The sequence below is a fragment of the Coregonus lavaretus genome, assembly GCF_964263955.1.
Source record: "Coregonus lavaretus genome assembly, chromosome: 14".
Classification (NCBI taxonomy): domain Eukaryota; kingdom Metazoa; phylum Chordata; class Actinopteri; order Salmoniformes; family Salmonidae; genus Coregonus; species Coregonus lavaretus.
In genome coordinates this window covers 45,519,436-45,587,073 of record NC_140001.1, presented here as the reverse complement: position 1 = coordinate 45,587,073, position 67,638 = coordinate 45,519,436, and the positions used below count along the sequence as shown (strand labels likewise).

Genomic DNA, 67,638 nt, shown 5'->3' with positions numbered 1-67,638 from the left:
AGTGGAGGCTTCTCAGAGGAGGAAGGGGAGGACCATCCTCCTCAGTGAATTTCATAAAATCTTGTTTTATTGTTTAACCCTCCCGTTGTCCTAGGGTCAAAATGACCCGCCACTGTGTTGAACCAACTTTATTAAATTTTTATATTTTGGGGATCATTTGTGAGAAGGAGGCAGTGAGACTTTAAAGAAAGTATCACTGTCTCCTTCTCACAAATGATCCAAAAAATATAAAAATTAAATAAAGTTGGTTCAACACAGTGGCGGGTCATTTTGACCCTAGGACAACGGGAGGGTTAAATGTAATTGTTTTAAATGGAAAGAGAAGAGTAATCATGTGGTTCTATCTCAAAAGTGCAGTGATGTTTTCTATTATTTGAGCATTATTATGTTTTGAAATCCTTGTCTACCTGTAAAGTAAAACATAATTTTAGATAAAACTATACTAAATATAATCACGTCACCAAATAACTGACTATAACACACTATTTTGCAAAGAAGGTCTACAGTAGCCTCAACAGCACTCTGTAGGGTAGCACCATGGTGTAGACGGAGGACAGCTAGCTTCCGTCCTCCTCTGTGTACATTGAGTTCAATACAAAACCTAGGAGGCTCATGGTTCTCACCCCCTTCCATATAACTTACACAGTAATTATGACAACTTCCGGAGGACGTCCTCCAGCCTATCAGAGCTATTGCAGCATGTACTGACATGTTGTCCACCCAATCAAAGGATCAGATAATTAATCTAGTAATGAAAGCATAAGCTACAGCTAGCTAGCACTGCAGTGTATAACATGTGGTGAGTAGTTGACTCAAAGAGAGAGAAAGACAATAGTTGAACACTTTTGAACAAATTAATTTCTTCCAAAATGAAGGAGAAGCAAGAGAGAAATAGAGAGAGAGATTGTCATTTTTTTTCCAGTTTCACTTACTTAGCTAGCAAATGCAGCTAGCTAGTTTAACCTACTGAAACACTCAGCTCAAACAGAGGGATGCTATGTTGGCTAGCTGGCTATGACTTTCCAACACAACACTGGAACTCTTCCAAGTCAAGGTAAGCTTTTGGTATTACTAATTTATTGCCACCGGGGCCCGCCGGTTTAACTGCTTACAGTGACTGTACACTTGTTGTTGTACACAATGTTACTGCATGATTGTAGCGGGTTGACTAACGCCTAAGTTCTATTAGCTTTGCTGACTATGGCGTTACTTTAGCTAATATGGTGACGACGATGTAGGCTGTGTGCAGCGGTTTGGCTTGATTTCGCCTGGTCACAGGCAAGACTGTGCAAGGCTATATTGAATGTCACTGTCTGTCCATGTCTGTCGCCTCAAATCTTTCTCTCGACCTGTGTGCACCTACGTTGTAAACTTACATTCATAGACTAGGTTGGAGCAACCTCATGATGGGTATAGGGAAAATTTGAGTATCATGTAGTAGCCTAAACCTATCGCTGTTACATTGAACTGGGTGAATGGAATATGAATGAGAGTCATCCAATATGCTGTAAAAGAAATAAGGCCATGCTCATGAAAAAAAAAAAAATTGTCCTCATCTTAAATGGCACTGACCGCCACTGATGCGCATATATTACGTATGCCGACCATGGCTAAGGGAAACGATGGCATCCTAAATACTTTTAGTTCATTTTAAAAAATGTATTTAATTTATTCTCCCCTGGAAATACTAGGCTACAGCGGTGCCTACATTTTATCATCAGGTCAATATATTATCACCACTGGACAAGTAGTCTACAGATGCCTGCCTCATCGCCAAGCGAGGAAGACATTTCAGAATCAAATGCGGTGAGTATTATGGCTTAGATAGGTTTTAGCCTGGTCGAGGCGGAGGAGAATGAGAACAGGGTGGTGGATCAAGTCATGTAAGCAACAAAGTGAGGTAGTTCATGCGGATGATCAGATTGAATGGGGTGTGCGTGTAATCAGCTATATTGTATGCAGAGACCACGGCATGAGTGAAGCGAGGTTGTAGATATAATGGGTTATCGTAAACTATGGACCTAGACAAGATTATCTAGGTTTATGCTTTGGCGTCATCTATGGGCTGAATGTTACGTGAGTGGACCAGTTATCGATCTCCTTCCAAAACATGGTAACATTTTGTCACGGACGTTGAAGGACGGGTCAGACCAAGGCGCAGCGTGAAATGCATACATGTTTATTTTAGAAAATAAACACACGAACAAAAACAACAAGACAACGTAACGTGATGTCCTCAGGCTAAACACCATACAAGCCTATACACAGAACAAGATCCCACAACTAATGAGTGCCAACAGGCTACTTAAGTATGATCACCAATCAGAGACAACAAGCGACAGCTGCCTCTGATTGGGAATCACACCCGGCCAAACATAGACACACAACACCTAGAATGTAAACATAGAAATAATAACATAGATCTCCACACCCTGACTCAACATACAAGAGTTCCATAAGTCAGGGCGTGACACATTTGTATAAACTTCAAGTATTACTGAGTACAACACCCCCTCCCCCCTAAAATGGCTTCACCCAAATCTGGCAACCCTGTTTAGCTTTCGCACTACGGCTAGGCTAGGCAGTAGGCTTGTATTTGAGGTGATAATCTGTGAGGTGATAACATTTTACTTGCTTTGTGATTTGTCAAAAACTGTAAATGACTTGTCAAGTCATGCGCTCCGGTTCTTGTATACACTGTAACAAGCACATCGAAGATTTGTAATGTGCTGAAAAGTGGCCAAACTAAGTTGATATTTTTCGGGCAATGGGCGCAGCCATCTTTGACTTTAACTTTGTTTATTTGTGTTTTATAGTGAATGGCATTCTGGGATTAGGCAGTTTCGCTTGTCAAACATAAACAAACATGGCTGCCATCACAAAGAATTTAGCCGCTGTTAGCTTAGCTGACACGTATTTATTTTCTAAACATTATTACATTTCTCCCTTGTGCTCACCAGAGATGTGGTACATTGTAAAGAAGTCTAGCTGTTTTGTTGCTAACTTATGTTTTGTGTTTTGTCAGCGCAACCTGTTATTTAGACTGGTTTATGGAATGAGTTTGGCTCTGGATGTGTTCTCTGTGATGCTTGGATGATGAAGTTTGCGTTTCTCTTTTTAAATAAAAGGTGAAATTCCGGAATACAGTTTTGAAGTCCTTTATTTCCCATCAGTACAAAACATTGTTTAGATGATTTTCAAACAACAATGCTGTTTAGACACGTTTGTTGCATTATACATTCTGTTGCTACTGTTCCAATCACATATTTGCGATGGTACGCTGAGGGGACCTTGTAGTTACATGTAACAAGGTCATATTTTGGCTGCCTATGTCAATCTACTATCCCACATTAGGCCTACTCATCTTGGTGGCTGATGAAAAGTAAATGTGCACAGTTCTTCCAATATCTTCAATGTGCGCCTCAGAATTGGATATGGACGCGGTGCAGTTGCGTCCCCAACGTGTCTGTCTTCACTTGCAGCCTGTGAGAAAGATCTGATCACATGACGGGCATTGGCTAATAGGAACTGAGCTATCTGTGAGAGGTGCTTCAGAGCACACAGCCGGGAGAAGGGAATTATAATTCTTTTATTCAGCCCAAGGGCACAAAGGCCACTGGCCGCAAAAGGTATTTAATTTTTTAGGGGGCATTACGGCCACACAAAGGGGATGCCGCCGGGAAATTCGAGGCATTATCAAGTACTTGTCAAAGTGTGAATGAGAGAATGATGAAATGTGTGCAGCCTGCGCAAATAACAAAGCAGAGCTCATGCCTTTCATGCAACTTTTTTTGAATCATCATTAGTCGCATCATGCAGCCTTAGAATGTGTTAAAAATCAAAACATATAGCCCAACGTTTGTATCACAACTAAAGTTGCATAAATATCTCTAAATTAAGCATATAGCCAGATCAGTGCCTAACATAAGGCCAACTCAGAGTATGCTATTCTGTTCTTCTGAAATAGACTACATTTTCTTCATGTCATGTTTCTTTAGACCTGTCTAAAATAAATAACGGATTTATTGTGATGGTGGTGTAGGCTATATTACAAGGATTTATTAGACTTTTTTAAATGTAGATGTTCCAAAGGTCTGCATCAGTGGCTTGTAGGCTATGTGTGGAAGCCAGGAGACGCTAAATGTGTTTATGTTCATTAATGGTCAATGACCGTGAGACCGGCAGTTATTTGCTTGACAATCACTGGCTGACAAAATTTAATGACCAACACTAGGTACACCATTCCATTCCTCTGCACCAGTGTTAAGGAAATAGCCTTTTCCAGCCATGCTCCTATAGCCAGCGGTCTGATATTGGCAACACTGGCTCTGGTGTGATGGCTATGAGAGTCTCTAATGAAATTAAAATAACCAGACAGGTATCTGGGGGCAAGGTCACGTATAACTTTAAAAACCATCAACAGTTTGATCTGCACTACCCGTGATCAACTGGAAGCCAGTTCAGTTCCCTCAAATGATTTGGACAAATGTGCGTCCTAGGGCTGAGCTTGAGTATAATTCTCATTAGTTTGTTTTGGGCCGTTTGAAGTTTGTACTTCAGATTTTTGGTTTTACCACTGAACCATGGGATACAAGCGTAGTCATAGCGGCACTGCATCAGAGATGTTGCCAGGGTCCTCATAGTCTCTGTATGCAGGAACTTGGCTACCCTTGCCAGGAACTTTGTCCTGGAGTGAACCTTCTCAATGACCTTCAGAGCCATGAGTTCAGCTGTCATGTGTTGGTCCAGTTTACATCCCATGTATGTAACAGAGTGGTTTTCCTTCACTGCTACACCATTACACTTGACTAAGAAGTTGGAAGAGTTTCTCACTTTGCGTTTGGAACCGAACAGGATAGATTCTGACTTGCCTAAATGCAGAGACAGTTTGTTGTCAGATAACTACTTACTGACTTTAGTCAGTTCACTGCTTAGGGTCTTTACAATGGTCTCCTTATTCTTATATGATACCAAGAGGGCAGAATCATCCTCATATTGGAACAAAGGGCATGAACAGGCAGAATCCATGTAATTTATGTAGAGCAAAAAAAGCAAAGGTACCAAAATGGTTCCCTGGGGGACACCACAGTTTATCTCCTTAGCATCAGACAGTTTCCACCCACATACACCCTTTGGACCCTATCAGTTAGGTATGACGTCACCCATAATAAGGAGTTGGTGCAAAAACCAATTGCTTTCAGTTGGTACAACAAAATATCCATGGTTCACAGTATCAAATGCTTTTTGTAGGTCAAGCATGACCATACCACAGAAGTTGCCCTTGTCAATTTCTTGCTTGATAAATCTGTCAAGTACAGTAAACAAGTGTCGGTAGAACAGGATTGTCTAAAACCAGACTGAAGGTCATATAAAATGTAATGGTCATCAATGTACTTTATGATCATGATTTATGATAATATCAATTATATATATAAAGAGATTTTTTTAAATAAAACAAATGACATCATCAAGAGATTTATTTGCACATATTTAGACCCATTTACAAGCCAGTCTATTTAAATCCTTTCAGGCTACCCCAGCCAAAACCTAGGCAGCACAGAGGGCAACTAACAAAACAGAAAAAGTAGAATTGGTGCTGGATGCAACAGTGTAATTTGTGTAACTATATGGATTATAATTTCAGTTTGTTACACCTGAATGCCGCTTACAGATTGAATATGGTCCTTTTCCTTTTGTTCAAAGAGAAGTTTGCCATAACAACCACTTGTTTACATAGATTATACTATTTAAATGCATGCAATTGGCACTGATAATCGTAAATAAACTCAAACTAAAAGAAAACTATCTAGAAGAGGATAATGGAACTTCAAAACTGTACTTCCGGTACTCCGGAGGAAGATGATAAAGTCTAAATGGAATCCTTGGGACGTCCCAAGCATTCTATGTTAGCACAAACGGGAGGAAAATAGCTGGCTACGATTCGTCAACTCCCCATGTCAGAAGAAGCCTTTGTGCTTTGCAAACCAGTCTAGATTAGCGTTAAAGCAGCAGCATTAACATCCCGGCAGCAACATTAAGACTTCCGGTTTTCCGATTTCACCTTCAAAATAATAGTCTGCGGTAAAACGCTATGTGTATGATACGAAATCAATTATTTTTGCAGCTTTGCATTGTGCATAATGTAAAAATGGTGTCACGAAATTATAACTACATCGGGGGGAAATCTAAACTAAAGAGAATTACTACTTTATATAAGATAAATAATATTTTAGGTGGAGCATATTGAGAAATGGTTGGAGCTTAAGTAAATGAATGTAAAGAGCATAATATTCTACAGACCCTACTGATCTAGCACTAGAGTCTATATATGGTGCTATTTCACAGGGGACTTCAGGTCTAAATACCCAGCAACACTTTCTACTCCACCCATTCCATTGGTCCCAATACAACACTGTAGGCCTATAAACTACATATTGGCTTATAGAGAGAACTATTCTATGTGCCAATGTAAAAGTGGGTTGGGAATACTCAGTAGTGTCTGTAGAAGCTATATATGGTGTCATTTCATGGAAGACTGAGGTCTAAATACACAGCAACACATTCTACTCCACCCATTCCATTCACTGCAATGCAATACACGATAGGCCTGTAAATTACATATTGGCTTTTAGAAAAACAAAATATTCTAGGTGCCGAAGTAAAAGTGGGGTTAGAATTACTCAGTAGGATCTGTAGAGGTAAGTGGTAAGTAAGCCTGGTTTAGTGGTAAGCCTGAACCCTCCAATATTTGCCTCATCTGACAAAACACACTTCAGTGTATCCTCACTTATTTTGATGTCAAGCTCTCCAGTCACATGCTGCTCATCTGATTCAGTTTTCATCTGATAAACCTCTACCACCACCTTCTGTCTCTAAGTGGTTGTAGGGTCATTCCACGAAATTAGTGCCTTTGATATTTTAAGTAGAAATTGTGCACCAATATTGAAATTTAAAAGCCTGTTATATTAGATGAAGTGCCATTTAATATAGTCCAGATGGAGAATTAAATAAATCTGATTTTGAATACGAAAAAAGTACTGCTAAAGTGCCAATATTCAGCATTTTTACATGTCCCTCCGCCAACCCTGTGTCACTTCTAAGAAGATTTTAACCCACTTAATCCCCAAAAATGTCTTTAAGTTTCACCATCATTGTAAAGCCCAAGTTATTTTGTTGCTTTGACAAAGTCATTTCTGAAGATTATTATTCATTTCATATGATTAATGATTAATTTACGTCTAACCCTCATTTTAAGGTGAACCCTTTTACATGAACTGAACTCTCGTTTTAAAATTGTGAAATTATTCCTTTTAAAATATTTATTTCAAAACAAACATTGAACATCTAATAGTCAAATCATAGGTGATCTGGTTCTACTCTTTTTGGCCATTTTCTGGTGTTTTGTGGTGGAAAACTGAGCGGGTCGGGCATAACATGTTAACCCTGTTACCCATAGATAGACAGGGTAGTCATTTTTCAACAATAAAAATGTTTTAGTGAAGTTTGCTTTCAATTGCCACTTCCTGTTGCACACAGCAAGCTTCCATTCCCCCTGTCTCAAGAGGATTTATGGCTGATTTAAGAACAAATCGTCAACCCTGTTACTATATTTGGCACTTGGAACAAATTCTTATTTACAATGACGACCTGTCCAACACTGTTTTTCTGCAAAGGGACCAGGACGACTGATCCGTGTAAAGGAAAGAATGAATGGGGCCATATATCGTGAGATTTTGAGTGAAAACCTCCTTCCATTAGCAAGGGCATTGAAGACGAAACGTGGCTGGGTCTTTCAGCATGACAATGATCCCAAACACACCGCCCGGGCAACAAAGGAGTGGCTTCGTAAGAAGCATTTCAAGGTCCTGGAGTGGACTAGCCAGTCTCCAGATCTCAACCCCATAGAAAATCTTTGGAGGGAGTTGGAAGTCTGTGTTGCCCAGCGACAGCTCCAAAACATCACTGCTCTAGAGGAGATCTGCATGGAGGAATGGGCCAAAATACCAGCAACAGTGTGTGAAAACCTTGTGAAGACTTACAGAAAACGTTTGACCTGTGTCATTGCCAACAAAGGGTATATAACAAAGTATTGAGAAACTTTTGTTATTGACCAAATACTTATTTTCCACCATAATTTGCAAATAAATTCATAAAAAATCCTACAATGTGATTTTCTGGAAAATTTTTTCTTCATTTTGTCTGTCATAGTTGACGTGTACCTATGATGAAAATTACAGGCCTCTCTCATCTTTTTAAGTGGGAGAACTTGCACAAATGGTGGCTGACTAAATACTTTTTTTCCCCACTGTACACGTGTGAACAACAGGCCATAGAGATAGATAGAGGACTCATCTTTGTATCTGTGCCATTATAGCGACTGTGAAAGCACGGGCAGCGCCGTTGAGGCTCTCCATTTTAAAGTAGCCCATTTTCTTCTTCATTGGCTGATTGCTCCCAACTCATAGGAATCCCCACCCAGTTGACTACTTTTAAATGGTGGAAGGCCTCAATGGCCATGTCCATGCTAAAATTGGTTATACCATGGTGAGTCATCTATCTCTATGACAACTGGCACAACTACGATATAAGTGTTTTTTTTTTTCAAAGTTGCCAAAATGCCACGTGAGTCCACTTATATCAGTGCATTCGTAACCACCTAAGATTACGAAACGTCTATTCGATCAAATAAGCCTCACGTAGCTAATAGCTATTCAATGTTTTGTTGACCAAATTCGACACTCTCGTTGACCTCCATACAAAAATCCTTACTTCGCGTGCTTATTTTCGTGGACAGATTTTAGGCAGAGTAAAACCTTTCGCTTTGCCTCTTCCTCTCTGCTGAAACTCCTATGCTAATATTGGTTGTATTCCCAATGTGCTTTCCCCTTCTCAGACGTTGTATGCGTCAACCAATGGTTGCGTGCCACGTCATTGACTGTGTCATCGACTGACAGATTGCTAAAGCATAATAATAATAATAATAATAATAATAATAATAATAATAATAATAATAATAATAATAATATATTTGATTTGTAACGCACTTTTCAAAACCCCAAAGTGCCACAAAAAATAAATACAAATAAACATCAAATCAATACAAAACACATAACACAGCACATAAAGACACAAAAGGCCTAGAATGGCTAGAGAGAAGTCAGCTAAGACATATGCAACATTAGGCCTACACTTTAAAAGCCTCTTGAAATAGGTGGGTCTTATAGTCCTACTCCAGTCTCCTTTTCATCTCATTTAACACCTGATTTACTTGACAAAAGGCACATCTCAATAGGTGGTCCACGTCCGACATGACATGGCACACGTGGAGGGGGTGGTCCTTTCCTCTTTTGTTCTCTATTGCTCCTCTATTGTTCCTCAAGCAAGGGGGTAGGCCGATGACATCACAAAAACCCTATTTTGCTCAAAACATGTTTTACCCTTTAGTGTGTGTACTTTACTCTATTTATACTTGGGATATCGTTTTTCAACAGGAAAAGTTCAATAATCACTGGAGGACGTCTTTAAGCCTGGTTTTAAAACCAGCTATCAGCAGCTCTGACATGAGATGGCAGGACATTCCAAAGGCGTGGGACAGTAGAGGCAAAGGTTCTGTCGCCCATGGTGCGAAGCCTGGTCTTTGGGACCATCAGGAGGCCCGAGTCGAAGGAATGTAGGGAGCGACCTGGGCAGCGGGGCTGGAGGAGCTGTGAGAGGTAGGAGGGGGCAGAGTCATGTAGGGCCTTGAACGTGAGGAGTAGCACTTTGAGGTCTATCCTCTCCTTCATGGGGAGCCAATGCAGGTCCTGGAGGATGGGTGTGATGTGGTGAAGGGAGGGGGTGGATGTGAGGAGGTGGGCAGCTGAGTATTGGACATGTTGGAGTCTGTTAACTAGGTGGGAGGGGAGACCATACAGGAGGATATTGCAATAAGACAAACGACAGGATATGAAAGCATGGATAAGTCTTTCAGCATCTGTGAAGGAGAGGAACGGGCGGATCCTGGCAATGTTTTTTTAGATGGAAGAAGGAGAGCCATCTGGTGTTATTAATGTGGGATTCAAACTACCCAGTCCATGTAGCCTAACTCTCACACTCACACATGCACATATACACATAATCAAACATGACTTTTCTTGTATACTGAGTGTATCATGTACATTTATAATTAGTATGCTCTGTTTAACTGATTGAACAAACTTTTTTTGTATTGGTTTTTGTGGTGTGGTTTTCATATAAGCCCTTTTGGCTTTCCAACCTCATCTGCACAACTTTTTTATCTGTACTGTTTTGTCTTTCACTTGTTTTCTTTGGTGCGAATAAATAAAACCTTAAAAAATGATAGTGAGGAGTCCATGACAACGCCTAGGTTTTTAACATTGGGGGAGGCATTGACTGTGGCCTCCTCAATGGTCAAACATAATTGACATTTGACATTTTAGTCATTTAGCAGATGCTCTTATCCAGAGCGACTTACAGTTAGTGCATTCATCTTAAGATAGCTAGGTGGGACAACCACATATCACAGGCATAGAAAGTACATTTTCCCTCAATAAAGTAGTTATCAGTAGAGTCAGAGCTAGAAGGGGGTGGGGGGTCGAGGAGGATTATTTAATATACATAGACATGGAATCACTGGCAACTTTAATAATGGAATACTAGTCACTTTAAAAATGTTTACATACTGGTTTACTCATCTCATATGTGTATACTGTATTCTATCCTACTGTATTATTTAGTCAATGCCACTCCAACATTGCTCGTCCTAATATTTATATATTTCTTAATTCCATTACTTTACTTTTAGATTTGTGTTGTTGTGAATTGTTAGATACTACCGCACTGTTGGAGCTAGGAACACAAGCATTTCGCTATACCCTTAATAACATCTGCTAAATATGTGTATGTGACCAATACATTTTATATTATTTTATTTTGATTTAAGTGGAGTGTGCGGAGGAGCGGGGTGACATGAGAGAACTTGGGAAGGTTGAAAACCAGGCGGGCTGCAGCATTCTGGATAAGTTGCAGGGGTTTGATGGCACAAGCGGGGAGCCCAGCCAACAGCGAGTTGCAGTAGTCCAGACGGGAGACAAGTGCCTGGATTAGAACCTGCGCCGCTTCCTGTAAGAGAAGAAGGTGTCAGAGCACCTTACCGATCACTGCACCTGTACACAGCCCATCTGAAATTAGCCCACCCAACTTCCTCATCCCTATATTGTTATTTATTTTGCTCTTTTGCACCCCAGTATCTCTATTTTCACATAATCTCTTGCACATCTAGCATTCCAGTGTTAATACTAATTGTAATTATTTTGCACTATAGCCTATTTATTGCCTTACCTCCATAACTTGCTACATTTGCACACACTGTATATATATTTTCTGTTGTATTTTTTGACTTTATGTTTTTTTACCCCATATGTAACTCTGTGTTGTTGTTTTTATCGCACTGCTTTGCTTTATCTTGGCCAGGTTGCAGTTGTAAATGAGAACTTGTTCTCAACTGGCTTACCTGGTTAAATAAAGGTGAAATAAAATAAAATAAAATAAAAAATGAGGTAGGGTTGTACTCTACGGATGTTGTAGAGCATGAACCTGCAGGAACGAGTCACTGCTTTGATGATTGCAGAGAACGACAGGGTGTTGACCAGAATCAAGCCAAGGTTCTTTGCACTCTGGGAGGGCATATGTTTAAGCATATGTTGCAGAACAGTGATTAAAATACAGTATATCTTAAGGGCGGCTAGCCATAAGTGACAAGTGAGTTGACAAGCCACTGACAGAGTTGACAACAGATACTCAAAACAGACATACTTTTGCCTCTAAAAATACAAGTACAATACAAATTCATTTGAAAATCCCCAATAAAAACATAACCATTCTATTAGAACTTTCAGCACTTTGATGGAGTTGACGTTAGACAAAAATGTACAGAGTTGCCAAAATATATATTTGTAGCATTTATTTTTCTCCCTCAGTTGCTTTATACCTCTAAAACCTAATTAAATGTAACATATTTTAACCAAAATTCATATTCTACCAGGCAGATGGAGTTGACAGTTTATGGTTGTGACCGTGGTGATTCCAATATTGTTTGTTTAAATCGATCAAAAGTAGAGAACTTTACTGGCCATGAGTGGTCTTGTTGCACTATATCAGAGAGAACGAGGTGAAGCGAGAGGATTTACTCCGCCCAAAATCTGTCAATGTGAGATAAGCAGACCAAGTGGGGATTTTTTCTATGTAGGTCTTTGAGAGAGTGTCACATTATGTGAGGCTTTTTGATTGAATACACGTTTCATAATGTTAAGGCTGTTACAAATGTACTGATATGCAGGTAAGTGGATGCACATGGCATTCCGGCAACTGAGAAAAATAACTTAGTTGTGCCTCTTGTTCACATCTTGCCCTCTCATTGGCTAGAATGGTCCCAACTGATCTCGCCTCCTCCTGCCTGCCTGCCATCTTTGAGGACATGTATTTCCATTGTTAGAGCAGTCACTCGACTATCTTGTCAATATAATATATAATCTTTGACTACATATAATGAGGACATGAAAAAGGGGTCCTTATGGTATAGTTGACCCTGCTCATTCCTGATTAATTTGGTATTTTAGACAAATCTGACAGAGTTGACCAAATCTCCAGACACATCTTTTAGGAATCACAGTTTTGAGAGAAATATTATTTTAAGTCACAGAGGGCTATTGCTTTGAAACTACATAAGATCCTCTTTCAGTTAATACCCAGCTAGCACATCAAATAAAATAAAATAAAATGCATTTGCCTCATGCGCCGAATACAACCTTACAGTGAAATGCTTACATACCTTAACCAAATGTGCCTAGCAACTGTTCCAGTTGCTTTGTTAAAGAGATGCAACTCCCTAAACCGCTTCACACAAAGTGTTGATAACTATCATTAATGGTGAAATTGTCTGTGGTCATGAAGCCAATTCTAGTCTATTGTATTGAGGCCATTAATACATAGCCTACATTCCAATGCAAATGTAATTCCATGGCCTGCTCATTGCTTCAAACTACAGTATGTTCAAATCAAAAATGCAACTTGCAATGTACATTTCAATGAATTATAATAATAATATGCCATTTAGCAGACGCTTTTATCCAAAGTGACTTACAGTCATGCGTGCATACATTTTTAGGTATGGGTGGTCCCAGGGATCGAACCCACTACCCTGGCGTTACAAGCGCCATGCTCTACCAATTGAGCTACAGAGGACATGCACTGCTAAACTTTAGGAACCCATGCCATTTAATTGGGGGGAATGACATATTATAATGACATATTATAATGTCAACCTTTTGAACTGTGATCACAGATAGTGGAGGGTAAACTCGAACTACCCCATTTTTACCCTTCTTCGGCAAGTAAAGTTATTTGCATTAGATATACATAGGCTGCTACAGTCTATGAGAAGGTGTCAATGGATGGAGTAGGCAGGTGGGTGTTTGGAAGGGCAAAGTGGGATCAGTTTCAGGAGCTGAGTGAGCAGGTGACGGCTCAGGTGGATATGAGTGGGGATGTGGATACTATGAATAACTGGGTGAAAACAGCGTTAGTGGGGGCAGCTACTGAGGCTATACCTAAGAGTTCAGGGAGGAGGAGGAGGAAAGCAGTCCTATGGTGGACGGAGGAATGTGGGGCAATGGTGTAGGAACAGGGCATTTAGAGTACTGAAAAGGACGCATAACTTCCAACATCTGATTCAGTATAAGCAGGCCCAGGCCATGGTGAGGAGAACTATCCATCAGGCAAAGAGGTCATGTTGGCATCGGTTCTGTGACACCATTGGAAGGGCGACACCTGTGGGAGAAGTGTGGAGGATGATTAAAAGGATGAGTGGGGTCAGAAGAGAGTGGGATTATCCAGTGTTGACGAGTGGGGAGGATGTGGCAGTAATAGATGAGGAGAAAGCAGAGATGATGGCCAAAGCATTTGTCCAAGTGCATAGCTCCGCAAATCTGTCAGAGAAGGGGCAGAGGGGGAGAGAGAGCATGAGAGAGGAGCATCCTGGAGTGCTGGATAGGAGGGAGGATGTAAATTATGCGTTGAATGCACCATTTACCAGGGCAGAGGTGTAACAAGCAATAGGTAAGGCTGGGTTAACTTCACCTGGGAAAGATGAGGTGTGCTATGTTACGTTGGCCCATCTTAGTGATGAGGCACTGGATAAGGTATTGGTGTTGTACAACAGAGTGTGGGAGGTGGGGAAACTACCAGGCAGTTGGAAGGAGGCAGTAGTGGTACCTATCCGGAAGCCCGGGAAGGATCCAACAAAGCCAACAAGCTATCGGCCAATAGCTTTAACATCACATGTATGTAAGATTATGGAACGTATGATTACGGAGAGGCTAACTTACTTCGTGGAGAGCAGAGGGCTAGTAACGCCACATCAGAGTGGGTTCAGGAAGGGTAGGGGAACTATGGATCCAGTGCTCTGCTTAGAAACAGAGGTCAGGAAGGCTCAGGTGAAAAAGGAGACTGTTGTAGCTGTCTTTTTTCATGTGGAGAAGGCGTATGATATGATGTGGAAGGAGGGGTTGTTAATCAAGCTTGATATTAAGGGGGTAGGAGGAAGAACGTACAACTGGATAAAGGATTTCCTGTTTGGAAGGTCTATCCAGGTGAGGGTGGGGAAGTCTTTATAAGGCAGCTACTTGGTGGATAACGGGGGAACACCACAGGGGAGCGTGATTAGTCCTCTGTTGTTCTCAATCATGATCAATGATGTTTACTCTCAGGTACAGCCGGATATAGGGAGGTCGTTATTTGCAGATGTAGTGGGGATGTTGATGTTAAAGTGTCAATGAGCAAGGCAGAGGCAAAAAGACTGATATATACAGTGATGGTGCATAGATTGCAGGAGCAGTGGAATAGAGATAATAAGGGAAGGCATTTATTTCATGTAGAGAGGAAAGTCAGGGAGGGGAGGACGGCAGGAAGGGACAGAAGAGAGGAGGCTATTTTTACAAGATTAAGGGTGGGACACAGCCAGTTGAATAAGACATTAAATGTGATAGGAAAGTATCCAACAGGAAAGTGTGATTATTGTCAGGAAACCGTGGAGCATGTATTGCTATAGTGTGGGCAGTATCAGAGGGAAAGAGAGAGGATGAGATCTAGTATGAGGGAGAAGGGGATACAGGAAATTAGTTTAAAGAGTATATTGAGTAGAACGTCATTAGATATAGTCTCAAATATTTAGTTATCTTTTTTAAGAGAAACGGGGCTGGCAGGTAGGATTTAGTTTCTCCCTGTCTAAGGCCCACACTCCAGTACAGTAGGTGGCGGTAATGCACCATAACGTTGGATGCCAACCGCCGATAAAACCCACTGAAGAAGAAGAAGATTTATACTCCTACAACCTTGCCAAAAGAGAAATGCACACTACGTACAGTAGGTGGCGGTACCTCTTAAACCCTCACATAAGAAGACGGAAAGGCCAATGCCATCAACAGGAAGTTAGTAAACATCCTCCCTCAAATGCTGTAGTAGCTATAGAAAAATGGCGACGGCAGTTTCTCTGGTTGACTTACCTGTGAGGTGGAGCAAGGTGGGAAGGTCTTGACCGACTGAGGGGTGGAGCATGGCGTCTTCAGCGAAAAGACGAGCAGTTGGAAAGGGAGTAAGTCCCGATGATAGTGAGGATAACAGCTCGGATGAGGGATCGGAAGACGATGGTGATTCAGGAGAGGAGGACAATGAAGAGGTCAAGGCCAAGGATAGAATAGACACCGGAAGGGAAAGGAGGGGGAAAATGGAGTCCTTAGAGAAGGCAAGAAACAGATATAGGTTTGGAGAAATGCAGTATTATCATAAGGAGACATATACTTGGATGAATGAGGAGGAATGGAGGGAAAAAGAGAGGCAGAGGAGGTCTAAGAGAGAGATGGAGGAAGATTGTGAGTTTGAGTCAGTTAAAAATGGCGGGTAAAAAGGGAGAAGGTTTGTTAAAGAAGAGTGGTAGGAAATGTAAGCAAAGTGAGCTGAAGACAGGAGTAGAAATGGAAGTGTATGAGGGTGATGTATCGGAGGGGGAAGGTGTGGTGAAGTACTTGGAGCCCGAGGATTGCACAGCGGGTCAGGATAAAGATGAGTCTGTGACAATAGGAGTGAAGTTTGTGGAAAAAGTAGACCCTTGCCTTTTGGCTGATCCAATTGTGGTTTCAAGATGGGTGAAAAAAGCGTTGGGTAAAGGGGAATCGGTGAGGGTAACCAGAAGTGGTCTAGTGATAATTGTTTGTGTTTCTGTTGGGCAGAGGGAGAAGGCGCTCAGAGTTAAACAAATGGGGGAAAGAATTGTGAATTGTTTCACTCTTAAGAAAAGGGCGCCATTGAGAGGAGTGATTACTGGAGTAGCAGTGAATGTAAAAGTTGACCAACTGAAGGAGATGATTCCCGGTGTGTGTGATGCTCGTCGTTTGGTGCGACGTAAACAGGGTGGCGAGAGTGGGGAAACAGAGGAGTCATTGTCTGTTCTTTTGAGTTTTGAAGTTGAGTCTTTGCCTGAGAAAGTGAGGTTAGGATATATAAGTTATCCAGTGTGAGCATATGTGCCGAATACCTTAATATGTTACAGGTGTCAAATTTATGGGCATGTGGCAGCAGTGTGTAGGAGGGAGATTCCAAGGTGTGAGAAGTGTGCAGAAGGGCATGAGACAAAGGAGTGTGAAGCAGTGGGGAAAGCGGTGGTCTGTGCTAATTGTAGGGGTGGCCATGGGGCTGGGGATTAGACATGTCCAGTGCGAGAGAAGCAGGTTGAGGTATCCAGGGTATGAGTAGAGAAGAAGTTGTCATATGCGGAGGCAGTGAAGAAAGTAGAGGAAGATGGGTCAAGGGGGAGGGATCCTGAGAGAAATGGTGTGAGTAGTAGAGATGTACCAGTACAGAGGGATGAACCAAAACGTGATATATGGTTCAGCAAGATTGGATTTATTAATTGTACTGCAGGTATGGAACGCAAATTGAGGTGGTGGTGGCAGCTGCAGAGAGATATTTGGGTGTGCGAGACTTGACAGCAGAAGCGTTACAGGGAGTGTTAAGTGGTGATGTCCCATCAATTCAGGTTGACGGCATGAGGTAGGAGTGAGTGTATTTAAACAGTGGAGAAGGGCGGGGTTATTTATTAATTGTAGTGTTGAAGTTGTGGAGTGTAGTGTTAGATGGTAGGATATTTCTTTGCTTTGTTTTATTTAATTTTTCAAGGAAAGATAAGGGAGTTGAACTCCAGTCTAGTAGGTGGCGGTAATGCAACTAATTGGATGCCAACCGCCGTTAAACCTCATTGAAGAAGAAGAAGAAGAAAAATGGTGACGGTAGGCTTTTGGAACTAAAGAACACTTTAATTGTTTGTATTTATCACCACCAAATGTTTTGAAATACCGACTATACACTAGTGGCACACTTTTATTCAAAAGATAGATGGAGAACCAATTCAATGGCCTGGATTTTGAATCATGGAGAGCAATTCAAGTTGTCGACGTAAAAACTTGTTGGAGATCTACCTTGTTTTTCATTTCTTCCAACGCATTTGACTTTTTTTTTATTGTTTTTAGTTTACTCTTCTGTTGCATTTGTTATTTTCCTCTTGCAATGGAGTATTTTTTTCACAAATATATTTTTGACTAGTTACATTCGTTTTGTTACTGAAGTCAATTAAGGCAATTCCATTTGTCCTTGAGCAATACCCCCACCCATGTTACCGCGCAGAAAGAAAAGGTTTACAGGGATTGGTTAGTGGGCTTCAGTGGCGGCTCCTGAAAAAATTCTCAGGAGGGGCAATTTTTCTGATAAATTAAGGTGACCTACACACATTTTAAAAAAGATATGTCCAGCAACAACATGAAGACAGGGGCAGCATATAAGTCAATACCAGAAGCATTTATTGACTGATCTCAAAAGTGTTGGCTTACAAAATCAAAATAAGTTATCACAGTAAAAATAATCAAGGGTGTTCTTTCACATTCCTCAACACTGCATAAACAATATGCATTTCCATAAACAAATGAAATAAGAATGAAAACAGAATTTGAAAGTAATTTCTAGAAAAGGTAAACACAGCTATCTGTATGGCTTTGTAAAAATGAACAACCATATTCTGGCCAATTGTATAGATTTGTAAATATGAACAACCATATTCTGGCCAATTGTATAGATTTGTAAAAATGAACATGAACAGATTTTTATTTTTATTACTTTTTTTAAAATGAAAAAAAACTATTTTAAACAACATCAACTGTGAACTGATTTGGGCGTGTGTGTGTTAAAGAGACAGACAGGGAGGGACAAAGAGAGAGAGAGGCTACATTACTTGTACTGAAACTGTTCTCTTCTCTGTTTCAATACAGCAAAGCGTTCAATGACTTTCTCATTGAAATCAGGCATGCTGAGGACTAGTTCCCTCTCCATGGAAAGCATGGCCAGTGCATTCAGACGTTCCTGGCCCATTGAATTTCGCAGGAATGTCTTAACTCGTGTCAAAGTTGAGAAACATCTCTCAGCTTCAGCTGTTGTCATGGGAGTAGTTATGAGGATGTTCAACAGAGTCACAGTCTCAGAGAACGTCTCCTGGAGGTTGTAGCTCATGAGAACCTGGTACAGTGCCAGTGCACCACAGCCTCCCTTGAATTCAGGATTCTCATAGATCAGAGATAGTTCTGTCTTGAGCTTTGCCTTGCTCAGCATGGGGTATGCATTCACAGTGGCATTCAGAGCCTCATCAGGAAATGAATGGCAGTACCTTTCAAACATGTCTGCTTGCAGTAAGGTAGCACTCACAAGGTGGCCAGAGAAAGAGAACCTTTCTTTGGTGTGATCCAGGATGGTGTTGCAGACCTCTTCAGACAGCCTCTGCTTCTCCTCTTCTCTCAAAGCTGTTCTGGGTCTTTTGGCTCCTGTTGCTTCTTGCAGCTGCTGTTGAGAGGAGTCCCTGAAGGCAAACAGACCAATGTGTTTGTTGGCTTTGTACAGTATTGTTGTCTATGTGATGCACAGGTATATGCAATGTATCCATGTATAGTACAAATACTTAAGTTCCACTTAAAATGGGCAGGGATGCATAAAGTCTTTAGTGTTTAAGTTAGCCTTTGTGTCTCACATAGCCTGGATGTTCAGCACAGTATACAGTGGTGCTCATAAGCTTATGATCCCATGCTAAAGTTGACTAAAAAGAGGAATAAAAAAGAAAAGAAAATTGGTGTCCTTAAAGGTTGGATTTTCCAACTTTTTTAATTAAGTCATTAAGATCAATTTCCAAAAGATGATTTTTTTATTTTTTTATTCCTCTTTTTAGTCAACTTTAGCATGGGATCATAAGCTTATGAGCACCACTGCACAGTACACATAGTATATAAAATAAGATAGATTACACCACTGGCCATATATAATGAGAATAATGTGATTTCAAACACAAATGCAGTCTCCTTTCATGCATACATTTTCAAATAAAGCTCTGCTTTGAGAAAGATCGAATGATATTGTTTAATCTTACCTTATGGCCTGCACACTGCTTGTGAAGCTGTCGAGGGCACGTTTGATAAAGACAGCATCGATGTCCTTCTTCTGTAGCTTCTGGTACAGAATGTCGACGTGGGGCATGATTTTGTGAAAAAGCCGCAGGAAAAAAATAAAATCTTCATCATGTAGCATCCTCACGTAACCAGATGCCTCTCTCACAGTAAGCTGGTCAAATGAACCCAATGAACCCGTCCGGATGGCTTCAAAACATTCTATGAGGTCGTCTCGATTCTCGTAGACAGTGTTCACGACTCTGCTGTTGAAGTTCCACCGTGTGGATGAAGGTCTGGGCAGTCTTCGTGCAACAGTCTGGTCAAGAATGCTGGTGCGTTTGGGTGACCGGGAAAAAAACGTTGTAATCCCGCTCAGATCGGAAAAGAAAATGTTCACTTTTTTGATGCGAAAAGTAGCTTGATGCATGATCAAATTCAGCTGATGCGCATAGCAATGCACGTAATGGGCATTCTTGAAATGCTCACGCACCTTCTGCTGCACACCTGCCTTCTCTCCCCTCATCACACTGGCTCCATCGTAAGCTTGCGCAATGAGTTTGACTTTCTCGTCATCGGCAAAAAGACCGTTCAGTCTCTCCAAAAGTACACTGGCGATTGAGGCTGAGGTTGATTCCGAGATGGGAAGGAACTCAAAAAAGCGCTCCTGCACTTTGTGCTTGCTATCTATGTACCTCAGCACAAGCACCAACTGTGTCTGCGTAGAAACATCCGTGGTCTCGTCAGCTTGGATAGCTACGAAGTTCGCAGACTTCACCTCCTCCACAATATGTTCCCTCGTGACCGCTAGCATACACTCCAGTAGCTCGTTTTGAATGGTCTTTGATGTGCCCTTGAAAACTTTAGCATTTTTAAGATGGTCATCAAACACCTCATCTAATTGTGCCACAAAGTTGACAAGTCCAAGAAAAATACCAGGGTTGGTGGAGCCCTCAGTTTCATCTTTGCCTCGCAAAGCTAACTCAAACACTCCGCAAAACTTAACACACTGGATTAGCCGGCTGAGGATATGGCGGTTCTTGCTAACCTCATCGTTGTGGCGGCGGACAGCTAGCCTGTATCCCTCATCCAGTTGAGTGGCAATATTCACTCTTCCCAAAGATGACAATCTCAAACAGCTATCCATGTGGGTCTTTGACAGCTCATGTTTCTTTATCTTTTCTGAAAGATGGTGCATGTCGGTTACACCAGTCGCTGTCCAAGCGGTGCTGTCTGCTGTGCCGCCTTCAGGGTGGAAGAGTAAGCAGGGGTAGCAAAAAACTGCATTAGCTACATCGCAGCCTGCTAGCCAGGTTTTCCGTTCATACCAATTTTTGGAAAATCCTCGGGTGTAGGACTTCCCCCCTTTAGTAGACACCTGTTGAATTATTAAATTTGGTCTGGGAGGTCCTAATTGTTTCGTTGCCAATTTATCTTCATTTGTTCGCCGACAAAAAGGAACTTCTTTCAAAGACACAATCGAGTTGGACTGAAGCCTAGCCATTTTGATAGTAGTAGTGAATTGATTGAGGCTGCTACCTGGTCTTTTCTTAGTTACGTTCATTCGTGGTTACGTTATGTATGACGAAAGCGCGTAAGTGCATGCCCACAGACACCCATAGAGAATGTATTGAAAGCTTTGAAATGTGAAAAAAATAGATTTTACATGGGAGTCTATGACAGACTTCTGGGCGATTTTCAACCTGACTGAAATCGCCCAAAAAACGGGCGGGGCCATTTGAAGCACGACTTTAGCCTGATTTGACATTTAGTGGCTGGCAGATCAGACGTGAACACTGATAACTGCTGTTGCCGTGATATAATTTTTTATAAATTTATAAAAAAAAAATTATATATATATATATTTTTTTTTTATATAATTGATTAGAAAAAAAATCCCTTCCTTTTCCCGTTTGGCAGTGCGTCGCCCATATCGCCCTATTGAACAAGCCGTCCCTGGTGGGCTTGTCACGTCTACTTTATCTTCAACGCCAATCCATTCATTTTAATTGTTGTTGAAATCCATTCATTTTCATTGGTGTTGGATGCCAACTGTCAAATTCTTGGGGGGGATATTTTCTGGGAAAAACCCTTCTCTACTACAGATTTGTTTTTTACTCCGACTCAGCTTGTTTACTCAAGTAACATTACAGCTTTTCTTCTTGTGTTACATGTTATCAGACTATTGTCATAGCTAATGTAAACTTTGATAACTTACAATTGTTTGTCTTAAATTTTTGCTCAAACAGCATCGTTAACACATTTAGCTAGCAAAGTAAACTATGAAATACATGCTAACTTAGCTAGCTGGCGTTTTTCACTGCATTATTTTTAGGACAATAACATTAACGCAAGTTGTCTAGCTAGCCTCGTTAACTTAATTAACTAAGTTTGCTAAATTATGTCAGTGCTCTTATGTCCTTTCTAGCCGAGTTACTTAGCTAGCTAGTTTGCTAACGTTAGTGTGGTGGTATGTTAGCTTGCTAGCTAGCAGCATGTGTTAAGTTGGCTAGCTTACTATTAGCTTGTGTACTTGCTAGTTGAGTTAATTAGCTAGTTAACAACATTAACTTGGCTGTTGCGAAATATGTCGGTGCTGGTAACTTTATGTTATAGGGCTTTCACTCACTGCTCTAGAATGTAATGAAAGTGGCACAGGTTGCTACCATGCTAAGGACCTTTGCTGCTACTGGGCAGTCAGGTAAGAACACGTTCCACGTCTCTTTTTGGTGTAGCCTTAAACATCATGGTCTGTAACTGTTTTTAGGAGAGTGACAGTGATTAACCGCTAATTTTCTCTCCCTATAGGTCCGGATAACACACTTTTGCTACGTCGTATGTGAACAGTGGATGACTGAACGCTTGAGATGGATAACAAGATGAATACCTTGTTAGCCTATCAACATGCAAAGACCTGGAAATGCTGGAGACTAGGCTGAGCCAGGACACCAACCTCCAGGAGAGACTTGTAAGTGTGCTCAGAATATACAGTACCAGTCAAAAGTTTGGACACACCTACTCATTCAAGGGTTTTTCTTTATTTTTAAAATGTTCTACATTGTAGAATAATAGTGAAGACATCAAAACTATGAAATAACACATATGGAATCGTGTAGTACCCAAAAAAGTGTTAAACAAATCAAAATATATTTGAGATTCTTCAAATAGCCAAATGACAGCTTTGCACACTCTTGGCATTCTCTCAACCAGCTTCTCCTGGAATGCTTTTCCAACAGTCTTGAAGGAGTTCCCACATATGCTGAGCACTTGTTGGCTGATTTTCCTTCACTCTGCGGCCCGGCTCATCCCAAACCATCTCAATTGGGTTGAGGTCGGGGGATTGTGGAGGCCAGGTCATCTGATGCAGCACTCCATCACTCTCCTTCTTGGTAAAATAGCCCTCACACAGCCTGGAGGTGTGTTGGGTCACTGTCCTGTTGAAAAACAAAAGATAGTCCCACTAAGCCCAAACCAGATGTGATGGCGTATCGCTGCAGAATGCTGTGGAGCCATGCTGGTTAAGTGTGCCTTGAATTCTAAATAAATCACAGACAGTGTCACCAGCAAAGCACCCCTACACCATAACACCCCCTCCTCCATGCTTTACGGTGGGAAATACACATGCAGAGATCATCCGTTCACCCACACCGTGTCTCACAAAGACACGGCTGTTGGAACCACTCCTTTAATGTGTATGTCTCTCACTCAAGCTGAATCCATCGTTCCAGTCCATGACCTTGTTGTATTCGTTGATCTTGTGTTTGATGTGGGACAGTTTGTTCTTCAGGTACTCACAACGCTCCCTCTTCTCCAGGAATGTGGGGTCCTGACAACAGGAACGGGAGAACAAGAGAATGAGTGACATTCTTACTTTTGTGGACTGTCTCCAACTCTCCATTTCACTGTCTGCCACACACCAACACACGCACAAACACCTTCCTAAGACATCAGTGGAAAAAAGTCCCATATCATGTTTTGCAGTTTCATGAGGTAAACGCTGCAAATTTCCTAGTCTGTGGTGTGTGTGTGTAGACGGGACAGAGATTTAGCTTAAAACAAACAGGAAGTCAGAGGAATGAGTGGAGAGAAGAAGAGCTTTGACCTACTATCAGTCTGTCACACATCATTGGTTTGGCTGAAAGGGAAACTAACAAACTATGTGAAACTCCCATTCTACACAAACAGGTTTTACTGTACAACTTCTAAAGGGGCTCTTCCACAAACATATTCCGGAACAAAACCTATTTTAACAGATCATTATTGAGGCTCTGGAGGTGTAGTGTGTCCCCTGCCTATACACATTTCTCAAACCCAGCAGATTTAAAAACACTTACCGCTTTCTTCCTCTGGTACTCCAGTACTAGGGTATTCATGCGTTCCTTCTCCTGAAAAATAGAAAACATATCTTAACTTTGAACGAGTGATTGGTAAAAAAGCGCTATGGTGGGCATTAGGCTATGTTATGGTAGCTTTGTGTTTGTTAATGTGATCCGTGTGTGTGTGAATTTGAAATGGGTGTGGGTGTGTGCATGTGACAGGCTACTGTGTGTGTGGTGCGCGTGAGTAGTCTACGTGTGACATGCTTGTGTGTGTGTCTCGCTCTCTGTCTCAGTACCAGTTGGCTGGAGGGCCGAGGAGGCAGGTTCCTCATCAGTTCGTCCATCTCGTCGAACCTCTTGGCCATGGCCTGGACCTCAGCATGCAGCTCCTTGTACTCAGAATACTGGTCTTTGAACACAGCCTTGTACTGGTCCCTCGCCTCCTCCGTACGGATGGTCGGGTACTTCCTGTTGACACAGGAAATAGGAAGTAAAGGTCGTCAACAACCACGGGTGCATCTCAAGAGTCTCAAATGGCTTCCTTGTCCATTATACACTCATCTGCATATTTACGTGGTAGGGATGCAGTGTAGGCCTTTATATGTAGAAACTAATTTCTACCTCCTGGGCAACCAGGTGTGTAGACTCTCTTGCCAAACCCATCAGTACCATTAACTGATCAATTAAGTGGCAGAGAGAGAGAGAAAAACAGCAGGACTGTGGGCTGGAGTTCTGCACCGTATAACCATAGATAGATAATATTTTAGTGAGAAGCAGACGGTTGCATTCAGCTACCCTTTAGTACTAAAGGTCCATACATGTATTTATGCAGGGACGTTCCATTGAGACCAAAGTATATTTTTACCAAAGGAGCCCTTCACAAAAATGCAGCAAATACAAAGTATGTCATAAGGAACCAGAGATACAAATGACAACAAACAAATGCAGGAGCATGATATATAAAAAAATACTAATTATAAAAAAACATGTACAACAGTCAGAGAACAGGTCAAATAACATTAGATGTGTGGTTAGTACTCACGCCACATAGTCTGCGATGACCACAGGTTTGGGGATGTGTCCTGCAGGGATGTGTCCTCTGAGGATCTCTGGCTCCATCATCAGAGGGACGGCTGGAGAGACAACGTGGCTGTCCAACACTTCTGGGATCGTCTGGAGGGTGGGGAGAGGGGTCTGCTTTGAGGCCCTTGAGCCGCCCAGCTGTGGAAGGATGGGGAAGGGAGGTATGGTTACTGTGTTGTCAGCAGAGTTGGGGTCCATTCCATAAAAATTCAGAAAGTAAACCAAATCATTCCAATTCTCCTTATTGAAAAGCATCAAAGAGAGTTGGAATTTCAGAGTACTTCCTGAGTTGACTGGAAATGGAATTGACCCTAACCTTGGTTTTCATTATGCATGATCAGTTTAATGGAATGAAGAGTGACATTTCCCCTTGGGGATTATAACGTTTTCTACTACTGTACTAAGGGACTTCACCTCAGATATTGGCAGGGAAGATCCAATGGTTGTCATCTGAGAACAAAGAAGACAAAGGGGAAAGGATGAGGCAAAGGATTAGTCATATAACACAATAATTGCAGCCCAAAAAAAGAATTGTGTGTGTCCCATCCCGACCTCACCTCCTGCGCCAGCCCCTCCCTCCTCAGCCTCGCCGATTCATGCCGCCACAGCTTCAGACACACACCGGTGCCCACAAAATAGACCAACATGTTAACAAACAGGAAGATAATGGCTGCGGTCTGGCCGGCTTCTGTGCGGCAAAACGCCCCATTAACTCCATTATTGAAGACGGGGTAGTAACATAGCCCTCCTCTGGTCGTGTCCCAGACGTAGACTGACCCTGCTACCATGTAGAGCACACCCAAGGCCAGGTTAATCACACACTCAGTCAGGGGCCACCAGGACGAGTCTAGGAGGATGGTACGGTAGTACATGGTCATCCCCAGGACTAGCATAATGACTGTCACCATCCAGGCCAGCCCGGCTACCACTAGAACGAAGGGGGTCTTAGGTCCAGTGTAGCTAACCGATCCACTGCCCCCGAAGGCCGCCGCGCCACCCCCTAAACCCCCGAACATCTGTGGCTGGGAGTAGCCGAACATGTTGAACCACTCGTTGTCCTTGTGCACATAGGCGCAGGAGCAGGCAAATACGGCCGCGCCCAGTAAGAGCTCCACACAGCCCAGGATGCGCAGTAGCCCCGCCCAGGACTTCATATAGGCATAGCGCTGGTGGTATTCCTCCACCCGCTCACTGTAGGTCATGACCGAGCGGAAGGTGCGACCCGAGACAGACTCGATGGCTTCGGCTCCTAGCAACATGGCGTCACGTTCCTTTCTGGAGTTGTAGCTGCCACCAGATCCTCCGTACGGGTCCAGGTAAGAGCCGGGGAGGGAGGGAGAGGGGGGAGGGGAGTGGGGAGGGGAGCAGGGGACACCTCTAGTGGTTCCCGGTTTGAGGTCGTCTTTTTCTGTCACAGGCGGGGAGGGGGGCGGGGGTAAGGAGAAGGGCTTGCTGCTACCGCGGAATAAATTATTGACTGAGTCAGGAATTAATCGGTGGATGGGTTTGATGTCCATGGCCGCGCTGTCGTCATCCAGGCACTTTGAGGCGCCATCGCTAGGGGGGTAGAAGTCAGGGCCCACGGGAGGCTGGTCCGGGAGGGGAGGGGGGGGCAGGGGGTTCGAGCTCACAGCCAGGTCTGCCCCCCTGAGGCCCCCAAGGGCTCGTGGAGGAGGAGGGAGGCCCTGGTCCCTCCATAAGGAGCCCACAGGGACCTGGTCGTAGTGAGGTTCCGCATCCCAGACCAGGTCGAAGCGGCCGGAGGAGCCCCCTCCAGCAGACATGGGGACTCACTGGTCTTTGCCCTAGTACAGACAGACAGACAGACAGACAGACAGACAAAGAGAGGCTGTTATTAGAACATGCTGGTACAAATATATTACCAAAAGATGAGCCATTAGGTTCACCTCATCAGCACTAGCAGTATGGAATGTGATACCCCATTTCAATTTTTAAGCCAGGCATGTAGGCCTACAGCAATCTAACACAAATGACAGTTGGTCCCTTTTCTTGATGACAGTAGTAGCAGTAGCAGTAGCAGTAGTAGTAGCAGTAGCAGTAGCAGTTGTAGTAGCAGTAGCAGTAGTAGCAGTAGCAGTAATAGCAGCAGCAGTAGCAGTAGTAGTAGTAGCAGCTGCAGTAGTAGCAGCAGCAGTAGTAGTAGCAGTAGTAGTAGTAGTAATAGTATTAGTAGTAGTAGTAGCAGTAGTAGTAGTAGTAGTAGTAGCAGCAGTAGCAGTAGTAGAAGTAGTAGTAGAAGTAGTAGCAGTAGCAGTAGCAGTAGCAGCAGCAGCAGCAGCAGCATGCAAACTACCTTCAATTAGGGGCTGCTTGAGATTCCTGGGTGTTAAGTGTAGAAACCATGGCAAGAGAACAATAGGCCTACCAGATACCCTGTTACCACGCAGATAATGCAAAGAACCTACACGTCTCTAATTCACCCAAACCTCTTGTGGAATTGAGATTCACTGATTTATTATAGTTTCTGATCCATATACTCAGAGTCGATATGCACGTATTAAGGAATTCCCACGACCACGCCCACAAATTGGGGAAAACAAACATTCTTTCCCATTCATCCCCATTGTAAAAGAGCCAACTTCTTTGTCGATCTTTTGTTATACAGAAATAACAAAACATGCCGAAAAGTTGTGTTGTTCAATGTACATGTAACCAGGTCAAAAATCCCGACCTACGGATCGCAATGCTTCCACGTAGGGAAATAGAGCCTGTGAGAAGAGCCCTGTGGCTTCAAGCTATTCAGCGTGGGAGAGTGGGAAATGTAGGGACCCGGTGTCTAAATAGGCTACACGTAGCTATGTGTGTGGAAAACATTTCATCACAGGTAAGACATTTAACTTGTTTACTATAGTCCATTTGTAACTCCACTCACCACTTGTAGCTGTATAGTCTATTTGTTTGTGTTGGTCTAGGCTAGCGTAACGTTCCGGTCGGTAGCTAGCTAGCAGCCACGTGAAAAGGGGCATGAAAAGGGGCTTGAGGGAAGTCCTACAATATTACATGTTTTTGGTGAGTAGTGAGAATAGTCTGGAGCAGGCAAAGTTTAAAAGGAATCTTTAGACATGTTGTACTCGTAAATGTAGTTTTGTAATTGACTAAAACAAGCAGACAATAAGGAAATTGAGTTTAAAAAGAGTCACGTTTTTGCTGTGAGCCAATGGGGTAACCTAGGTAAGCACAGGTTGTTATTCCTACCGACTGGGACTATGAGCCTGATTGTACCAGGTTGCTGTTCAGCATTGACAATTGTTAGTGAGTGGATTATCCTGGTGGTTAAATCAATTAAATTAAACTTTCCTCCCAAACTTCATGTTCTGTATAAAATAGAATCATTTTCTTTTACAAACAGTGCCTGATGTGGGGAAAGATCTAGAAGTTTAGTGTTCTGTAAAAAGAAAAAATCTGACATTATCTTCCTTTACCAAATGACCATAACATCTTTACAACATTTTGGCAAGAGACAACAGTAACTTTGCAGGAATAATCATTTTAACAAAACAACAAAAGAGTGGTGGAAATATAATACCTCTTTCACACGTGGTCACTGGGCCAGACTTACATCGTCTTGCTGTTCAGCTTGAACATGTTTGGATATCTTCTCTCACTGTCACTCACCTGGAATGAGGACAAACGGGTGACAGTCAGTTACAGTGACCTAACAGAAGAAGAATGTGTTCTAAATATATCTGCATAGCCTACCCTATATACTGTACACCATTTCATGGCTGTAGAGTTTTACAGGTTTGCAGATAAAGCACAAAGGATAGGCTAAGTGTTCAGACCTATCTTTAGGAGACAGGTTAGGTGTTTTGGTCTTTGATAATATTTTTTTCTTAACCTGATTTATTTCTTATCTGGTTATCAACTCTTGAGTACACTAAATCAAAATGCATGTCTTTTCGTCTGATTGTTAAAAATGTTCCAAATAATTCTGGGATGCAGTCCAACATATGGCCACTTTGGACGAGAGGAGGTAGGCTACGTTCGGGAACATTTGGGATAAAGACACACGCCATTTCCATCCTGATAATCTATCTCCTGATCAATAACAGATATTGGCACAACCTGTCTATCAAAATGAAACAATTTAACTTTTACGGATTGATCGTTGTTTCTGAGCCTGATTGTACCAGTTTGCAGTTTAACATCCCTAAAAGTAAGCTATCTGCATCAGATGTATCATATTACACACATCCGCAGAAGCACATTTATTGAAACATCTGGATCTATTCCTAAATGTGACAATTCAGTTGATGTTTTATTACAAAATGTTGCTTACCTGCTGTTGATTTAATCCACCTGTTTTCTTTCTGCCAATTACCTTATGACCAACTTCCCTCTCCCTGTGTATGATATAGTCGTCTGACAGAAACCCACCTGGGCGGTCGAACTAGACTGGTGAGATGGGTAGGCCTGGCGCTTTCTCAGAACTGGGATCGAAACCGGTGATATCCGACACCCCACTGGTCCTTGGACTTCTAATTGCTACTTTCTACCGTTACTCTAATTTACATTTCACTCATAAAATGTAGACTAGACTTGCTCCTCCAACTGGCTATTTCAGTTCATACAGTTTATACAGTTTAGGCAGAGCATCAACATCAGAAATAGAAGCCATTCGCCACACATACAACCAATGCACAAAATGAAATGCCCTTTTATATTATTATACTTTTTGAAAATAATGTGGAATTATATTTATCTCTGATCAGTGTCAGTATTGTGGAGGAGTCTGCGTTATAAGACAATTAAAGGGGCAGTGCAGTCAAAAACGTGATTTTCCTGTGTTTTATATATTTTACCACACTATGAGGTTGGAATTGTACTGTGAAATTGTGAAAATTAAATGCGCTTTTAAGAGTCGCTTGTTTGGCTGGGTGGGGGTTTTGGACCGCCTATATAAGTTCATAGACCAATAACAAAGAGAGCTTGCCCTCTCTGCCAATAACAGCTTGTTTTCAGGTTACACATCCTTCCCATTAAGCGCCTCCAATTAGGCCCCTCTCTCAGACCACTCCGACAGTCCTAGCAATGTTCTTGCTTGAGAAAGCTTTTCTCTATGAAGTTTCTTTTGTTTCTTTTTGACCATTTTAATTTAAAACAATCACAGTAAGGTACTTAATTGTTACCCAGCAATGATTTTATATTGAGATGAAAACAGCTGCATTGGACCTTTAACTCATGCAACTCATGCTACTTTTATTTTACTGCTGCTCTTTAATTATTTGTTATTTTAATTTTTTGGTTATCTATTTTTTACTTTACACTTACTTTTCTTAAAACGGCATTGTTGGTTAAGGGCTTGTAAGTAAGCATTTCACTGTAAGGTCTACACCTGTTGTATTCAGCGCATGTGACAAATAACAATTGATTTGAAGTCAATCTGGATCATAGACCATACACAGCCAGTGGAGGTCAGTATGGTATCATCGATTAAAGCTGAAGGCTGCAAGTAAACTTCAGTTGATAGGCCTACAGCATGACAAATGGATGGAAAGTAGCATAGGCCTATGGATCTTCAGACAACCTAATAATCACCAGTTGATCGTAAATACATTTATCTTCTTTATTATGTGGTTCCACCATCATTCCTTGTACAGTATAAAGCTTTAGCCAAAACTACCACTGTCTACTGTTACAACCTGTGAGTATTCCATGGAAATACTTTAGCTGTATGAGGCCAAACATGACTATGTGTCTCACTATCAATGTTTACAATAAATTATGGATGTAAAAGAAGATCATACATATCCAGAAATAACATTTTAAACAAAAACACATTTAACAAAAGACAATAGATGAAGGGGGTGTGGGCATACATCAATATTTTGTGTTGTTGATGTAGATAAACAATTGGAATGCTATAAATGCAAAAAAGCTGAAAAGTGCCAAAAGAGATTTGATTTAAACTATAGTTAAACAATCTATGCCACAAGAAAATGTAACATGCATCTAATTAATAGACATTCCATTTTCCCATCCTTGAACTTCTCTAAAATGACAAAACACTTCCCTTAGAGCAGGGTTTCCCAAACTCCGTCCTGGATTTTGATATTCCAGCAGGATATGGCAATTCCTGCAGGACCAAGTACAATGGCAATTTCAAGTTAACTTTGGATTTGTGATACAGTATGTTGTGACAACAGAGAAAATACACTTTTGAAATATAGTGCAATATCAGACATTTCAACTCAGCAGATGGGAAATGTCCACATGCAATAAATATAGTGTATGCTATTTTTATTTGATGGATACCAACACAAATAATAATGATTTCAGTAGGCCCACAGTTCAGTCAATGTTATAATGTAATAATGCATTTATATATCATACTGCCAGTTTAAGAAACACCTTAATTCATACATACTCTGAATAAATAAATACAATGTAAAAAAAAGTTGTATACAGTTAAGTTAAGCAGTTCAATCCTTTCTCAGTCTACCTCCCATTTGTTAGGCTGTAAACAGATGTAGTTCCCTTGTACACCTGGGATGTCTTTCAGGTAAACACAGGTGGTAAGGATGTCTGTGTATTTGATTAATTTAACCTCATTTGAAATGCCAACCTCTTTAAGAATCCCAGAGGCAGTGCCTCCTGTCTCTAGGTTGGTTATTGTGCATCTTGTTGTCATTTTACATTACATTTACATTTACGTCATTTAGCAGACGCTCTTATCCAGAGCGACTTACAGGAGCAATTAGGGTTAAGTGCCTTGCTTAAGGGCACATCGACAGATTTTTCACCTAGTCGGCTCGGGGATTAGAACCAGCGACCTTTCGGTTACTGTCACTGGGTCTATAAAAGCGAAGCCCACTTCACTGCCAACGTCAACAAAAGACCTGACCGTCCCCACTGATCCATGTTGGGTGACCACTACATGGTTTACTCGTTTCGATAAGGTACTTCCTGTTTTGGAATGAATGCCATTCCCATTAATGATCGCCCTATAGTGAAATTGACATGGTTCTTTGTAAGTAACGTCTGACTCTCCAAGGAGAAAAGCCTCCCTTGATGTAGGGTTCCGTGCAACAGGATACCCTAGTAAAAATACACTCCTTTTCTCCACATTTGTTGGCAAGTTTGTAGCCCCTTAACATTTCTTCAACAAACCTTTTGCTAGCTTGGTTTGATTCTGTGCTGAATGTAATAGTGAGTAGTCTCGGGATGAATTGAGCGTGGTGGTCTTGTCACATTTACATGTGGTTTTATGGCACGCAATCTTTTATTTATGTGCTCTATTTCTCTTCCAATGTATCAGGACTCAGGGTGATATTTGGACTCAAACCATAGTGTAGTCATTTGCCGACATTTGCAAAGTAAGATGCTGTGCATGTAATCAAAAGCAAACCCTGCAATCATGTTGAAAACAGTAAGGAACATTAAAGGAGATGGGCCCTTAACACCATGTATGATGTTCCCTGATTTACCACCAAGGCAACCTCTCTGTGGTCTTTAGTGTGTGTGTGTGGCTCTGGCTCACTCTCAAGCGGATACTCTCTAGTGAACCCATTACCCTTTTCTACCACTTCTCCTTTGTGATAGCACCAATTGCACCCATGTTCACCATTGAACTGTTTGATATTCTGTACTTCGCAGTGAGCAGGGGAATCACAAATACATAGTAAACTGTACACACGTACAGTGGGGAAAACAAGTATTTAGTCAGCCACCAATTGTGCAAGTTCTCCCACTTAAAAAGATGAGAGAGGCCTGTAATTTTCATCATAGGTACACGTCAACTATGACAGACAAATTGAGGAAAAAAAATCCAGAAAATCCCATTGTAGGATTTTTAATGAATTTATTTGCAAATTATGGTGGAAAATAAGTATTTGGTCACCTACAAACAAGCAAGATTTCTGGCTCTCACAGACCTGTAACTTCTTCTTTCAGAGGCTCCTCTGTCCTCCACTCGTTACCTGTATTAATGGCACCTGTTTGAACTTGTTATCAGTATAAAATACACCTGTCCACAACCTCAAACAGTCACACTCCAAACTTCACAATGGCCAAGACCAAAGAGCTGTCAAAGGACACCAAAAACAAAATTGTAGACCTGCACCAGGCTGGCAAGACTGAATCTGCAATAGGTAAGCAGCTTGGTTTGAATAAATCAACTGTGGGAGCAATTATTAGGAAATGGAAGACATACAAGACCACTGATAATCTCCCTCGATCTGGGGCTCCACGCAAGATCTCACCCCGTGGGGTCAAAATGATCACAAGAACGGTGAGCAAAAATCCCAGAACCACACGGGGGGACCTAGTGAATGACCTGCAGAGAGCTGGGACCAAAGTAACAAAGCCAACCATCAGTAACACACTACGCCGCCAGGGACTCAAATCCTGCAGTGCGAGACGTGTCCCCCTGCTTAAGCCAGTACATGTCCAGGCCCGTCTGAAGTGCATTTGGATGATCCAGAAGAGGATTGGGAGAATGTCATATGGTCAGATGAAACCAAAATATAACTTTTTGGTAAAAACTCAACTCGTCATGTTTGGAGGACAAAGAATGCTGAGTTGCATCCAAAGAACACCATACCTACTGTGAAGCATGGGGTTGGAAACATCATGCTTTGGGGCTGTTTTTCTGCAAAGGGACCAGGACGACTGATCCGTGTAAAGGAAAGAATGAATGGGGCCATGTATCGTGAGATTTTGAGTGAAACCCTCCTTCCATCAGCAAGGGCATTGAAGATGAAACGTGGCTGGGTCTTTCAGCATGACAATGATCCCAAACACACCGCCCGGGCAACGAAGGAGTGGCTTCGTAAAAAGCATTTCAAGGTCCTGGAGTGGCCTAGCCAGTCTCCAGATCTCAACCCCATAGAAAATCTTTGGAGGGAGTTGAAAGTCTGTGTTGCCCAGCGACAGCCCCAAAACATCACTGCTCTAGAGGAGATCTGCATGGAGGAATGGGCCAAAATACCAGCAACAGTGTGTGAAAACCTTGTGAAGACTTACAGAAAACGTTTGACCTGTGTCATTGCCAACAAAGGGTATATAACAAAGTATTGAGAAACTTTTGTTATTGACCAAATACTTATTTTCCACCATCATATGCCAATAAATTCATTAAAAATCCTACAATGTGATTTTCTGGATTTTTTTTTCTCATTTTGTCTGTCATAGTTGATGTGTACCTATGATGAAAATTACAGGCCTCTCTCATCTTTTTAAGTGGGAGAACTTGCACAATTGGTTGCTGACTAAATACTTTTTTTCCCCACTGTACATTTGTGGGTGTCCCTCTCAACTGGAATGTCAAGCCCTCACCCTCAAGTGAAACACACTCATCCACAAAGGGCTGAAGGAAATAATTCATTTCTGGGCTCTTTGGCCCAAACCACAGCCCCACAAGAATGATATGCTTCGCTCTTATGTTCTGGGGAAGTTCATTAACTGTAACTTGTGGGGGCCAGATGTGAAAGGGAGAGGACTTGAATATTGGAACGCCATCCACATTACATGAGAGTGAAAGGTTAATTAAATCACTGTCATTAAGGGCATCTATTGACTTGTATAGTGCACCATCATAAATGTCATCTATACTATCTGGGCTGCACTTGGACCTAAAATACTTATATTCTATTGCTTTGCAGAATTTAGGGTCTGATAACTTTTCCTCTAGTTGTTTTATGACTGACAATTTCATGAGCACTGATCCACTTTTGACAAGAGATGTCATATCCCCAGGGAGCCAACCACATGATGTGCAATGATCTGGCACTTCACTGCCAAATAAATACTGGCATGTTGGACAAATATACTGCATTTCAAAAGTGTAATTACAGTCAAAATTCTTCATAAACCTGTACAGTCGTGGTCAAAAGTTTTGAGAATGACACAAGTATTGGTCTTCACAAAGTTTGCTGCTTCAGTGTTTTTAGATACATTTTAGTCATTTAGCAGACACTCTTATCCAGAGCGACTCACAGTTAGTGAGTGCATACATTTTCATACTGGCCCCCCGTAGGAAACGAACCCACAACCCTGGCGTTGCACATCCATGCTCTACCAACTGAGCTACAGGGGACTATGTTGTGATCACACCTGCATAAAGTAGCCCAAACTGGCCCGATTCCAAACCAACCCCTACGCCCTTGTTGACAATCAGCCTATCTAAACCTTTCTGATCCGGGAGGTGTAGTCAACAAACAAGGACTTAGTACTCCAATGAATTCTAAGGGACCGGTTTAAATCTGAAATAAGGCCCACAACCTGACTGTGGAAGATTCAAATGTCACAAGAAAAAGAACAGTAAGACCCGTCCATATACAGAACCGGTTCAGTTCAGAAGGCCTTTTTCTCCAGCTGGTCCAGTATGGCCTGGATCCTCTGCACAGCTTCCTTTCGGGCCTGCCTTACCACTTCCTGTCCCTGAGTCTCCACTGAATCCAGCACCAGTAGCTCCTTGGCCAGTAGTTCCTCTAGGTACCTGTAACTCTTGTCTGATTTTTTACCCACAAACTCGTCCACATCCTCATGGAGCAAAAGCACCCGGGCAATGACCTGCTGGACTTTGGCCAGGCTAGGGTTGTCGCTCAGGCACTGAGGCCCGATCGGTCCCTGGGGTTGGGCTGGAGCTGGGACTGGGGGTGGAGGCTCACCCTGGGAAGGCTTTGGCTCCTGCGCCCCCCCCCCCCCCCCCCCCCCCCCCACCCTGGTTTATTGTACATCTGGGGAGGTGAGCTGAAGTCAACAGGCTTGCCATTAGTGGGGTTAGGGGAGTGGGCCGGTCTGGGTTTGGGTCCCACCTGTGGGTCACGCTGGTGCTGATGGGGTCCTGGGTAGTGCTGGTCCTTGGCTTCATAGGGGGGTGGTGCTCCAGTGCCAGTCCCTGGCCAGGCTGGGGGTTGTTGGGGGCAGACAGGGGTCCCATAGTGGCTGTGTGGAGGTTGGGTGCCTGGCCACCACTGCGAGCCTGGCGGCCCCCCATACCCACCCGAGTGGGCCCAAGCCTCAGCCTGTGGCCTATGGTGAATGGCTTGTCCAGTGGGGTATGGGGGCAACACAGGACCACCTTCCCCATAGTGCGGGTAAGAACCAGGAAGATAGCTAGAGGCCCCTTGACAGTGTGGTCCAGGATAGTGGTGGTGCGGATGTTGGTGCTGGGCGTGTGGTTGTCCTGACCCCCCTGTGCTCTGCTCTGGTCCTGGGCAGCCCTGGCTAGGGTACTGGCCTGGGGCCTGCCTGGGAGACATCTGGTCTGCACAGTAAAATGGATTGGATGGGTGGAAAGAACTTGCCGGATACTGGCCTGGACCAGGGTTATAGACACCGTGGCCATTTGGATATGCTTGCATTGCCTGTGGGTTGTAAGGTGGCTGCATGTCAGATCCTGAAGGATAGGCATTTGCATAGTGCCCTGCTGTGGAATGTGACTGGGGGTACCAGTAGTTTGAGGAATAACCAGGGTATTGGGAAGCGTCCATAGCTTTACTCCAGTTCACGTTATTATTTTCTGAGTTGTAATTTGAAGGCCCAGAAGTTAATTGACAGCATGCCAGGGCGGATTGCAGTGGTCTTGAATATGAAGGGTCAACACTACAAATATTGACTCTTTGCATAATTGTCAGATGTTACTATGGTTTACTGAAGTATAATTACAAGCATTCCATAAGTGTCAAAGGCTTTTATTGACAATTACATTACGTTTATGCAAAGAGTCAATATTTGTAGTGTTGACCCTTCGTATTCAAGACCTCTGCAATCCACCCTGGCATGCTGTCAATTAACTTCTGGGCCACATCCTGACTGATTGTCACGACTTCCGCCGAAGTTGGTGCCTCTCCTTGTTTGGGCGGCGTTCGGCGGTCGTCGTCACCGGCTTTCTAGCTGCCACCGATCTACGTTTCTTTTTCCATTTGTTTTGTCTTGATTGTACACACCTGGTTCCCATTACATTATATTATTTCCCTATTTAACCCTCTGGTTCCCACATGGTTTTGTGCGTGTTTGTTCTTTGTTTTGTGTCTAAGACTTATGTGAGCTGGTGTGTTTTCCCTGCATGGAAATTAGTGTTGTTTATTTTTCGAGTAAAGTACGTCATTTACTCAGTTCTGTGTCCTGCGCCTGACTCCGTCCTACCGCTGCACATTGACACTTGACACTGATGATAGCCCATTCTTGCATAATCAATGCTTGGAGTTTGTCAGAATTTGTGGTGTTTTATTTGTCCACCCGCCTCTTGAGGATTGACCACAAGTTCTCAATGGGACTAAGGTCTGGGGAGTTTCCTGGCCATGGACCCAAAATATCGATGTTTTGTTCCCCGAGCCACTTAGTTATCACTTTTGCCTTATGGCAAGGTGCTCCATCATGCTGGAAAAGGCATTGTTTGTCACCAAACTGTTCTTGGATGGTTGGGAGAAGTTGCTCTCGGAGGATGTGTTGGTACCATTCTTTATTCATGGCTGTGTTCTTAGGCAAAAATGTGAGTGAGCCCACTCCCTTGGCTGAGAAGCAACCCCACACATGAATGGTCTCAGGATGCTTTACTGTTGGCATGACACAGGACTGATGGTAGCGCTCACCTTGTCTTCTCCGGACAAGCTTTTTTCCAGATGTCCCAAACAATCGGAAAGGGGATTCATCTGAGAAAATGACTTTACCCCAGTCCTCAGCAGTCCAAACCCTGTACCTTTTGCAGAATATCAGTCTGTCCCTGATGTTTTTCCTGGAGAGAAGTGGCTTCCTCGCTGCCCTTCTTGACACCAGGCCATCCTCCAAAAGTCTTCGCCTCACTGTGCGTGCAGATGCACTCACACCTGCCTGCTGCCATTCCTGAGAAAGCTCTGCACTGGTGGTGCCCCGATCCCGCAGCTGAATCAACTTTAGGAGACGGTCCTGGCGCTTGCTGGACTTTCTTGGGCACCCTGAAGCCTCCTTCACAACAATTGAACCTCTCTCCTTGAAGTTCTTGATGATCCGATAAATGGTTGATTTAGCAGCAATCTTACTAGCAGCAATATCCTTGCCTGTGAAGCCCTTTTTGTGCAAAGCAATGATGACGGCACGTGTTTCCTTGCAGGTAACCATGGTTAACAGAGGAAGAACAATGATTTCAAGCACCACCCTCCTTTTAAAGCTTCCAGTCTGTTATTCTAACTCAATCAGCATGACAGAGTGATCTCCAACCTTGTCCTCGTCAACACTCTCACCTGTGTTAACGAGATAATCACTGACATGATGTCAGCTGGTCCTTTTGTGGCAGGGCTGAAATGCAGTGGAAATGTTTTTTTTGGGATTAAGTTCATTTTCATGGCAAAGAGGGACTTTGCAATGAATTGCAATTCATCTGATCATTCTTCACAACATTCTGGAGTATATGCACATTGCCATCATAAAAACTGAGGCAGCAGACTTTGTGAAAATTAATAATTGTGTAATTCTCAAAACTTTTGACCACGACTGTAGAGACGTTTGGGAACGTTGTTTGTCCCCTCTGGAAAATGGAAATGTATAATGTCCAATAAATCTCTGAGAGCTATCTTGGTGGTTGTGTGTCTTAGAGTCTAGCAGAGTATTGAGAGCAGAGACTCATCTTCAGTAATTTTTGCATTTGGATAGATTTAGCCTTTCCTCCCCCCTCCTTGTCCTCCGACTTGATTGATGACGTCCCTGCCTTGATGAATAATGTTGTTGGCTTGCACCTCTCAGTCATCAACCTGTACTTTGGTATTGTTCCCATATATTGAGCCTACCCTTTAGTCTTGTGGTAAGAGTTCTGTTTTGAAGTCAGAAGGTTGGGTGTTCGATCCTGGCCAAGACATACCAAGTTTTTAGAAAATGTGACTGTATGAGTCTTTGTTAGGCACTCAGCATTAAATATATTGCACAGAGGATATTTTAAACACCATCCCCAAATATCTGACCTGTTGAGGAACTACATTCCCATTTTACCTAAAAACCTGCCAACTTCTAGGATGGCTGTGGTCCTCTGTAGCTCAGCTGGTAGAGCATGGCGCTTGTAACGCCAGGGTAGTGGGTTCGATCCCCGGGACCACACAAACATTTATGCACGCATGACTGTAAGTCGCTTTGGATAAAAGCGTCTGCTAAATGGCATATTATGGCTAAGTGATCATTGCAGTTACTTTTCGCCACAAAGGTTGAGAGTTCAAGTCCCTTCTGTGACCAATTCCCAACTGTTTAATGGTGTCAGTCTACCTTCTAAGTTCATGCAATTTCAATTGTTATGTTGTTTTACCTGAATGGACGGATGCTGGCGGTCTGGAGTCACGCGGCGATCGACGTCGCTCTTGGGCGAGCTGTCCTGTGGGGAAGAGCCATGCATGTCAGGTGATTGTTGCAACTGTCAGTAACGTTTCAGAAAGGAGTGAGTAGCACCGCTATGCTGTTTTACCTGAGTGGAATACCTACTTGTAGCCATGGCTTATAAGCCATTTTCCTCTTCCAATCTAAGGAGGGTAGATGATGATTAAGGATACAGCACAGATAAAATACAACCAATCGTCATTATCAGTAGACAGTTTTGGTGTAGACAGATTTAGGTGAATATAGGTACATTCCATTTGTTATGTCTGAAAATCATACAGTAGCTACCTTTCTTGTTGTTGACCCGTGGACATCTCCTTTTCGTCCGTCTTGGGACTGGCGTAGGTTCTTGGAGGTAGGCCTTCAATTCCATAACTAAGCCTATAGGCTAGATGAAATGAATGGGCATAATAGGTAAGGGGGCATTGAAAAGGAGATTAAAATAGTTACCCAAGATACCCAGAACAGTGCTTCACCTAGGATGGTAGTAGGCATGGTCAATGGCACGGTTTTAGAGGCCCTCTTGGCTGCAGAGACAACATTTTGCTGTTTTAAATCAAATTTCCTGCAATTCCACACATTTTGCCATGGGGTATTTTACAGTTTTAAAGTTGGTTTCCTGCAATTCTACACATTTTGTCATGGTGCTGAGAGAAAAACTGCAGTTTCAAAGCTAATTTACTGCAATTCTACACATTTTGGCTTATGTCGTGTTCTCATGCTATTTAAATGTTTTGTCATTTTGCAGACATTCTTATCCAGAGCAACTTAAAGTAGTGAGTGCATACATTTTTGTACTTTTTCGTACTATCTGAGTGACTCAAACATTATAACAAAATCACTGGGCCCTTATGCCGTTTTTAGAATTTCTGATTGTCCCTGACTGTCTAGTTTTTATTTAGGTTATTTTTTGTTCTCAAAGATTATCTTAATTAAAAAATATATTGCTCCATTATATTGTCAACATACTTTATACAGTGCATTCGGAAAGTATTCAGACCCCTTGACTTTTTCAACATTTTGTTACGTTACAGCCTTATTCTAAAATTGATTTAAAAAATGTTTTCCCTCATCAATCTACACACAATACACCATAATGACAAAGCAAAAACAGGTTTTTAGAAATTTTTGCAAATGTATAGAACATTTAAAACTGAAATATTACATTTACATAAATATTCAGACCCTTTACTCAGTACTTTGTTGAAGCACCTTTGGCAGCAATTACAGCCTTGAGTCTTTTTGGGTATGACGCTACAAGCTTGGCACACCTGTATTTGGGGAGTTTCTCCCATTCTTCTCTGCAGATCCTCTCAAACTCTGTCAGGTTGGATGGGGAGCATCGCTGCACAGCTATTTTCAGGTCTCTCCAGAGATGTTCGATCGGGTTCAAATCCGGGCTCTGGCTGAGCCACTCAAGGACATTGAGGCTTGTCCCGAAGCCACTCCTGCATTGTCTTGGCTGTGTGCTTAGGGTTGTTGTCCTGTTGGAAGGTGAACCTTCGCCCCAGTCTAAGGTCCTGAGCGCTCTGGAGCAGGTTTTCATCAAGGATCTCTCTGTACTTTGCTCCGTTCATCTTTCCCTCGAGCCTGACTAGTCTCCCAGTCCCTGCCGCTGAAAAACACCTCCACAGCATGATGCTGCCACCACCATGCTTCACCTTAGGGATGGTGCAAGGTTTCCTTGGCATGTGTCTTTTACTGAGGAGTGGCTTCCGTCCAGCCACTGTACCATAAAGGCCTGATTGGTGGTGTGCTGCAGAGATGGTTCTGCATCTGGAAGGTTCTCCCATCTCCACAGAGGAACTCTACAGCTCTGTCAGAGTGACCATTGGGTTCTTGTTCACCTCCCTGACCAAGGCCCTTCTACCCCAATTGATCAATTTGGCCGGTTGGCCGGCTCTAGGAAGAGGCTTGGTGGTTCCGCTGTGTTCTTGGGGACCTTCAATGCTGCAGACTTTTTTCAGTACCTTTCCCCAAATCTGTGCCTCAACACAATCCTGTCTCGGAGCTCTACAGACAATTCCTTCAACCTCAAGGCTTGGTTTTTGCTCTGACATGCACTGTCATCTGTGGGACTGCCCTTTCCTACCTGGACAAGAGGAACACCTACGTGAGAATGCTATTCATTGACTACAGCTCAACGTTCAACACCATAGTGCCCTCAAAACTCATCACTAAGCTAAGGATCCTGGGACTAAACACCTCCCTCTGCAACTGGATCCTGGACTTCCTGACGGGCCGCCCCCAGGTGGTAAGGGTATGTAACAACACATATGCCACGCTGATCCTCAACACGGGGGCCCCTCAGGGGTGCGTGCTCAGTCCCCTCCTGTACTCCCTGTTCACCCATGACTGCATGGCCAGGCACGACTCCAACACCATCATGAAGTTTGCCGACGACACAACAGTGGTAGGCCTGATCACCGACAACGATGAGACAGCCTATAGGGAGGAGGTCAGAGACCTGGCCGTGTGGTGCCAGGATAACAACCTCTCCCTCAACGTGACCAAGACAAAGGAGATGATTGTGGACTACAGGAAAAAAAAAGAGGACTGAGCATGCCCCCATTCTCATCGACGCGGCTGTAGTAGAACAAGTTGAGAGATTCAAGTTCCTTGGTGTCCACATCACCAACAAACTATCATGGTCCAAACACACCAAGACAGTCGTGAAGAGGGAGTCACGCCCCCTCAGGAGACTGAAAAGATTTGGCATAGGTCCTCAGATCGTCAAAAAGTTATACAGCTGCACCATCGAGAGCATCCTGACTGGTTGCATCACCGCCTGGTATGGCAACTGCTCGGCCTCCGACCGCAAGGCACTACAGAGGGTCGTGCGTACGGCCCAGTACATCACTGGGGCCAAGCTTCCTGCCATCCAGGACCTCTATACCAGGCGGTGTCAGGGAAGGCCCTCAAAATTGTCAAAGACTCCAGCCACCCTAGTCATAGACTGTTCTCTCTGCTACCGCACGGCAAGCGGTACTGGAGCGCCAAGTCTAGGTCCAAAAGGCTTCTCAACAGCTTCTACCCCCAAGCCATAAGACTCCTGAACAGCTAATCATGGCTACCCGTACTATTTGCATTGTCCCCCATTCCATCTATTTACGCTGCTGCTACTATGTTTATTATTTATGCATAGTCACTTTAACTCTACCCACATGTACATATTACCTCAACTACCTCAACTAGCCGGTGCCCCCGCACATTGACTCTGCACCGGTACCCCCCTGTATATAGCCTCCCTACTGTTATTTTATTTTACTTCTGCTCTTTTGTTCTCAACACTTTTTATTTGTATTTTACTTTTTTATAAAAAAATTAATGCATTGTTGGTTAAGGGCTGTAAGTAAGCATTTCACAGTAATGTCTACACCTGTTGTATTCGGCGCGTGTGGCAAATAGAATTTGATTTGATTTGAAATCCCTCCAGCCAATAATGTCTATTTTCACAGCATTCAGCTCATGGTCTGGTTACAAGATCAACTGGTCTAAATCAGCTCTACTACCTCTTAACTCAGCTATGGGAAGCGTGCAACTACAACCCATGATCCCAGTGAAGAAACAAATCACCTACTTAAGCATTACCATATCCCCCTATATTCACACTACTTGCAGGAAGAACTACTTAGAAACCTTTCAAAAGATCCAAAAATACATAAAATGGTGGTCCGCTATGGCCACTTTTTTGCATGCTAGAATCTCAATGATTAAAATGAATGTCCTCCCTCGTATAAGTGTTATGAGTTCCATGTTACTACTGCCTCCTCCTATAGACTATTGGTCTAAACTTGACTCTGTCATAAAGTTCATTTGGGGGAGAAAGATTCCACAGAGAACAAAAGCATCAGGTGGATTTGCAGTTCCAAATCTAAAATTGTATCACCTATCGTTCCAAATGAATTTCCTGAAGACCTGGTTAAACCCAGAGGCTTCTGTATCACGCCCTGACTCAGGGGACGCTTAAATGTTGAGTCAGGGTGTGTATATTCTTTGTTGTGCGTTTGCTATGTTTGTATTCTAGTATGTGTTGGCCGGTGTGTTGGCCGGTGTGGTTCCCAATCAGAGGCAGCTGTCGCTCGTTGTCTCTGATTGGGGATCATACTTAGGCAGCCTATTGGCACTAGTGGGTTGTGGGATCTTGTTCCGTGTGAGGTATGTTGTGAGTGCTACCTTGGACTTCACGTTTCGTTTCATTTGTTGTTTTGTCGTGGTGTTTATCAGTAAATAAACATGTACGTATATCACGCTACTCCTTGGTCTGTCCCGTCATTGAACGAATGTGACATTCTGTTCCTTGGCGTGCTATAGAAGAGTCAATAGTTTCACCAATTACATTTACAATATTTATTATTTTCTGGATTGACTCCTAATAAATGTGCATTATTGTTTGGACCCATTATAGCATACTCAGTAAATGTGTGGAACGCTACAGAGAAGCATATGAGATCTAATATGAGATGTGGTCCTCTGTAGCTCAGCTGGTAGAGCACGGCGCTTGTAACGCCAAGGTAGTGGGTTCGATCCCCGGGACCACCCATACACAAAAATGTATGCAAGCACGACTGTAAGTCGCTTTGGATAAAAGCGTCTGCTAAATGGCATATTATTTATTATATTATTATTATAATCTTAAATGGCATTCAAACTCTCCAATTTGGCGTAATAAAGAACTCTTAGCGTGTAAGAAACCATTTATATCAAATTCTTGGTCTAAGAAGGGTATTTATACTTTCAAAGACATATTCAATTTGAATGGACTCCTCAGTTTCCAGGAAATCTGCCAGTGTTTTAATGTCCCAGGTTCATCATTTTGTCTTTACCTTCAACTCCGCCTATCCATGCGAGCCTGTGGGATCCCCTGTGTAGCAGAACTAGCAATACACCATTTGGTCAAACTTCTAACGGACAGACGCCCCTCAAAAGGAGTTGTTTCTAATATCTAAAGTCAATTAATTCTAGGAGCACAAAAACCATTAACTCTATCCACTGTATGGGAAAATGATTTTACGCTTGCTGACAGACAAATCAATTGCGAGACAGTACAGAAAAATATACAGTGGGGAGAACAAGTATTTGATACACTGCCGATTTTGCAGGTTTTCCTACTTACAAAGCATGTAGAGGTCTGTAATTTATATCATAGGTACACTTCAACTGTGAGAGACGGAATCTAAAACAAAAATCCAGAAAATCACATTGTATGATTTTTAAGTAATTCATTTGCATTTTATTGCATGACATAAGTATTTGATCACCTACCAACCAGTAAGAATTCCGGCTCTCACAGACCTGTTAGTTTTTCTTTAAGAAGCCCTCCTGTTCTCCACTCATTACCTGTATTAACTGCACCTGTTTGAACTTGTTACCTGTATAAAAGACACCTGTCCACACACTCAATCAAACAGACTCCAACCTCTCCACAATGGCCAAGACCAGAGAGCTGTGTAAGGACATCAGGGATAAAACTGTAGACCTGCACAAGGCTGGGATGGGCTACAGGACAATAGGCAAGCAGCTTGGTGAGAAGGCAACAACTGTTGGCGCAATTATTAGAAAATGGAAGAAGTTCAAGATGGCGGTCAATCATCCTCGGTCTGGGGCTCCATGCAAGATCTCACCTCGTGGGGCATCAATGATCACGAGGAAGGTGAGGGATCAGCCCAGAACTACACGGCAGGACCGGGTCAATGACCTGAAGAGAGCTGGAACCACAGTCTCAAGGAAAACCATTAGTAACACACTACGCCGTCATGGATTAAATTCCTGCAGCGCACGCAAGGTCCCCCTGCTCAAGCCAGCGCATGTCCAGGCCCGTCTGAAGTTTGCCAATGACCATCTGGATGATCCAGAGGAGGAATGGGAGAAGGTCATGTGGTCTGATGAGACAAAAATATAGCTTTTTGGTCTAAACTCCACTCGCCGTGTTTGGGGGAAGAAGAAGGATGAGTACAACCCCAAGAACACCATCCCAACTGTGAAGCATGGAGGTGGAAACATCATTATTTGGGGATGCTTTTCTGCAAAGGGGACAGGACAACTGCACCGTATTGAGGGGAGGATGGATGGGGCCATGTATCTTGGCCAACAACCTCCTTCCCTCAGTAAGCATTGAAGATGGGTCGTGGCTGGGTCTTCCAGCATGACAACAACCCGAAACACACAGCCAGGGCAACTAAGGAGTGGCTCCGTAAGAAGCATCTCAAGGTCCTGGAGTGGCCTAGCCAGTCTCCAGACCTGAACCCAATAGAAAATCTTTGGAGGGAGCTGAAAGTCCATATTGCCCAGCGACAGCCCCGAAACCTGAAGGATCTGGAGAAGGTCTGTATGGAAGAGTGGGCCAAAATCCCTGCTGCAGTGTGTGCAAACCTGGTCAAGACCTACAGGAAACGTATGATCTCTGTAATTGCAAACAAAGGTTTCTGTACCAAATATTAAGTTCTGCTTTTCTGATGTATCAATTACTAATGTCATGCAATAAAATGCAAATTAATTACTTTAAAATCATACGATGTGATTTTCTGGATTTTTTATTTTTTTGATTCCGTCTCTCACAGTTGAAGTGTACCTATGATAAAAATTACAGACCTCTACATGCTTTGTAAGTAGGAAAACCTGCAAAATCGGCAGTGTATCAAATACTTGTTCTCCCCACTGTATTTGGATCATCTAGAAACCCCAATCACCAATTGTACCAATTAAAAATTTGCCAAAGAACCTATCTAACACCTCAAAAAAGACATAACATGGGCCTCCTTTAGCTCAGTTGGTAGAGCATGGCGCTTGCAACGCCAGGGTTGTGGGTTCGATTCCCATGGGGGGCCAGTATGAAAAATTTATGCACTCACTAACTGTAAGTCACTCTGGAAAAGAGTGTCTGCTAAATGACTAAAATGTAAATGTATTAGTCCATCGCCATTATGTGAGTTCTGCACCACAGGGGACCTTGGTACTTTTCAGCATGTGCTGTGGAAATGCCCGGGGGTGATTGAATTCTGGGGGAAAGTCAACGATGTCATCTATGTACTTATAGATAAAATACTGCCATTATATCCAATAGTGATGTTGCTTTGTGATGACTCTGATTTGCACTTGTCAGAACGCCAACAGAGAGTGTGGTTGGCAGGAACCACAGCTGCTAAGAAAATGATTGTACAAAGGTGGATTCAACCTCATCAGTTACCATTGCAAAAATGGCTGCTCACATTTAAGGAAATTGTACTTATGGAGCTCTCTGGACACATGGAAAAAAGCAGCAGCGGATATTTTTGAACTCTTAACCAATGGGCGTTTTACATCCATGAATGTGTATCAATTATTTGTCACTATTTCTGAGACTATATGATGTATTGTTTAGAAGATTTACTATGTAATATTAATGTATTTGTTTTTATCTCATGATTTATTTTAGATTGCCGATGGGGGATTGGGAGATTTAAAAAAATTATACCTATAAATGTATTGTATGAATCCTATGCATTGAAATAATAAAAACTTGACGTATAACTTGACTAGAATAATAGTGAAGAAATAAAAACGATTAAATAACACATATGGAATCATGTAGTACCCAAAAAAGTGTTAAATAAATCAAAATATATTTTATATTTCAGATTCTTCAAATAGCCACCCTTTGCCTAGATGACAGCTTTGCACACTCTTGGCATTCTCTCAACCAGCTTCACCTGGAAGGCTTTTCCAACAGTCTTGAAGGAGTTCCCACATATGCTGAGTACTTGTTGACTGCTTTTCCTTCACTCTGCCATCCAACTCATCCCAAACCATTTCAATTGGGTTGAGGTTAGGGGATTGTGGAGGCCAGGTCACGTTATCACGTTTCAGGAGAAGACCCAGATGCAGAGAGTGTTGAAGTAACACAAGTTTATTACAAAAACAGGGGGCAGGCAAACGACAGGTCAAGGGCAGGCAGAGGTCTGTAATCCAGATCAGAGTCCAAAAGGTACAGAACGGCAGGCAGGCTCAGGGTCAGGGCAGGCAGAATGGTCAAAACTAGAAAACAGGAACTTGAGAGACAGGAGCAAGGGGAAAACCGCTGGTTGGCTTGACAAAACAAAACGAACTGGCAACAGACAAACCGAGAACACAGGTATAAATATAATGGGGAAGATGGATGACACCTGGAGGGGGGTGGAGACAATCACAAAAACAGGTGAAAGGCCATCGCTCTCTCTCTTTTGTTCATTAACACAGGTGGTCCGAGAAGCCACCACGCCGGACACAGAGTGACCCACCCGTTACCTGAGAGGCCTTTCAGTTGTATGTCTCCCCTCCCCGTTCCCCCCAACCTTTATTAAAGAACAACTTTGGTTTGAGCACTGCAAAACTGTCTGCCGCTGTCTTATTTTATTGTGAGTTTCACCTCTGACTCCACTGGGCTGCCACAACACACACACACGCACTTGCACCTTTATGTACTGTTAAAGCTTCAGGCATTCTAAATGAGTGTGTCTGTAGGAGAAAAAACTGTCTGTATGGATACAAAGAGCTTTTAAACTTGTCCAACAATGTAACCTTAACCATCTGTACTGTTCCAATAACTTTACACACAAAGGCCTACACATTCTCTGCAACTGGATCCTGGACATCCTGACGGGCCGTCCCCAGGTGGTAAGGTTAGGTAACAACACATCTGCCACGCTGATCCTCAACACGGGGGCCTCTCAGGGGTGCGTGCTCAGTCCCCTCCTGTTCACCCATGACTGCATGGCCAGGCACGACTCCAACACCATCATTAAGTTTGCAGACGACAGAAGAATGGTAGGCCTGAGACTGAAAAGATTTGGCATGGGTCTCATATCCTCAAAAGGTTCTACAGATGCACCATCGAGAGCATCCTGACTGGTTGCATCACTGCCTGGTATGGCAACTGCTCGGTCTCCGACCGCAAGGCACTACAGAGGGTAGTGCGTACGGCCCAGTACATCACTGGGGCCAAGCTTCCTGCCATCCAGGACCTCTATACCAGGCGGTGTCAGAGGAAGGCCCTAAAAATGGTCAAATTCTCCAGCCACCCTAGTCATAAACTGTTCTCTCTGCTATCGCACGGCAAGCGGTACCGGAGCGCCAAGTCTAGGTCCAAGAGGCTTCTAAACAGCTTCTACTCCCAAGCCATAAGACTCCTGAACATCTAATCAAATGGCTACGCAGACTATTTGCATTGCTGCTACTCTCTGTTTATTATCTATGCATAGTCACTTCAATAAGACTGCGGACCTGGCATCTTTTCACTCCCTCCTCTCTACATTTTCTTCCTCTGTTTCTGCTGCTAAAGCCACTTTCTACCACTCTAAATTCCAAGCATCTGCATCTAACCCTAGGAAGCTCTTTGCCACCTTCTCCTCCCTGCTGAATCCCCCCCCCCCCCCCCCCCCCGCCTCCTCCCTCTCTGTGGATGCCTTCGTCAACCATTTTGAAAAGAAGGTTGACGACATCCGATCCTCGTTTGTTAAGTCAAATGACACCGCTGGTCTTGCTCACACTGCCCTACCCTATGCTTTGACTTCTTTCTCCCCTCTCTCTCCAGATGAAATCTTGCAACTTCTGACGGCCGGCCACCCAACAACCCGCCTGCTTGACCCTATCCCCTCCTCTCTTCTCCAGACCATTTCCGGAGACCTTCTCCCTTACCTCACCTCGCTCATCAACTCATCCTTGACCGCTGGCTATGTCCCTTCCGTCTTCAAGAGAGCGAGAGTTGCACCCCTTCTCAAAAAACCTACACTCGATCCCTCCGATGTCAACAACTACAGACCAGTATCCCTTCTTTCTTTTCTCTCAAACTCTTGAGCGTGCCGTCTTTAGCCACCTCTCTTGCTATCTCTCTCAGAATGACCTTCTTGATCCAAACCAGTCAGGTTTCAAGACTGGTCATTCAACTGAGACTGTTCTTCTCTGTGTCACGGAGGCTCTCCGCACTGCTAAAGCTAACTCTTTCTTCTCTGCTCTCGTCCTTCTAGACCTATCTGCTGCCTTTGATACTGTGAACCATCAGATCCTCCTCTCCACCCTCTCCGATTTGGGCATCTCCGGCGTGGCTCACTCTTGGATTGCGTCCTACCTGACAGGTCGCTCCTACCAGGTGGCGTGGCGAGAATCTGTCACCGCACCACGTGCTCTCACCACTGGTGTCCCCCAGGGCTCAGTTCTAGGCCCTCTCCTATTCTCGCTATACACCAAGTCACTTGGCTCTGTCATATCCTCACATGGCCTCTCCTATCATTGCTACGCAGACGACACACAATTAATCTTCTCCTTTCCCCCTTCTGATAACCAGGTGGCGAATCGCATCTCTGCATGTCTGGCAGACATATCAGTGTGGATGACAGATCACCACCTCAAGCTGAACCTCGGCAAGACGGAGCTGCTCTTCCTCCCGGGGAAGGACTGCCCGTTCCATGATCTCGCCATCACAGTTGACAACTCCGTTGTGTCCTCCTCCCAGAGTGCAAAGAGCCTTGGCGTGACCCTGGACAACACCCTGTCATTCTCCGCTAACATCAAGGCGGTGACCCGATCCTGTAGGTTCATGCTCTACAACATTCGCAGAGTACGACCCTGCCTTACACAGGAAGCGGCACAGGTCCTAATCCAGGCACTTGTCATCTCCCGTCTGGATTACTGCAACTCGCTATTGGCTGGGCTCCCTGCCTGTGCCATTAAACCCCTACAACTTATCCAGAACGCCGCAGCCCGTCTGGTGTTCAACCTACCCAAGTTCTCTCACGTCACCCCGCTCCTCCGCACACTCCACTGGCTTCCAGTTGAAGCTCGCATCTGCTACAAGACCATGGTGCTTGCCTACGGAGCTGTGAGGGGAACGGCACCTCCGTACCTTCAGGCTCTGATCAGTCACTACACCCAAACGAGGGCATTGCGTTCATCCACCTCTGGCCTGCTGGCCCCCCTACCTCTGCGGAAGCACAGTTCCCGCTCAGCCCAGTCAAAACTGTTCGCTGTCTGGCACCCCAATGGTGGAACAAGCTCCCTCAAGATGCCAGGACAGCGGAGTCACTCACCACCTTCCGGAGACACTTGAATCCCCACCTCTTTAAGGAATACCTGGGATAGGATTAAGTAATAATTCTCCCCACCTTACCCCACCCCAAAGAAAAAAAAAAGAAAAAAAAATAATATATATTGTAAAGTGGTTGTCCCACTGGCTATCATAAGGTGAATGCACCAATTTGTAAGTCGCTCTGGATAAGAGCGTCTGCTAAATGACGTAAATGTAAATGTAAAATAACTCTACCTACATGTACATATTACCTCAATTACCTTGACTAACCGGTGCCCCCGCACATTGACTCTGTGCCGGTACCCCTGTATATAGCCTCGCTATTGTTATTTTACTATTGTTATTTTACTGCTGCTCTTTAATTATTTGTTACTTTCTTTTTTTTTTGCATTGTTGGTTAAGGGCTTGTAAGTAAGCATTTCACTGTAAGGCCTAGACCTGTTGTATTCGGCACATGTGACAAATCAAATTTGATTTTGATTTGATTTGAAGTATGCTAGATTATTGTACAACCTGTAGGTTTTACCTAAATGTTAGACAGTAAGGGCCAGATACAGATTAGGCTAAACCTAGACCTGGACTAAAAATCTATGTCAATGGAGATTCAGGACTAGGCTTAATCTGTTTCTTGATTGATTCATTAAAAGGTTCCTCTCAGTCAGTTTGTATCATCCCTTGGTATTCAACCTAATCCATTATGTTATTAGGTGTTCAGTCTGAGCTGCGTGGTCCTCTGTGGATCAACGCTGACATCCTACCAGGCCCTGGAGGCAAGGCCACACCCCTTGACCCCAAAGTCTTCCTGGAGGCCGCGGAGACCTCTGGTTTCCATGGCAACATGCTCTCCCTGGGTTGGACCACGGGCTGTGCTGCAGATACGGACAACCCAGGTAAGTTAACCTGAACACATTTGAAGATGCAACCCTTAACCCCAGTTGTGGTGCAACGTAGCAAAGGATTGTTTATTCCGTGTGCTTGCATTTATCCCTATTGAAACAAACCTAAAATGAATACATTAACTGTCATCTGCAAAACAGCCAGTGATTTTCATCTAGGTTAGACTACCATGCTAGTGTGTCTGTCCCTCACCATCTCACTTCTCTGTCTGCTTCTTAGGCTACAGCTGGGAGATGGTGAGAGAAATGGAGACAGTATGTCGGACCTTGAGACAGTCGGTCACTTTCCCTGTCAGAGCAGCCCTCCTGGCGCGGTCGTTCCCCCAGCTACACTGGCTTCTACAGCAATCAGACAGGTACGGTGCTAAAGTGTGTGTGTGTGAGCAGCCCTCCTAGCCCAGTCATTCCCCTAGCTCCACTGGCTTCTACAACAGTCAGACAGGTAGGATATGGCTCTCACACCCAGAACCCCTGATAGACCCCTAGCCTCTACCCTATAGCCTAGCCCCTATACCCCCTAGTCTAGTGAATAGGTCTACAAGCTATATGGTCATTTCTTCACTTTGCCTTCTGACAAGCTTGCCTATCCAATCCTAGGTAGGGAGATGATGCAGCTGAAGTGAAGTGTGACTTAATCCCTTCTCTCTGAGGCACAAATCTCCTCACTCATCCATCTGTTCTCCTCTCTGTCCCTCTGCTTGGCACCACTCTGCTCTCTATCCTAAGCTCTTCACTTTATCCTCTGTGTGTGAGTGTGCAAGCTGTCCTAATTCGAACCTAATAAAATTATGCCTCTCCCTTCTCCCAGTGTAGCCAACTATCAGACAATAAAGACCCTGTGTCTCTGTTTCTTTCCCTCTCTCAGGTACAGCCTGACAGTGTGGACAGGCCAGACTGATGTTTTAGCCTTCTGCCCTACAGGAGAGACATCGACAAGAGCAGGGTCTATTATGACCTGCTGGACTCCCTGGCTACTGATCTAGGATCAGGTGCTCCCATGTCCTTATTATTATAGTCATGATCTAAAATGCTAAACTGATCCTAGATCAGCACTTCTGAATATGGGCCCAGAGCTCAGAAGACTCCTAGGCTACTTGTGAAAGGACAATAGTTGTGCATACAAAATGGCACCCTATTCCTTACGTAGTGCATTACTTTTGACCAGAGACATAGGGACAGGTGCTTTTGGTGCCTAGGGAATAAGGTACCAGGCTTGTGAAAAAAGTCAGATGGAACTGATTCTAAGCTGAACTAGTTGAAGAGGACTTTAGCAGACCTTACTTTACCTGGAGTTGCACAACACCGATGTAAAAGACAATAGTAATGTTGCCATTGTTAAACTGTGACATCAGGATCACAATGTAGCAGAATGTTTTCAGTTTCATCTGAAAGTTTACCTTGAACATTTGGCAAAAAACTATTTTTGGTATGAATGTGTTTTTCAAATTATACACCATTATGCTCATAAATTATGTGTAAGATGTCACCCTTGAGATTTCCTGTTTTAGCTCATTTACATTTGAGTCATTTAGCAGATGTTCTTATCCAGAGCATTCATCTTAAGATAGCTAGATGAGACAACCACATATCACAGTCGTAGTAAGTACATTTTTCCTCAATGAAGCAGAAATCAGCATCAGGGGGAAGCTGGTTCCACCATTGGGGTGCCAGGGCAGAGAAGAGCTTTGACTGGGCTGAGCGGGAGCTGACCTCCCGTAGAGATGGGACAGCCCAGAAACCAGTTCCCCTTGCTGCTCCGTAGGCAAGCACCATGGTCTTGTAGTGGATGCAAGCTTTGACTGGAAGCCAGTGGAGTGTGCAGAGGAGCGGGGTGACATGGGAGAACAAGGGAAGGTTGAATACCAGACAGGCTGCAACGTTCCGGATAAGTTGAAGGGGTTTGATGGCACAAGTGGGGAGCCCAGCCAACAGAGCGTTGCAGTAGTCCAGATGGGATATGACGAGTGCCTGGATTAGTACCTGCGCCACTTCCTGTGTGATGAAAGGTCGTACTCTACGTGTGTTGTAGAGCATGAACCTGCAGGAGTGAGTCACTGTTTTGATGTTTGCAGAGAACGGCAGGGTGTTGTCTAGGGTCAAGCCAAGGTTCTTTGCACTCTGGGAGTGGGACACCGTGGATTTGCCGACCGTGATGGAGAAGTCCTGGAATGTGCAGGCCTTCCCTGGGAGAAAGAGCAGCTCCATCTTGTCGAAGTTGAGCTTGAGGTGGTGGGCCGATATCCAAGCTGAGATATTGTCCAGGTTTCAAACAATGAAGGAACAGGAAAAATATAGCGATGCTAATTATAGGCCTAACCATCTTCTGGTGGATGGAAAGGCTTTCTCAAAAACCTTCTCTCAGGAAAACAAGCAACATAAACAATGACTGACAAAGACAAATGACAGAGGCAGTATATATACAGTGATAGAGTGGGGATTGGAACCAGGTGTGTGTAATGATGACGAGACAAGTCCGGGGTTGATGAGTGAAGGGCGTTTGCCAGCAGCAGGTTCGGCAGCAGCTAGAAGGCCGGCGACGCCGAACGCCTGAGCTGGAACGAGGGGGAGCCAAAGTGAAGTTTGGTGTGACAGTAACCTCCCCCCCCGTTCCCCGAGGCGCTGCCGGAGACACGGTGCGGGTCGGTCGGGATGACGCCTGTGGAAATCCCGATTGAGAGAACGGTCCAGGACGTCCAGCGCTGGAACCCAGCACCACTCTTTGGGACCGTACCCCTCCCAGTTGACCAGTTACTGGAGAGACCCCCCACCTACAGGCTGCGGACAGAGTACGCCGGGGCTCCCTCGACGTCCAAGAGAGGGGGAGGTGCATCGTGGGGTCCAGCACTAGCCAAGGGACCAGCTGCCACCGGCCTGAGGAGAGATACATGAAATGAGGGTGAGATACGGTAACTGACGGGGAGCTGTAATCACCTCATTGATTCTCCTCAGGACTTTGAACAGCCCCACAAACCGCAGGCTCAGCTTCCGGCAGGGCAGGCGGAGGGGCAGGTCCTTTGTAGAAAGCCAGACCCTGTCACCAGGGTGAAAGACCGTGGTCACACTGCGGTGACGATCGGCCTGCGCCTTCTGCCGGAGAACGACGCGCTGGAGACGGGTGTGCGCTGTGTTCCATACCTCCTCGGTGCGCCGGAACCAATCATCCACCACAGGAGCCTCAATCTGACTCCGGTGCCAGGAGGCCAGGGCCGGCTGATAGCCTAGAACACACTGAAAGGGTGTGAGGTTAGTGGAGGAGTGACGGAGGGAGCTTTGTGCATATTCTGCCCAAGGCAGAAACGCAGCCCACTCCCCCGGCCGGTCCTGACAGTAACTACGAAGGTACCTACCCAGTTCCTTATTTACCCTTTCCATCTGCCCATTTGATTGGGGACGGTACCCGGAGGAGAGTCTGACCGTGACCCCAAGTTGTTCCATGAAGGCCTTCCAGACACGGGAGGTGAACTGAGGACCACGGTCAGACACGATATCCTCCGTGAAAGATGAGAGCCTCCGCGGTCTGCATGGCCGTAAGGAGACCAGGCAGAGGAATCAAATGACAGGCTTTGGAAAACCGGTCCACAACGACCAGGACAGAGGTGTACCCCTCCGAGTGGGGAAGGTCTGTGACAAAGTCCACAGGAGAGATGGGACCTGGGTCATGTGGAACCTGCAGCGGGTGGAGGTTGTCATAGGGGAGGTGTCTCGGGGGTCTTTCTCTGTGCGCAGGTGGATTAGGAAGAGAAGTAAACCCGGATGTCCCGGGCCAAGGTGGGCCACCAGTACTTGGCGGAGAGACAGTCGATAGTACGGGCTATACCCAGGTGCCCTGACACAGGTGCTGTGTGTGCCCAGGCGAGGAGACAGTCCCGCACATCAGAGGGCACGTAGATATGCCCCTCGGGACAGTGGGCAGGTGAGGGCTCCTGTCGCAGGGCTCGACGGATGTCCGCGTCCACATTCCACACGACAAAAGCCACAATGCGGGACAGGGGAATAATGGGTGTCACATCCTCCCTCCGATCCTCTGTGTCACACACCCGGGACCACGCATCAGCCTTAACGTTCTTAGATCCCGGCCGGTATGAGAGGGTAAAGTCAAACCTGGTGAAGAATAGGGCCCACCTGGCCTGACGCAGGTTCAGCCTCTTGGCTGCTCGAATGTACTCTAGGTTCTGGTGGTCCGTCCAGACAAGGAATGGGTGTTGCGCACCCTCCAGCCAGTGCCGCCATGCCTTCAGCGTCTTCTTGACGGCCAACAACTCACGATCCCCCACGTCGTAATTCCGCTCCACAGGAGACAGCTTCCGTGAGTAGAAGGCGCATGGATGGAGTTTAGGCGGCGGTCCAGTACATTGGGAGAGAACAGCCCCTACTCCAACCTTGGAGGCATCCACCTCCACGATGAAGGGCAGAGATGGGTCAGGGTGAGCCAGAACCGTTGCGTTCGTAAACCGTTCCTTGAGCGCGCAAAAGGCTTCGTTGCCCTCCCCAGTCCAGCGCAGCTGTCGAGGACCTCCCTTCAGGAGGGAGGTGAGAGGGGCCACCACTGTGCAGAAACCCCTAATGAAGCGCCTGAAATAGTTGGAAACCGCTGCACCGCCTTGATGTTGGAGGAAACAGGCCATGACCATACTGCACTGACCTTCTGTTCTTCCATCTCCACTCCTGCGTTGGATATCCGATAGCCCAGGAAGGAGACCACCTGCTGGAAGAAAAGTCACTTCTCCGCCTTGGCATACAGGTGATGCCCTATCAGCCTCTCCAAAATGGACCTGACATGAGAGACATGTTGCTCGCGTGGAGTACACCAAGATGTCGTCTATCTACACCACTACAGAGCGACCCAACATGTCTCTAAACATCTCGTTAATGAAGGATTGGAACACCGAGGGTGCATTTGTCAGGTCTTAGGGCATTACCCTGTATTCATAGTACCCGGTGCTGGTGCTGAAGGCGGACTTCCATTCATCCCCCTCTCTGATGCGCACCAGGTTGTAGGTACTGCGTAAATCCAATTTGGAAAAGTACTTAGCACCGTGCATCTGTTCGATCACAGTGGGTATGAGAGCCAGGGGATAACTGAATTTAACTGTAGCCTTATTCAGTGTCCGGTAATAGATACAGGGGCGGAGACCTCTGTCCTTCTTCTTCAAAAAAAAGGAGCTGGAAGAGACCGTAGAGGTGGACGGACAGAGGAATCCTTGGGCCAGCGCCTCCTGGATGTAGACCTCCATGGCTTCGGTCTCTGCATGCGAGAGAGGGTAGATGTGCCCCCGTGAGAGGGTAGAACCAGGCAGTATGTCGATAGTCCAGTCCCATGGGCGATGAGGGGGCAGGCACGTGGCATGAGTCTTCGAAAGAGCCCTCCTCTCTGTCCACGATATACTGGGGTTATGCAACTGTAACCAGGGGAGACCTAAAACTACGGGGTGTGCAGGAGAGTCTAAGATGATGAACGTAATGCGTTCCTGGTGGTTGTGATCAACTGTAAGGGAAATGGGAATCGTGGTCTGGCTCACCATTCCTGTTCCTATGGGACGGTTGTCTAGGGAATGGACTGGGATAGGGGGTTGTAAAGGGACTAGATGAATGTGTAATGATAAGGCCACTGACCGGTCTAGGAAATTGCCTGGAGCACCTGAGTCTACTAGGTCAGGCTGGGTGGACAGAGAGGAGCAAGGCACGTCCACGCCTACCTGGGAAGGTGCAGGAGTGCTCCTCTGCCTGTTGCTTCCTTACCTGGTTCTCCTTCTGGGACAGGTGTTCCAGGGGTGGTCCGACTTCCCGCAGTAGGAGCAGAGACCCTGTTGAAGGCGGCGTTGACGTTCTTCTGGGGGAAGGTGCATCGTGCCCACCTCCATGGGCTCAGTCTTGCTGGAGGTTCCTGGCAGAGACCCGAACCCCTGGGATGGGCAACGACGGGCACGCAGGAGATTATCCAGGTGGATGGCCATGGCGATGAGCTGGTCCAGCGTGAGGTCCTCATCGCGACAGGCCAGCTCGGTCTGGACGTCCACCTGTAGCCCGCTGCGGTAAACCGTCAACAGGGCCTGGTCGTTCCAGCCAGTGGACGCAGCCACCGTCTGGAAATCCAGAGCGTACTCAGAAGCTGTCCTGGACTGCTTGCGCAGATGGAGGAGACTCTCACCTCCCTCTCAGCCCTCTGTTGGGTGGTCGAAAACAGCATGGAAGAGTTGGGTGAAGCACTCTTAGGACTGTACTTCTGGACCGTCCCTCTCCCAGAAGGCGTGCGCCCACTCCAGAGCCCGGCCTGTCAGCACTGAAATCACCAAGGCCACCTTGTCCCTCTCGAAGGCCGTCCCGGCATGACGTGCAGGTGCAGGAGAAACCCCCTACAGTGAGCTGGGGTGCCGTCAAACCACATCAGGAGGGGCAGTGGATGTTGCTGATCGGACCGGGTGATGTAGATGGTGGTGGGGTGGCTGGAATGACCGTGAGGAGCTGGGAAGGTGGAGGTGTAGCCTGCCGTTAGGCGTACGTTCCGGATCACCTCGTCCATGGCAGTACCGAGGTGCTCCAGGCACGAGTCGTGGCCTGCTGCCTCCGGTTTTCTTGGGTCGGTCATTCTGTCACAAGTGTAGAGAGGAGTAGGCAGGCGGCAGTTGCAGGTTTAGAACTACTGAATGTATTAAAGCACCATAGCTTAAAGCGGGACGAAACCCACAGTGCAAAATATAAAGTACTCAGGAAATAGTAGGAGAGATTCCTCTCAGGAAAACAAGCAACATAAACAATGACCGACAAAGACAAATGACAGAGGGCGTATATATACAGTGATAGAGTGGGGATTGGAACCAGGTGTGCGTAATGATGACGAGACAAGTCCGGGTTTGATGAGTGAAGGGCGTTTGCTAGCAGGAGGTTCGGCAGCAGCTAGAAGGCCGGCAACGCCGAATGCCTGAGCTGGACAGGAGGGGGAGCCAAAGCGAAGGCTAGTGTGACAGAATTAAAGGGTAACTAAAGACCCTTAATAGTGGTCTCCTGATGTGGTTTAAGCATTGTTATGTACTTACAACATCAAATGTTGTTGTTTTTCTATTAAGAAAGTGTGACTTTGAAAGCGAAAACCTGAACAAAATAATGTGAATTTCTGACTCAGTTGACAGCCTCATTTATCTGTTTCAATAGTAGGCCTACTTGCACAGTACAGGTTGGGTTGGACTGACTGTGAAAGACCAATATAGGATAGATCATTTTCAAGGGTTCAGGGTCATTGTTTCTCATAGAATTTTTCACACAGAGCGCCTTTCCTTTACTGATCGGGATATTTTGGGCAAAATTAGAGTATACCCACTTCTCCAGGCACCACTGCTGGCGCCGAGTGACTTGGTGTATAGAGAAAAGAGGAGAGGGCCGTAAAGCAGTTTATTAGCAGTAAAGGAGCACAACAGAACAAGCGAAAGGCAACACAACAACTACCTCGTCAAATAGTGTACAAAACAGCAGTGTTGAATAAATACTCTGTAAATACTATAATTGGATGCTCTGAAATTCTTACTAAGCACTTTCAAGCAGAACATTTATATTCGTGATCAAGAATCTTGATTGTCTTGTTTTTTATTTGGTGTTCATTCTTCCCAGTGACAAAGATACATATTTTCCTTATTGACTTAGATCTTCCACAGTCAGAGGAGTTAGCCTGAGTCCCAGATGTGTTTGTTCTGTGTTGCCAAATCCATTGCTTTCAATCTGTCATTGATTTAGTCAGAGAATGACTCACTCCCCCTTCCCTTTGAAGAGTAAATTCTTCTGTCCTTGTCCTTATAGGATTCAAGGCCTCCACTGAAGTTCATTCCAGTTCATTCCATGTGTTAAAAGCATCTCTGTCTGTTGTTAGATGTCCTGAGGAGAAGTGCCATGAGATTTCTGCTCTCAGACTTCAAACGGATATTGATTGATCAATTGATCAAAGAAGAGCTGTCGTGTTATCCATGGTTCTGATGTTCTGATCGTAATTCCTCTATTCCTTCCTGAGCTTGATGGAATTGCAAGTCTGGTTGTCAAAATAAGTGTAATTAAGCACATTGAAAAAGCTGGGATGAGGAATAATAGACTTCTGGTAAGAAGGCACAAGTTCTTTGTTGACAATGTTATGGTCACACAGCATCAACAGCGCTTGACATAGGAAGCAAAGCACACAGTAGTCAGACACACAAAGAAAATGCAGAGTTCTAGTCTGGTCCCAGAACTGTTTGTGCTGTTTTGACAAGGCGTAACAATGACTATAGGCCCGGGGTTAACAAGACAGCACGAATAGATCTGGGACCAGGCTAGCATTGTTCGTCTTAGTGGCTGAAGAGCTCCTCGAAGTTGACCAGCTGTTTAATCTGCTCAGTCTGCATGGAGTGTCTCCTCAGCAGTGTCTTAGACTTCAGATCCCTGGGGAAGGAAGGTGCGCAGGGGACAAGAGGCTTTGACCCTGCTGCAACACCCCCATTCAGATTCAGTGCTTTGGTGCTCCCACTCAGGCCGGGGCAGGTTGAGAAGGGGCTGACCCCGATGTCGGGTATGGGTGCTTTGGGGTTGAGAGGAGGCAGGTATCCCGGCCTGGTGTGGGAGATGTGATCCAGGAGCAGGGCCCCCGAGCCTCTTCTCTCCAGGTTCGCGGGTCCCCTTCTCTGGGCAGCGCTCTCCAGGGACTCCCTGGAGCCTGACAGGGTGGATGACCGGCTGGTGACCAGCTTACGCTTCTCAGTTCCCCCTACACCACCCCCTATGCCTCTGTTAGATTCATTACACTCTGGGTGGCTGCTGTGGCCGAACTGGGGCAGCTGGGAGTCGGAGCTATAGTGGTCCATGCCGATGTTGCGGCGGCGGACTACGTTCCTTAGGCTGGACACGGCCAGGTTAGGGAGGCAGCAGTCTAGGGAGATTTTGTCCACTGGGAGGACTGGTTCATGGCCGCCGCAGGGACAGTTGGGGCAGCCTCCTCCATCCCCCCGGTGCAAGAGGTTGGGGTGGGAAGAAGCTGCAGTGCTGTCATAAGACATCTTCCTACTCAGGCCTCTCCTTCGTCCTCCTCCGCCTCCCTCGCTCCCAGCCACCTGAGATACAAAGAATATATGGCAAAATTAATTATTATACAGACACATGATAATATTTGTTATTATTATTATTATTATTATTATTATTATTATTATTATTATTATTATTATTATGACCTGCTCCAGGGCCCTTAGCAGCCCTGTGGCGTCTTTGGCATCGATGCTCTGGTTGCGGGCGATGGTCGGCTGTAACCCAGGCCCTGCCCTTCCGGACCCAGAGAAGGCCAGGCCGTTGACCCAGAAGGAGAGCTCCTCCTCTGGGGGGATGTCCAGCAGCTCCTCGGTCAGGCTGAAATAAACCACACACATACACACAAATACACATTTGGTTGGAGAGGCTGGAGCAATGGGCAGCAACTAGTGCAGTGCCCTTTGAGCAGTTTAGGGGTTAAGTGTCTTCAAGGGCACATTAGTAGGTGATGGCATCTAGGACACTGATGCTAGCAACCTTCCGGTTGCCGCCCACTCCAAAAATATTTTTTTCCTGACAGACATGGGATTTGAACCCCTGCTTCTCTTGGCTACCTACCTGGAGGCCTTGCTCTGCTTCAGCAGCAGGGATGGAGGGATCTTCAGCCAGGGCTCTGAGTGGAGCCGCTGGAGATGGAGCAGCTTCGCCACCCCAGGACTTGGGCCTAGTAACAGCCTAGGGTCCCTGGTCGGGGAGCCCGGCTGAGAAGAACCAGAACCAGTAGAACCAGAGATGGGAGTTCCCCTTCCTCCACCCTGGTGGTGGTGCTCCCTGAGGCCCAAGAGGGGGCTCCCTGGCTGGGGGGAGGCGGTGGCGGAGGAGCCCTGCGGAGGGGTGCGGAGCTGGATCTCTGAGGGGGACATACAGCAGGCGGCCGAGCCAGGGGTGCAGTGCAGGCGCTCCTCCAGGTCGGGCGGTGGAGGCACGTTCAGGTACTGCTTGGTCATCTGGCGTCCCGACGGCAGCTTGTCCGTGGTGATGATGATGACCTATAATGTAATATAATATAAATAATATAATACATAATAAAATATATTACATGCCATTTAGCAGAAGCTTTTATCCAAAAGTTACTTATAGTAGAGCATGTATACATTTGGCCCCAGCGTAGGGTTGCAAAAATTAGGCAACTTTCCCAAAATTCCCAGGTTTTCCAGAAATCCTGGTTGGAATAGTAATAGAAAGTTAATAAGCAGGAAATCTAGAATCATCCAACCAGGATTTCTGGAAAACCTAGGAATTTGGGGAAAATTACCTGTATTTTGCAACCCTACCCAAGCAGGAATCTAACCCACATCCTCACCTCCTTGCCCTTGGCCTTGCAGGCATCCAGTAGGACTTTCAGGGCCTCCTCGTCCCCTGCATTGACAGCATAGACCAGAGCTGAGGAGCCAGAGTGGTCGTTCAGACTGGGGTCGGCTCCACTCCCCAGCAGCAGAGAGAGGACGTCCGCTCCGGCCTGCTCCAGACACGTATGCATCAGGGCCGTCTTACCGGCCTTATCCTGGATGTTTGGGTCAGCACCACTCTCCAGCAAGTACCTGTGGGGGAACATGGATGACATGTTGATCAATACCCTGTGGATCAGTAAACTCCTGAAGAGGATGTAAAGTGTATTTTTACTTGGCTACCCTACGGTAGGGCAGGGGTGGCCAATATTATTCATGAAGGGCAGGTGTTGGTGCAGGATTTGATCCAATCATAGTCTTCAATGTATTATTTAAGTCAGGTGTGTAATTGTTTCGGCTGGAATGAAAGCCTGCACACACACACTGGCCCATTGGGGATACAATTGGGCCCCTGCTCTGCAGTGTTTACTTTCTACTCCTTAACACCAAACACCAACCCAACCCATATGAGGTGTCATGGACTAGTAGCTTACTTACCGAACCATCTTGTGTTTGGGCACGCTCTGTGCGTCCGTGTGGCGTGTCCGGCACGCCACCATGAGGGGCGTCTCGCCACGCTCGTTGCTCTCGTTGATGTAAGCCCCTCCCTCCAGCAGCAGGCGTGTCAGACGCAGTCGACTCAGGAACACGGCCTTGAGCAGAGAGTTCCCATCCGTATGCACCCCCGTCGCGTCCTCCATGACAGGGTCAAAGGTCAGGTGGCTCTCTAATGCAAGTACTGGTACTGTGTCTTACAGGGTCATCAGTAGCGTAGAGAGGCAACTCTGTCAATGCCCTGTGGAAACACAGATGGACAGAAAAGGTGTCTTAGTGTTACTGAACTACAGCATTACAGCATTAAATTAAAGATGAAAGGTCATGCTAATGCAGGTAGTGGTAAGTGGCTTATAGGGTCATCAGTGAGATTCTAGATTTAACTTCGTCATGACCCTGTGGGATCACATATAGACAGATGTGTTCATAGAAATAGAATTACTGGAATATTACTAGAGGGGATTAAAATAAGAATTCCCCATTCAAGTCAGTGTTCTATGATGGGTGGACCGGTGGCCATTTTGAGTGTACCCATAACTGAGGGGGTCTGAGTTTGTTTCCGCTGCTTTTGATGCAATGGCTCTTTTAGATTTTCCAAGGTTTGAAGATAGATTATTTTATGCTAATATTATGAAATCATAGATTATGGAACTGTTGATACCGTCTTGGACCACACAGTATTTCCTGCTCCTAACACCTATGATATCTTCACTTTATTCTCATCAACAAACTATCATGGTCCAAACACACCAAGACAGTCGTGAAGAGGGCACGACAAAGCCTATTTCCCCTCAGGAGACTGAAAAGATTTGGCATGAGTCCTCAGATCCTCAAAAAGTTCTACAGCTGCACGATCGACAGCATCCTGACTGGTTGCTTCACTGCCTGGTATGGCAACTGCTCGGCCTCCGACCGCAAGGCACTACAGAGGGTAGTGCGTACGGCCCAGTACATCACTGGGGCCAAGCTTCCTGCCATCCAGGACCTCTATACCAGGCGGTGTCAGAGGAAGGCCTTAAAAATTGTCAAAGACTCCAGCCACCCTAGTCATAAACTGTTATCTCTGCTACTGCACGGCATGCGGTACCGGAGTGCCAAGTCTAGGTCCAAAAGGCTTCTTAACAACTTCTACCCCCAAGCCATAATACTCCTGAACAGCCAATCAAATGGCTACCTGGACTATTTGCATTGTCCCCCCCCCCCCCCACACATATTACCTCAATTACCTCGACTAACCTGTGCCCCCGCATATTGACTCTGTACTGGTACCCCTTGTATATAGACTCACTACTGTTATTTTACTTCTGCTCTTTAATTGTTTTTTTATTTATCTTTTTTTGTTATCTATTTTTTACTTAACACTTATTTTTCTTAAAACTACATTGTTGGTTAAGGCTTGTAAGTAAGCGTTTCACTGTAAGATCTACACCTGGTGTATTCGGCGCATGTGACAAATACAATTTGATTTGATTTGACTGAGGAGGACCAGGGAGAGAGAAACGGGGTATGTCCCAAATGGAACCCTATTCCCTATATAGTGGGACACTATATAGGGAATAGGGTGCCATTTGGGACACAGACGTGATTTTAAGAGATGCTTTTCACAGTGTGATGACATTTTAATGGTTAGTTCTTAAATCAGAAATTATGTAATAGAACACCCACTTAGTAATCAAGTGATCCATTTAGTTATGTGGTTCTGTACTAATCCTTGTCCTGTCCTTGTTGAGGGGCTCTGTGTGTGTGTGTGTTCTGTGCCTAACCCTGTCCTTGGTACCTGGACGTCAAGCAGACACTCAACATACAGACGCAGCATGTTACACAGCTCTCTCTCTCTCTCTCGCTCTCTCTCTCACTCTCGCTCTCTGTCTCTCTCTCTCTCTCTCTCTCTCTCTCACACACTCACACACTCTCACACTCTCTCTCTCTCACACACACACACACACACACACACACACACACACACACACACACACACACACACACACACACACACACACAGACACACGCCTCTCTCCCCCCAGAAAGCTTGAGTACATACAAAGGGACATCTCTCTCTTCAAGATGTTCTCTCACCCTCCGCTCCTAGAGTGACTGTATGACGGTATGCAGCACTAAAGTCCATTGTCTGTTTGGCCTTGTGTTTTTGTTGCTACCATCCAACTGACTTTAATAGAGAGAGAGAGAGAGAAAGAGAGATAAAAAGATTGTGTGTGCGTACGTGCGTATTCATCATCACTGTATGTGTTTGGTCATTTCAAAAGGTAAGACATGCGTAGGAGGGTGGATAACATGAGGCCTTCTGAAAGATATGCCGTATTCAAATAACCAGAGTCTGATGCATTCAGCTGCCTTTTGTATTGGAGGGGTTAGGGTCTGCTTCAATAGCCTGCTACAGTAACCAGTATCACTGTATTTGGATAGTTCCAAGGAGATGGTTTGTAGATAATCAGTAGATGTTCAATAACTGTCAACAGCATTTTAACCAACTGTGGTCCTCTGTAGCTCAGCTGGTAGAGCACGGCGCTTGTAACGCCAAGGTAGTGGGTTCGATCCCCGGGACCACCCATACACAAAAATGTATGCACTCATGACTGTAAGTCGCTTTGGATAAAAGCGTCTGCTAAATGGCATATTAATTAATTAATTAATTAATTAATTAATAATCCACTAACCCTAGCCCTAACCTTAACACTTATACTAACCTTAACCCTTGCCCTTATTCTAAAGCTAATCCTAACAACACACTTTAGCAACAGAGAGTTTGTTGATAGTTTGACCATCTGTAGATCATCATTTTAGACTATCCAAATAAAGTGTGACCCAGTAACAGAGTGAGAGGCATAGCCCCAGTACTATTGTGAACATAAAAAATATATATACAGCACCAGTCAAAAGTTTGGACACACCTACTCATTCAAGGGTTTTTCTTTATTTTTAATGTTTTCTACATTGTAGAACAACAGTGAAGACATCAACACTATGAAATAACACATATGGAATCATGTAGTAACCAAAAAAGTGTTAAACAAATCAAAATATATTTTATATCTGAGATTCTTCAAATAGCCACCCTTTGCCTTCATGACAGCTTTGCACACTCTTGGTATTCTCTCAACCAGCTTCACCTAGAATGCTTTTTCAACAGTCTTGAAGTAATTCCCACATATGCTTAGCACTTTTTGGCTGCTTTTCCTTCACTCTGCCGTCCGACTCATCCCAAACCATCTCAATTGGGTTGAGGTCGGGGGATTGTGGAGGCCAGGTCATCTGATGGAGCACTCCATCACTCTCCTTCTTGGTAAAATAGCCTTTACACAGCCTGAAGGTGTGTTGGGTCATTGTCCTGTTCAAAAACAAATGATAGTCCCAATAAGCCCAAACCAGATGGGATGGCGTATCGCTGCAGAATGCTGTGGAAGCCATGCTGGTTAAGTGTGCCTTGAATTCTAAATAAATCATATACAGTGTCACCCGCAAAGAACCCCCACACCTTAACACCTCCTCCTCCATGCTTTACGGTGGGAAATACACATGCGGAGATCATCTGTTCATCTACACCGCATCTCACAAAGACACGGCAGTTGGAACCAAAAATCTCAAATTTGGACTCCAGACCAAAGAACACATTTCCACCGGTCTAATGTCCATTGCTCATGTTTCTTGACCAAAGCAGGTCTCTTCTTATTATTGGTGTCCTTTAGTAGTGGTTTCTTTGCAGCAATTTCGACCATGAAGGCCTGATTCACAAAGTCCCCTCTGAACAGTTGAGGTTGAGATGTGTCTGTGAAGCATTTATTTGGGCTGCAATTTCTGAGGCTGGTAACTCTAAGGAACTTATCCTATGCAGCAGAGGTAACTCTGGGTCTTCCATTCCTGCGGTGGTCCTCATGAGAGCAAGTTTCATCATAGCGCTTGATGTTTTTTGCGACTGCACTTGAAGAAACGTTCGAAGTTCTTAAAATGTTCCGTATTGACTGACCTTCATGTCTTAAAGTAATTATGGACTGTAATTTCTCTTTGCTTATTTGAGCTGTTGTTGCCATAATATGGACTTGGTCTTTTACCAAATAGTACTATCTTTTGTATACCCTTGAATGAGTAGGTGTGTCCAAACTTTTGACTGGTACTATATATATATATATATATTTCATTCAGATTTTTCAGGGGGTGCTGCAGCACCCTCAGCACCCCTACTTCCCGCGGCTATGGTGAGAGTATAAGGGAACCAAAAGAGAATGAAGTTTGTGATAGAAAATGTCAGCTCTAATGACCAAGAACTTTAGTGTTGTATTACCAAAAGGATTATCCTTTTATTTCATACAGTGTCATGTGATTTATAGTCAAGCCCAAAAATGTGTCCACTTTGAGGTGGCAAAGGTTTGATGGTATTAAATGGTTCCCCTCAAGCCGCTAACCAAATTGATTATATGATAACCTCTCTAGTCTATGCAATAGAATGTTTGCAAGCTGATAAAGCCATATATGTATATCTATGGATAAAGCAATATTGAGACAAGATGGAATGTTCACACGCTTCTTGAAAATGACTATCAAACAACAAAACTGTATAAGAAGGCCTATAGGGAGGAGGTCAGATACCTGGCAGTGTGGTGCCAGGATAACAACCTCTCCCTCAATGTGATCTAGACAAAGGAGATGATCGTGGACTACAGGAAAAGGAGGGCCGAGAATGCCACCATTCACATCGACGGAGCTGTAGTGGAGCAGTTCGAGAGCTTCAAGTTCCTTGGTGTCCACATCACAAACAAACTTTCACGGTCCAAACACACCAAGACAGTCGTGAAGATGGCACGACAATGCCTATTCCCCCTCAGGAGACTGAAAAGATTTGCCATGGGTCCTCAGATCCTCAAAGAGTTCTACAGCTGCACCATCAAGAGCATCCTGACTGGTTGCATCACCGCCTGGTATGGCAACTGCTCAGCATCCGACCGCAAGGCACTACAGAGGGTAGTGCGTACAGCCCAGTACATCACTGGGGCCAAGCTTCCTGCCATCCAGGACCTCTATACCAGGCGGTGTCAGAGGAAGGCCCTAAAAGTACCGGAGTGCCAAGTCTAGATCCAAAAGGCTCCTTAACAGCTTGTACCCACAAGCCATAAGAATGCTGAACAATTAATAAAATGGCTACCCGGACTATTTGCATTGACCCTCCCCTTTTTTTTACGCTGTTGCTACTCGCTGTTTATTATCTATGCATAGTCACTTTACCCCTACCTACATGTACATATTACGTCAATTACCTCGACTAACCTGTACCCCCGCACATTGACTCGGTACCAGTACCCCCTGTATATAGCCTCGTTATTGTTATTTATTGTGTTACTTATTTGTAATTTTTATAACTTTAGCTTATTTAGTAAATATTTTCTTAACTCTTATTTTTCTTAAAACTGCATTGTTGATTAAGGGCTTGTAAGTAAGCATTTCAATGTAAGGTCTACACCTGTTGTATTCGGCGCATGTAAC

At 44.6% G+C, this 67,638-nt stretch overlaps 3 protein-coding genes and 1 pseudogene across 4 annotated transcripts; 1 reads left to right on the top strand and 3 right to left on the bottom strand.

The window, feature by feature from the left end:
• Window positions 1–9,533: 9,533 nt before the first annotated feature.
• Window positions 9,534–26,715, bottom strand: LOC311141153 (MARVEL domain-containing protein 2-like; the record flags this gene model as incomplete). Its single annotated transcript, XM_084176404.1, has 8 exons — window positions 9,534–9,859; window positions 15,561–15,617; window positions 23,235–23,355; window positions 23,864–23,914; window positions 24,145–24,316; window positions 24,891–25,069; window positions 25,346–25,381; window positions 25,489–26,715. The coding sequence occupies 8 exons, from the start codon at window positions 26,713–26,715 to the stop codon at window positions 9,534–9,536; spliced, it is 2,169 nt and encodes a 722-aa protein (XP_084032530.1).
• Window positions 26,716–34,895: 8,180 nt separating this feature from the next.
• LOC311141495 (BAG family molecular chaperone regulator 4-like) lies at window positions 34,896–36,431 on the bottom strand. Its single transcript, XM_084176838.1, is given in 2 exon segments — window positions 34,896–35,613; window positions 35,616–36,431. Coding segments are annotated over 2 exon segments (1,140 nt in total). The 5' UTR covers window positions 36,388–36,431; the 3' UTR covers window positions 34,896–35,245.
• Window positions 36,432–50,967: 14,536 nt separating this feature from the next.
• Window positions 50,968–52,181, top strand: LOC311141152 (protein FAM151B-like; annotated as a pseudogene). Its single transcript has 3 exons — window positions 50,968–51,160; window positions 51,387–51,522; window positions 52,032–52,181. The product of its transcript is annotated as a protein FAM151B-like (transcript).
• Window positions 52,182–59,472: 7,291 nt separating this feature from the next.
• On the bottom strand, window positions 59,473–62,291 carry LOC311140983 (ankyrin repeat domain-containing protein 34B-like; the record flags this gene model as incomplete). The annotated part of the gene is made up of 5 exons (XM_084176247.1): window positions 59,473–60,231; window positions 60,349–60,520; window positions 60,761–61,191; window positions 61,506–61,743; window positions 62,089–62,291. The coding sequence occupies 5 exons, from the start codon at window positions 62,289–62,291 to the stop codon at window positions 59,473–59,475; spliced, it is 1,803 nt and encodes a 600-aa protein (XP_084032373.1).
• Window positions 62,292–67,638: the final 5,347 nt, after the last annotated feature.